The 69603-nt window shown below is 42.5% G+C and overlaps 2 protein-coding genes across 2 annotated transcripts; both read right to left on the reverse strand.

The window, feature by feature from the left end:
• Positions 1 to 2752: 2752 nt before the first annotated feature.
• Positions 2753 to 27504, reverse strand: LOC135193213 (fructose-1,6-bisphosphatase isozyme 2). The gene is made up of 7 exons (XM_064176763.1): positions 27332 to 27504; positions 24447 to 24609; positions 23431 to 23523; positions 15294 to 15434; positions 13152 to 13289; positions 6914 to 7033; positions 2753 to 3370 (listed from the first exon to the last, which is right to left on the reverse strand). The coding sequence occupies exons 1-7, from the start codon at positions 27502 to 27504 to the stop codon at positions 3176 to 3178; spliced, it is 1023 nt and encodes a 340-aa protein (XP_064032833.1). The 3' UTR covers positions 2753 to 3175.
• Positions 27505 to 33001: 5497 nt separating this feature from the next.
• On the reverse strand, positions 33002 to 42775 carry LOC135193082 (fructose-1,6-bisphosphatase 1). Its single transcript, XM_064176556.1, has 7 exons — positions 42593 to 42775; positions 40297 to 40459; positions 38690 to 38782; positions 37527 to 37670; positions 36139 to 36276; positions 34776 to 34895; positions 33002 to 33963 (listed from the first exon to the last, which is right to left on the reverse strand). The coding sequence occupies exons 1-7, from the start codon at positions 42760 to 42762 to the stop codon at positions 33772 to 33774; spliced, it is 1020 nt and encodes a 339-aa protein (XP_064032626.1). The 5' UTR covers positions 42763 to 42775; the 3' UTR covers positions 33002 to 33771.
• Between the last annotated feature and the right edge of the window lie 26828 nt (positions 42776 to 69603).

Genomic DNA, 69603 nt, shown 5'->3' on the forward strand with positions numbered 1-69603 from the left:
ACTATTTATGTTCTTATATGAAGACTGTAAGGAGGGGAGAGAGAGACCCTCTAAGTATAAAGTATATGTATAAATATCATAGAATCATAGAATCAACCAGGTTGGAAAAGACCTCCAAGATCATCCAGTCCAACCTATCGCCCAGCCCTATCCAAACAACTAGACCATGGCACTAAGTGCCTCATCCAGTCTTTTTTGAACACCTCCAGGCACAGCGACTCCACCACCTCCCTGGGCAGCCCATTCCAATGCCAATCACTCTCTCTGGCAAGAACTTCCTCCTAACATCTAGTCTAGACCTCCCCCAGCACAACTTGAGACTTCTTCTGTTGCTGGTTGTCTGGGAGAAGAGACCAACCCCCACCTGGCTACAACCTTCCTTCAGGCAGTTGTAGACAGCAATGAGGTCATCCCTGAGCCTCCTCTTCTTCAGGTTAAGCAACCCCAGCTCCCTCAGCCTCTCCTCATAGGGTTTGTGTTCCAGGCCCCTCACCAGCTTTGTCAGCCCTCTCTGGACACATTCCAGCACCTCAACATCTCTCTTGAATTGAGGAGCCCAGAACTGGACACAGCACTCAAGGTATGGCCTGACCAGTGTTGAGTACAGGGGAAGAATAACCTCCCTTGTCCTGCTGGCCACACTGTTCCTGATGCAGGCCAGGATGCCACTGGCTCTCTTGGCCACCTGGGCACACTGCTGCCTCATCTTCAGCCTACTATCTACCAGCACTCCCAGATCCCTTTCTGCCTGGCTGCTCTCCAGCCACTCTGTCCCCAGCCTGGAGTTCTGTTTGGGGTTGTTGTGGCCAAAGTGTAGAACCCTGCACTTGGTCTTGTTAAATCTCATCCCATTGGCCTCTGCCTACCCATCCAGCCTGTCGAGGTCCCTCTGCATGGCTCTCCTACCTTCCAACAGATCCACACCTGCTCCTTTCTTGATGTTGTACAAATATATGTGCACATACACTGAGTCCACTTCAGGAAACTGATTTGCTAGCTTACATAGTTGAGGTACACAAATGTCTTCTCCAGTATAAAGTTGGCTGTTACCTAAACCCTTGCAGTTTTTTCTGCTGTCTCCTTGTTCTCCAGGATTTAAATGTTGCTTGTGTTTCACTATTGATAGGAGAGATTCCGGAAGCACATGATGAGGAACAAAACAAACAAGTACATGCTGTACTTGCTGACCCTGGCCAGCTGTCACTGATACAACTTTAAAGAGTGCCAGATAAAGAACAGCAGAATGTGATTTGGTACCTGAAGTAGTACTGATACCATATCCTCACCCCTGAGATAACAACATCAAAGGGTAAATATTTACCCATCCTATGCAATTTTCTGCCTTTATTCAGTCTACATATTCTTTATGAATAATAGAACAAAGTTGTAAGTTTTAAAATAACTGCTAGAGTTTCTCTGTAGGAGTATTTTTAACTCCTGTCTGTATCCTAATGCAGTTCACAGTGTTCTGTCTTTTGCCGGCACGGCTGGAGTCATGGAGAAGGAATGAAAAAGAGTAGATAAGGCACGAGCTGCTTACAGCATGACCATTGCCAAATAGACGTCCACATAATGAGTCAGGAGGGTAACAACAATATCAGAATATGTAGTATTTAAATTGGCCTAAAGCTTGGTTTTCACACCTTTTTCAGGTAACATAATAAGGCATTTCTTTAGTTAATAAGTTTTGCTCTCAGTGGTCAAGGAATGCTTGCTAATTTCGGAGCTGATTCCTCATCTCCTTAGTGGCAAATCTGAGACATGGCTCTAGGGCACAGGACGGATATGCTCCAGGTGTCTAGGGATGGTAGAATAATGTGCATAAAAGGGAAAGCTTCCATTTGAAATAAGATTTTTTTCCTTATAAAAGCAAATGGAGTTGTAGTAGCTGCTTTGTGGCAACAGCTCATTTTCTGTTACAGGGGACAATGGATAAACATGGAATAGGTGTGAGTGGCAATGGTTTATTGTAATTTGTGCCCTTTGAGGTTATGTCTGTAAATAAGACAAGGTATTTTCCTGTTCTTACGAGAATTCACAGAATCATAGGATATGTCTGCTTGGCAGAGGTCTTGAAGTTCATCAGGTCCAACCTGTGACTGAAGGGTCAACACTAAATGCAAGGTCTACAGACTGCTTAAACACCTCCAGGGGCAGTGACTGCACCAGTGCCCTGAGCAGTTGTGATAATGTTTGATAACCCTATCTGTGAAGAAGTAGCATCCAGCATCCTAGCATCCAGACTGAACCTCCCCTGGCACAGCTTGTACTATTTCTTCTAGTCTTGTTGCTTGACACCAAGGAGAAGAGGTTGTCCCTTCTCATTCCAACCTCCCTTCAGGTAGCTGTAGAGAATTATGAGGTCTCCTCTCAGCCTTCTCTTCTCCACACTGAACAACCCCAACTCCCTCAGATGCTCCTCATAAGACATGTGCTCCAAGCCCTTCATAAGCCTCACTGCCCTTCATTGCAGACTCTCCATCACCTCAGCGTCCTTCTTGAAGTGAGGGACCCGGAACTGAACACAGTACTCACTGTGTGGCCTCACTAACGCTAAGTAGAAGGGGATGATCACCTCCCTGTTCCTTCTGGCCACACCGTTTCTAATAGTAGCCAGGATGCCACTGGCTTTCTTGGCCACCTGGGTACACAGCTGACTCACATTCAGTTGACTTTGAAATACCTCACAACACAGCCTTTCCATCTTTATTAGTTGCTGAATTCAGATATAATTTGGAGCGTAAAACCGGTTTCAGATAGCACAAGACTTTTGGTCTTCTTAGGGTTTTCAAGATAAAAGGCACCTGCAACAGAAACTTTGACAGAAAATCTAGATAATGGCATCGTGAATGCTGATGTGAAAATCCTGTCTCAAACAATGCCAGCCTTGTAGTGTCAAATCTTAAGGTTCAGATCCAATGAGGGTACTGACACAATTAATTTCCTCCTGTTAATTTTATATAAAGTAACTCACATCCATTTAGTAATCAGGCCTCTGTGTTCCTAAGTTTGCACTGCATAAATCAGAGATAGAGGATTTTTGTATTTGTCTGAAAGGAAACAGTGAGATTTTCACTGAGAGATGAGTGCTAATTGCTAGAATCCACCATCTTGAAAGTTATAGATTCTCCCATAGACTGAAGACAGATGAGCAAATTCGGATGTAGAGAAGCCTTTAGCTGCTCTTTTGGTGTTTCTGTACACAAGCAAGGTATTCTTGTACATCATCTGGAGAACCAAGGATAAGAGGGACTCTCTGATGAATGCTCTCAGGTTTCACATCCAACACTGGCACAGTCCCCGTAGTTGCCATTCCACCTGCCTGCTCAATTATGAAAGCCATAGGGTTGCACTCGTAGAGAAGTCGGAGCTAGAAAGAAAGAGGGAGGGCGTGATTGACTTTGGGGGAAATGACTTACCAATTTGGTATCAAACATCAACTGAACTAAATAGCAATGTCTATCATCCTCTCCTACTTCCCACTACTCCTTTCATCTCCCTTAAAACCTTCTATTTTAAGGGAAAATGTTCTAACTCTTCCTGCAATTGTCACCGCTATTATTTCCAAGCTGACATATGGATAATGTGGCACCATCAAAGCTGTGTTTTGTTGAAAATGTCAAAAGCAGCTGTCAGGACCACAGGCATCAACACAACAGTTAAGCCATTTAACAGTTCCAGGAAAGAAAGCTGAAACCTCTGCTTATGTATGTACAGCTTTATGTGTTACCTCAAAGCTTGGGGTAATCACATTGTGTTTGATCAGGATATTTTGGAGTTTGAAACTTGATGCTCCCAGTCTCAAATTTCAGGATTTGATTGCTGCTCTTTCACAGAATCACAGAAACATTCAGGTTGGAACAGACCTTAGGGGTCACCAAGTCCAACCAACCAGTGAATAAACATAACTGCTCTGAAGTCATTCAGGTGTTTAAGAAGTATCACAGTATCACAGTATCACCAAGGTTGGAAGAGACCTCACAGATCATCAAGTCCAACCCTTTACCACAGAGCTCAAGGCTAGACCATGGCACCAAGTGCCACGTCCAATCCCACCTTGAACAGCCCCAGGGACGGCGACTCCACCACCTCCCCGGGCAGCCCATTCCAGTGTCCAGTGACTCTCTCAGTGAAGAACTTTCTCCTCACCTCCAGCCTAAATTTCCCCTGGCGCAGCCTGAGGCTGTGTCCTCTTGTTCTGGAGCTGGCCACCTGAGAGAAGAGAGCAACCTCCTCCTGGCCACAACTACCCCTCAGGTAGTTGTAGACAGCAATAAGGTCTCCCCTGAGCCTCCTCTTCTCCAGGCTAAACAATCCCAGCTCCCTCAGCCTCTCCTCGTAGGGCTTGTGCTCAAGGCCTCTCACCAGCCTCGTCGCCCTTCTCTGGACACGCTCAAGCATCTCAATGTCCCTCCTAAACTGGGGGGCCCAGAACTGAACACAGCACTCAAGGTGTGGTCTAACCAGTGCAGAGTACAGGGGCAGAATGACCTCCCTGCTCCTGCTGACCACACCATTCCTGATGCAGGCCAGGATGCCACTGGCTCTCTTGGCCACCTGGGCACACTGCTGGCTGCGTCCTGGTGGAACACTAACTTATGTAGGACATGTCTTTAAAAAAAACCATCTGTTTTTTAAAAGACATAGGTGATAGCTCTTTATTTTTTTAGAATACATCATTTCTGTAGGTTTAGTTGAATCTTTGGTGGTGTATAAAGAGCATGACAAAATTAGCGCACAGGTTTAAAGGGCTTTTGGAGAGGATGTTTTCTGGGGAAAAGGAAGAACAACCTTATACAAAAGTAAAGAAATGGGCCAAAGGACTCTACTGCCTATCATTCCTTTATCATGCTGTTTATAATAAAACCATGATGTCTCACAGTTTAAATCGTGCATGTTACCTTAATTCTTATCTTTAAATCCCACTGAATTGCTACTTCTAGTAAAAATACTCCATCTGACAGGCAACATAGGACCAAGAGCCTTTGTTGTTCTCTTTAGTGTACAACCAACTTTTGGAAGAGTGTGAGTCAGACGACAGCAGTGGAAAGACTGGAACCACATGCTGAGTTGTGTGTTGCTTAACCATGACTATGCAGTTTGAGGAAAGCAGTTTTCCTTCAGGTGGTAGCACAACTACACTTAGACATCTTCAGATGGGCTCCTTCTTTCAGTAAGTTTAACATTTTTCACCTAATAGAGAGCTAAAAGTCTGAAGTTCATATCTGATTTGAAATCTATGCATTGTTAGGTTCTCCACCAGTTGGTGTTTTATCCTCTTTAACTTAACGAAGGAACTCTGTATGCTGGAACCTGCCTGCATGTTATTTATACTGCTCAAATTTTGATCAATTCCAGTGACATTTGACTCCTCTCAGTTCTCTGTCCAAGTGCAAAGATTTTCAGGGTGATGATCAGGACACCTGCCACAAAGGTGTTCTCTCTTCAAAAAGAGGAGGTTTATGTGAAAAGAACTGTTCACACCTGCACTCAGAGAAGGAAAGAAGAAAATTCTATTTGTAGTGGTAGTACAGTTTTGTTTCTTGCGTTATCTTGCTTGTGCAAGCCACGTCAATCTAGGAGTCATTGCAAGCTAAATCGCACAGAAATAGTGATTTCTAGGAAATTGTGTAGGTACTTTGCACACTGGATCTTTTTTCTCTTCAGCAATGGATTAACACAGACTTTGAAACAAAAGGTTTAATTTGAAGAGGCCAGTAAACAAACCCACTTCTCTCACAGCAAATTCCCCTTTTTTGTCACTTGCTCTGATACCCAAATACACCCAGGCTGTTTAATGGAGACTATTCTGGGAGGTTGGTTTTTTTTTCTGGGGTGATACATATCAAATATTTAAAGAAAAATTGCCCAGACAAACATGCTCAAATTTTCTGTTGTGTATTGTGAAAAGAGTTCTTTTCCTGTTCTCCTCATTGTGCAGACTATTAGAACCTGCTTGACAGAACAGAACTGGTCCTCCTCCGTCCCCAAAGGACTGCAGATACCAGGATGTCCTGATATCAGTGCAAGAGGTGGGCCAAGCAGTGTCATAACAGCAGATTGTTGAACATACCAACCAAGAATGCTCAAGAATGTGATCAGGAAGTTTTAAGTGTGGTATTGACCTATAAAGAAGCTCTTGGAGTCAGAACACCATCACTATGCATTGAACCAACCATTTCATAAGGATGACCTCCAGGTTACAGGTAGTTCATAGATCAGCTGTATAAGCAAATCTCTTTTAAAACATACTTGTTTAGTGGTTTGTTAATAAGGGTATCTGATGCTGCAGGAGAAAAGTTGTGGATGGCTATGGTCTATGCTCCGGGAGACTCAGGAAAACACTGCATTGGATTGCACCACATTGTCATACTGTATTTTGTACAGCTGTCCAAATGACAAATTGTCTTTTCCCAAAATTCTGATCTCAGCATGCATGAAACTCACCTTCCACTGATTCTTTTTCAGATCACTTAGCAGAAGCTTGTACCATTTGGAAACACATGGTAGGCAAACTTGGTTCTCTAACATTCGATAAAACCCTACCTGGAATTCAGTGTGTCCCACCTGGACTCTAGTTGCCACTATAAAGTGCATCTGCCTGCTGTGCATAGGCACCTCAGTGGATTTCTATCATACTGAAATATTTCTCATTAGAAAAATGGATAAAGCCCTTTTTTGCAGTGAAAACCATTTGAGTATCTTTAAATACAAAACCACACAGGAAGATTTCTGGCCTAAATAATTGCGTACATTCAGTTGCTGACAATTACATCCACCACTAATTTTCTCCAGAGATGGAAATTTAGTATCTACTTATATGTCTAAACTACTCTCTATATACAAATTATTCCTTTACATCTCTGGGAAACACAGGTATTACGCTGACCACAAAGTAAGTGCAACAATTTACCTTTCCTTTAGGACTCTTCTGATTAGCAGGATACATGAAGATCCCACCATACATCAACGTACGGTGAACATCAGCTACCATGGAACCCACATACCTGGCACCATATGGGGAACTGCCATCCTTGAAAAACACAGAGAAAAACATTATATATACATGGGTATTCAGTTAGCACCATCATAAAATACAGTTTTGTTATAAAACACGAATGAAAGCAGCCTAAGTCAAAGCTCTTAAATTCACGGCTTCTGGTTTGTAATAGAGTCAGCAGCATAAATGTCTGTAATCAGTACTAAAACTGCTAAGGTCCTGGTATAAAACTTGTTCACTGCAGAGTGCAACATAAGGTTGTTGGAATTGTAAACGAGTGTCCCACTATGGAAATCACATTCCATCTGTTCTATGGTGCTGCCAACACTAACATTTCAGGATTTTATTTACTACATGGTAAAAGATGGAAGCCCTCAGATGGAATTGTCTGGAATTTGGCAGCAAATGGTGGCAAATCAGAAATAGATTTGGAAGCAACACAGTTCAATCTATATACTTGTTAAAGACCTCGATGCCCCTCTCCCATTAAAAAATCACAAATGTAAAACACTATTATCTGCCTGCTGCAGCACCCTTGGGCATTGATGATACAGAGAAAAGAGATACTGTCACCTGGAGGCACTCTACATGTGATTCACGATTTGGGCAGCAAAGAAACCTAAAGGATGGTGGCAGTTTACTGTCAATTACAGATGATTAAATACTGACACTGCTCCTTTAACTGCTGCAGTGCCTTGTGTTGTGGAATGAGTTTCCCATCCCTGGATTGCAGCCCTGGATGTGAGGGATATGTGTTCCATAGTTTCTCTGCAGAGGAGTAGACAAAGCTCAATTTGCCTTCACCTGTGAGGCAATACAGTATGTGTTTAACTGTTTACCTCAAGGATACAAGCATACTCCTACCATTGCCCACAACGTCTTACAAAGATGTTTGCAGAAATTGCCATGCTAGCTAAAGGCACAGTACATCAGTAAACAGGCGACATACCGGAGGAGGAGAAAACCAGCAGGGAGTTGAGTGTATCACAGAATGCATCCAAGAGAAATTAGCTGCACTAGAACTGGATCCCACATTTACGCCATACAAATGCTGGGGGCCTGCACAGGAAGTTAAACTCCTGGGAGTCTGGTGGGTTTAAAGAGCTGCTTCCATTCCCTCATCTATACTAAAGCAGAAGGAACAAGTACAAAGTGCCCCCGATGCTAAAAAACAATTACATCATCTCTTGGGATCTGTGAGCTGCTGGTGTAAGCACATTCCTGGCTTTTCCATCCTCACTCCTCCTTTGTGTGGTTTGCTCATGAAAGGAACCTTGTGGGATTGGTCTGACCAACACACAAGCGCATTATAAATGCTGACAGAAGAGCTGCGGCTGTTTCAGCAGTTGGGTCCTACACACCCACCTGGTCCTATCCACATAGAATGGGGATTCGGTGAATGTCGTTTTCACCGTGGCAAAGGGGACCAAGAGAGCCTGAGAGGCCATTAGATTGGTTCCCACTGCTTCAGTGACACTGTGAGTAGGTTTTCAGACCTGGAAAAGAGGCTGTTATCCCTGGTACGAGCAGTAAAATGATTAGAACCGGTAAGGAAAGGGAAGGACGGGACAGGATGGTACTACGGGGGGGCGCTTTCGGCTTTTAGGTGCGGTGCTAACGGGGACAGTGCCACCTGCAGGTGCGGAGCAGGAACCCACCGCTGCTAAGTTCCGTGTCTGTTTCATGACATACCTGTTACAGAAGGCCACACTCAAGTGCCTAAGTTGCGAAAAGATGTAAATAATACTCTGTTATTTTAAACCTCAATAGGTGAACAATCTCTGCTTCAGGAAGTACCACCTCTAGCAGAAAACAGTAACCTTGAAGGAATATGATTCACCAATGCATTGTCCTATACACAGAACAAGTGGAAGACTACCCAAATAAGGCCCCCTACCCTGCACATTAGGGACAAGGAAAGTCAGGCACACCTAGCAAACCGACTACATAGGTCCACCGTGACCCTCAGGTAGTAAAAAATACACCTTGGTGGAAGTGGAAGTCGTTTCAGGAGTCACTGTGACTAGTGCTGTTACAGGTACCACTGAGGAGCACACAGCCCACACTGAAGGAGTAGTTCATTACACCACCCTCTACTGAGGTCATTCAGCAGGATAACGGTTCACATTCCTCAGCAGCAGTGGCAAGAGAGCAGGCAAAGTCAGAAGTGACTTGGTGGGAATTCCACACTCCAGACTACCCACAGGCCAAAGGTACTGTCAAACAAACTACTGGATGAATCTGGATGGAATCTGTGACCGTCCCACACTATCTATTCATTAAACAATGGATGGAGTGGAGATAGTTGTCCCAAAATATAAGCCTTTCACCCATCAACCATTAATATTGCTCTGAAAACAAACTCCAAAGCCAGGGAATACCCTTCTGGCTTCTATGCAGGTCACCCAGTGTTAGTTAAGAGGCCTCAGACTGAGACTGGAAAGGATGCTAACAACCCCAAAGTCTTTAATAGAATCATAGAATCAGTCAGGGTTGAAAGGGACCACAAGGATCATCTAGCTACATCATACCAATACCAGCTGAATAATAACTTGTTTTTTAACCACATTAGGCCAGTTAAGGTAAACCCAAATAGTTTTCCTTTCTTTTCTTTTGCAGATGCCACAATGACTGCAAATTGCATTGGTCCACAAAGATAACCCTAAGTAACAAACAAGGACTGCTAATATTTTTTGATTGCAATATTGCTACTTTTAGTTTTAGTTATAGTGTGGAAATGAAAATTTTAGTAAGAGTGTGGGCAAATGATTGTACTTAGGGAATCCTATTGATGCTACTTCTGTTTGATGATAACAATGACAGCTTTAACTTAAGCTCAATTGATTTGAATCTCATATTGCAATCAATCTAATCGTTTCATGAATGCACAATGTTAGCCAAATTGCTGCATGCTTACTCCTTCCTGAATGTGATGAGTGTCCAACAAATTGGGGAAACCACAACATGATGTATTGAATGGGAATTCAACATCTACATTTTAATGCTCCCCATTTGAATAGTACAAGACGTCACAACTGGAAATGCAACAGAGTATGTGTGATGTCACTGACAAGGAGATCCAGAGAATATGTCTAGTAGCACAAACTATCAAGATAGGATGTGTCTGTCATAATTACACCAAATCTTAATGATACCTGGTCTTATTTAACCAATAACAACATCCAGTGTGATACAGTATGTTCTGAAGTTGGTACACTCTCTATCATCTGTATGGATTGGTAGTGAAAACTCCTGGACAGTGATCTTACAATGGGAGGCTGAAAACGACAGTACACTGTGTTGGTTTTGGCTGTCCAGACTGATGAGGAGGGACAGGGGACAGAGTAGACTACTCATCCTCTCCCTGCCACAGTGGTGCAGTGGAAGCTGGGACTGGATCTGAGGAGCAAGCTGGGGAGGAGGTAGAATGTTATGAAGTTATGTGATACCATGCTGACATTATGCTCGCTGCAAAAGGAAAGGGCTGGCTGGCAGTGAAAGGGGTTTATGGGACTTTGAGTTCATCCTGTAGCTTGTAAAATGCTCTGTTCCAGGGCTTTGTGGCTTTCCCCCCACTTCCAGGCTGGGTATTCTCTCCTTTTCTTTGGGTCACTTGTGATGTGTGGTTCATATTTTGTCTGTTCCCTCGCCTGCCACATACACCAGTACTTCTCTTTGCACTATTTTATATTATTTCATCAAGTCTGTGGTTTGGGTTTTCTCCTTATCTCAACTCCAGAGGGTCTTCTATTATCTTATTTGCCTCCCAGATCCTCTTTCTCTTTGTCCCACCCAGGATGGGAGGGAGGAGGTTGGGGGTTGCAGTAGTGGTTCAGAGATTTGGTCTTACCATAACAGGTTTTGTTTGTGTTTCACTTACTCTGGACGGCAAGAGCAGGAGTTGTTCAGAGCAGACTGTGTTAATCCAATGCACATAGACTGAGACTATTGATTCTTTGTCCTCTTTGGAGAAAAATTTCTCTCCCCTCCTGTCTGGTCTGGTGTTGGAGGAATTGAATGTGCATCTACAAGCAACATTGAAGATAGCACTACAAAACAGACTGATTTTAGCTCTGTTACTGGTGCCTATGAACGGACTATGTGGGTATTTGAGTCTAACAATACTTGTGTTCACAGGCCAAATGTAACCAAGATCTTAGCAAACAACTACATTGTATGAAACACGTTGCCAAGGCCAGCAGAGGACTCAGGGTAAATAATGAAGATGAGGTGGTTGAATAAACTGTTTTTTTCACTACAGGTTGATTACAAAATTTGACACAATCAGTATTGATAATTGTCATTATGATTCCTATGTTTTGTGCTTTATTGGCTTATATTAAATCTATGCTAAGCTGAATATTGATCGATCAGGTGCATATAACATCTGACTGGACAGAACTGAAATACATCTGGGTAAGGAGGAAGAGAGGTACAGTATAAGGGATACTCTCAAATTCAGTGTTACACAGGCATGAGTTTCTGTGTCAAGTGGCCATAGTCACAGAGTGGATGATGTGAGATAACTCACTAGCTTACTGTGGTACAAGGTAATTTACTGTGGTTCAGGAGCAAGGTCAAGATGATTCCAACCAAGAGATATTTATCTCTGAAAAAGAAGATCCACAAAACCACCAAGAAGTTGAAGGAAGCAGTGTTGTGAAGATAAGACAGCCCTGTTTCAACTAAAACTAAAGAAGCTAGGTTAAAACAACAAAAATAGGCAGCTTCCAAAGAAAATTCAAAGGCTACAGTGCCTGAGCAAAGACCTTTGCCTAATTATCTGCTATTTTAACTTTTACACCATTCAGTATGATAATGAGCCAAATAGAGTACATGCTAAACATAGACGACCATATTGCTTAACTCTCCACTCAAATCATGCTATATGTCACCTAGAGGGCAGAAACTACTGGTTTAGAGTATAAAAATCTGCAAGAGGAACATCCCTCTGAGTGGAGAAAGACTGATGATTTAGTACACTTGAGGGCAGTCAGCAAGCTGTGCTCCTTTTCCTCTGTGCTAGTTTGAAGCAAGCTGGAATGTTTTGGTAAAAGAACTAGATAATGGGCTGTGAAAAGGTAAACATGGTTGTGTCTCTTCTCTCACAGTCTCGCTGAGAACTCTGGGAAGAAGAAGTAAACAATAGATAACATTCTCCATTTTGTCTTTTCATTCTGCCTTTGCCTTCAGACCAAGCCACATCTCCTTAACCTCACTGCCACTAACCTTCCTTCTTAAACTCTTGGCTGCACCTTTATTCCTTTCTCAGGATTTGGGGTAAGGTTGAGAGGGCAAGGGGAGGTGTTGGGGTGGTTTGAGAGCCCCTCCTGGGGACTCAGATTTCTGGGAGGGGAGTTGTGCTTCTGTATTGTTTATCCTTTGTATATTTCTGTATATAACTGTATATATTGTAAATAGCTGCTTGTATATTTGCTGCTGTAAAATAGAATAGCTTCGTTTATATTCCCAGAGGCCTTCTGAGTTAGCTGGGGCAAATTCAAAAGTGTGGGGGGGCGAGTTAATGCCCAAACCATCACATCCTCCATGCAGGACAGGGACACCTTCTTAGTAAGAGCTGTGCAACAAAACACAGCTTAACTGTTGCTGCATTCCTGCTATAGCTCTGTGCTATTGCAAAGATTTGTGTCTCCATCTTTGTCAGCTGTTACCTGAGATTTATGAACTTGAGCTCAATCCCTTGCAACAAGTGCATTTAGCACTAGCAAGCCCAGAACTGTTGTGTTTGTCACTTTAATAAATTAAACTAATTGAGTATATTAACCTTCTGAATCTGTGTCAATGCAAGTCCTTACTGGGCCATTGCAAAAGAGGCAAACAGTAATTTTGCCAAACAGACCCAGAAAAAAAACCCTGGGGCTCTGACACAGGCAGATGTTGGGATCTTAGCCATAATACAACAGCTGCTTATGGACACTGTAAATGCCTAAGCTTGCCTAAGGCATGATTATCTATGGAGTCCTAAAAATAAGAACTTTAAAGAGCTGCATTCACAATATGGAAATCATGGCACCTGTTATCTGAATGCACAAATAATTTGGTATCAATGCCCAGGTGAGGACTGAAAACTTCTTTATGTTGTTACAACAATGTCCCCTTTTGATTGGTGATCCTTCCCTGGTTTCCTTACCTCAGGGAATTTCTTCTTCTGTAAGTATTCTGTCATTGCAGGATCAAAATACTTTGCATAACCTTCATTGAGACTGTATGTTTTCCCTTTCTTCTTGATTTTGACATCTCTGTCCACCAAAATAAATTCACCGAGACCCTACAGAAGAACAGGATAGAATACCTATTAGCAAACAGAAGAAAATTTTATTGACTTTCTCTAACAGTTTTTACACTGGGGAAGGCAAAATCACTATCAGGGCTTGACATTTTCAACATCAAACTTGTGTATAAAGTCACAGCATTTCAAACAGAGCAGGAAGCACAGAATCTGGGTTAATGAAAACTTGTCACACTGGTACTACAAACGAAAAGCAATTTGATTGTAGTGATTGTGTAACCCTGAGAACAGACAGATCATGGGTATCTGCTCACACACCAAAAGCTCACAGATTTCAGAAATTACACAGCCTTCTGACTTTTCCAACTCTTCTTGCCTGTTTTTTCCTAAATATCTTAAAGTGAGCATGGTTAGCTACCCCCAAGGCTTTGCTCTCTGCAGCTTGAGTGCAGTTTTCACATTCTTTGCCTTTGTGTCTAGCTAAAGCAGTTCAAGCACCTAGTTCTTTCCACTTGGAATGAGACTATCTATAAATGTTAAAAGGAGTGTTGATAATTATGGATCATTTTACCAAATCAAACCAAACATTCTTTGTTATTCATATTTAATGCCAGTTTCTCAAAGGAGTGATCTTCTTGCATTTTTCCAGCAATACTTAAGCTCCTTGGCAGGGTGCTGAGGGGTGGCACATGACTGATTATATGAGTTTGTGTATTTGTTGGGCATGCAGCTTAGAAGCCATAGCCATAAAACTGAATTGCAATGAAGAAATTAGACATCACTGCAAAAACTGCATCAGTAACTGTTCCTCAGGCTAAATACAGAACGTAATGAGATTCTTCTACAGATGAAAAAAAGCTACAACAAGAAAAAAGATATTAGGAGAGCCATGCAGAGGGACCTTGACAGTCTGGATGGGTGGGCAGAGGCCAATGGGATGAGATTTAACAGGGTTCCACACTTTGGCCACAAGAACCCCAAGCAGCATGACAGGCTGGGGACAGAGTGGCTGGAGAGCAGCCAGGCAGAAAGGGACCTGGGGGTGCTGGTAGATAGTAGGCTGAAGATGAGCCAGCAGTGTGCCCAGGTGGCCAAGAGAGCCAATGGCATCCTGGCCTGCATCAGGAACAGTGTGGCCAGTAGGACAAGGGAGGTTATTCTTCCCCTGTACTCAGCACTGGTCAGGCCACACCTTGAGTGCTGTGTCCAGTTCTGGGCCCCTCAATTCAAGAGAGATGTTGAGGTGCTGGAATGTGTCCAGAGAAGGGCTGACAAAGCTGGTGAGGGACCTGGAACACAAACCCTATGAGGAGAGGCTGAGGGAGCTGGGGGTTTTTAGCCTGGAGAAGAGGAGGCTCAGGGATGACCTCATTGCTGTCTACAACTGCCTGAAGGGAGGCTGTAGCCAGGTGGGGGTTGGTCTCTTCTCCCAGGCAACCAGCAACAGAACAAGGGGACACAGTCTCAAGCTGTGCCAGGGGAGCTATAGGCTGGATGTTAGGAGGAAGTTCTTGCCAGAGAGAGTGATTGGCATTGGAATGGGCTGCCCAGGGAGGTGGTGGAGTCACCGTCCCTGAAGGTGTTCAAGAAAAGCCTGGATGAGGCACTTAGTGCCATGGTTTAGTTGATTGGACAGGTTTGTGTGATAGGTTGGACTGAATGATCTTGGAGTTCTTTTCCAACCTGGTTGATTCTATGATTCTATGAAATTGCATTTGAAACCATGTTCATTCAAAACAAACTGCTGGTTTGCACACACTTAAGAAAATCTATTCTGAACAGTGTCTTTGACTCCACTTTGATCATAGAATCATGGATGTTACTTAACATACTTAGGGAAAAAACCCAGAGGTATTGCAACCAACACTCTAATTCATTATTAAATACTTGTAAGGTGGAGATGGGATGCTCCAGGACGCAAGTGGCAAAACAGAATAGCTTGGATTGCCTAGATTACAGAGACAATGAGTACCAAAAATTAGCAAACCAAAGCACAGAAAGCTCTAAAAGACATTTGCAATGTAATAAACATTGTGATCCTACCGGATCAAGCATGAAGCAATCCACTCCTTGTCCTGTGGAGAGGGCAACCAGTGTAGCACTACCATACAAGGCATAGCCTGCAGCAACAATATTGCGCCCAGGCTGCAAAGCATCTTTCTCAGAAGGCTCATCATCCGTTTCCTGAGGAAAAATTGAGGTTGGACTGAAGGTTAAATTCTTATGAGAAACACTGAAACCAACACTTCAATAATAATAATGTGGGGCAGACTTCCTTTTTGTGACTGTAGAGGCCTTAGAACCAGCAAAATGAGATTATTCCCAGAAGGCAAGTTTGGTGCAAGTATATGCACATGCTGGGACAGGACATCAAGAGTTTGTTATTTTATACGAGTCATGCAAGCAGTATGATACCTGTCACAGAGATGGTATCTTAGCATTTCAGCCTAGTCTATTAATTCAAGATTGTCAGAAAACTGAGACAAAACAGAGTTATTAATTTTCCACAAATGTAGATGTAAACTGTAATACTGGCACCCTTCAGAGGCTCTAAGTGTGAGGTAAATGCAGTAACTAGCATTACAGATCAATCTCTTCCAGTAGTGCAGAATAAAAGGATATGTGGTGCAACATGATGGAACCAAGTGTGTGCATTGGTCTCAGCTAGTGAAGAGATAGGAATAGAAATTATATGAATATTTATATTATAAATAAAATAAGAAATACACTTGCATGTGTAATGTGTGTGTGTGCACGCGCGCACGGGTCTGTGTAGATAGATAAAGTTATATGGAATAGTCATGGCACTTTACTTCAGGCTTTTAACAAATTTTCAGTACTTGTATTTTGATATGGCACTTTGGTTATCACTATAAATTTCCCCAGCAGAGCTGGAGTAAGCATTTCCAGATGGTTCTGGCAGGTATGCCTCTGCCATAGCTTACAAAGAGTTTTAAGTAAGGAAAGAGAAGAGCTAGAAGAACTTGGAAAGACTGGCTCCAGCCTTCACCTTACGAGACTAGAAAATGTATAGGGAATGCTAGTATAAATGGTTCTTTAAAAGTTTCTGGTTGCAGTGGGTCTTCTGTGGATGTTTTTGATGGTGAAAAATTATAAATGAGAATAAGAAACACACCCCCCCCCAACTCTTTCTTTCTACAGGCCCTGATTTAGTATTCTGGTTTTGATTTGGATGTTATTGTTGTGGTTGAACTCTAACCAGCACCTAAGTCTCACACAGTTGCTTGCTCCCCCCACTCCTTTATCCCACAGTGGGATGGGAGAAAGCATCAGAAGAGTGAAAGAAAACACACAGGTTGACATAAAGACAGTTTAAGAGACAAAACGAAAGCCATGCATGCAAGCAAAGCAAAACAATCATCCAACACATCCCACCAGCAGCCAGGTGCTCAGAATCATCTCCAGGAAAAAAGGACCCCATCACACATAATGGTTTCTTGGGATGACAAATACCTTCACTCCAAACATCCCCCTTTTGCTTCTTCTCCAGCTTTATATGCTGTGCATGATGTCATTTGGTATGGAATATGCCTTTGGTCAGTTGGGGTCAGCTTTCCCAGGTGTGCTCCCTCCTAACTTCTTGTGCACTCCAGGCTACCTGCTAGTGGGGTGGTGTAAGGTGCAGAATAGGCCTTGACACTGTCTAAGAACTGCTTAGCAATAACTAAAACATCACTGTAATATCAACACTGCTTCCACCACAAATCCAAAGCACCTTCATACAAGCTACTATGAAGAAAGTTAACTCTATCCCAACCAAAACCAGCACACAAGCTCAGATAATTTCTCTGTGAGTGTGTGAGTGGCAGATAAATAGAAATAGCAGATATGGCCGAAACTACCTGGTTAAAAAAATAAAGATCAGAACAAGTAAATAATTCCAAAATCAATAATGCTTTGCACAGATATTTTCCAAAGGAAAACACTTCTCCTTCAACAAGTAGAGAAGTTCTCTGCTGTGCCCCATGGCAAGTTCTCAGGGTGCCCATCAGGGTCATAGCAAGGTGGAATGCTAAGGGTAACTTGCAGATCCCATTCATCATTTCATGGCAAGGTTTAGAGGAAAAATGAGATGTGGGACACCAAACCCATATCTTTCTTGGCATATGAAGACAGTAATTTATTTAATAATAAATATTTAATTTCCTGCTTCAAGATTTTGTTACTTATGTTTACAGTCCCTTTCTCTGTTTTGCATAAACTTTTCATCATTATTATCTTGCCAAAGTTTTCTGTGGGGAAAAAGCAAAATCCAGTTGCCAAACAGCTCCTTAAGGGATCTGTAATAGAGCACGTATGAATAAATCTAGTACAGAGTCCCTTGGACTTACTTTCTGTCTAGCTGCTTATTCAGAGAAGTTACATAGCACACAATGAAGGTGGACTAGTTAAAACCACCATTAGTTTATTTCAGAACTTTGAATACTACTAGTGGCTAACTCTTTACTAAGCAATCTTTTGCAAAACCAGCAACTCTATCCTATAAAGCATCTTCTCTGGCAAAAAAATATAGTCCCGTGGCCCATACATCAAATGCAATGATTGTCTGTCTGTAGTGGGCATTACCTGCAGCATTAAACAAAGAATTAAAGTTATACTTGCACACTCGGGTTTGTTGTGCACTTTCCTCACTGAAAAACCTTTTAATTTTTATTACAAATGAAGTTTGTTTTATAGAACATGGTGTAGATACATATTATGTTGATGTAAAAACTACTTTTATGAGATAAACCTTTCAGACCTGTCCCCCTCTCACGCATTTTCTATGCTTATGTGTCTGAGAAACCACAGATTTGTTGGCTATTCTGAAAAAAAAACCAGAGAAACTCCTCCTTCAGGAGATGGGCAGTTGGTCAGAATTCACTTGGTTTGTCCATTCGTATTCACAACTGTGTTTCCAGGAGCCAGCTTTCCTTTCAAAAGGAAGGAAAAAAGCTCAGACTCAAATAAACATTTTGCAGAGCTTGTCAGAATGTCAAAAAGCTAAAGGTCAGCTGATACTTTGTTGTTAGGACTGCAGAGGTTTTTCCTGCCAAGTACCATGTACTGTGAATCAAACCAGGGAATTAAGCTGGCTGGTTAGGGCCTGGTAGCTGCTGATATTTTCAGTTCTTTCTGGAGCACAAAAATATTTCCTTTCTAGTATATCTTGATTATGAGATAGAAATATTGAAATCTCTTTAGAGGTCTCGTTAGGCAGAGGGACTGCAGGAAAGCTCTGACAATTATTGGCACAATCACTTTGGCTCACTGTTGATGTAAAGCAGCTGAAACAAGGTCTGCAGAGTCTGGCTATAGGAGTACCCTCAGGTGATATCTGAGTTTGAATATTTTTGTATGCGTGCCTTGCCTACATCACATGAGAGAGTTCTCATTAACACTGGGAGCAGCTCTGGAAGGATTTCGTTCCAGGTCTCTGTTTGTATCACTTTTCATTAGTATCTTTTGTGCTTGCCCTGAATTCTTACCTGTTCTGCATAAGAGGACGCATGGAAGGAAGGGCATTGTTCTCACAACAATGAAGGGGCGTGCATGGATAAAATACATCTAAGGCAGTTGGCAAAGCTACCTATTAAAACCAAAATTAAGCAAACAGCAGTTTCATAGCATATATGTGCAGTATTAACTGGAATTTGTAGATTCAGTTCAGTGGCATAATCCAAGAAAAAACACTGTCACTTCATCCTGAGACTCCAGCAGCTGCAAGCTCCTCACTCCCCAAAAGCAGGGACTGGAACAATCCTATCCCTTGCTCTGACTTGTTGTGATGGTTTGGGTGTTCCCAGCCCCCCCACATTTTGGAAAATCACCCAGACTAGACTCAGCAGCTCTGGAAATCGAATGAAGCTTATATTTACAGCTTAGCACAATATAGAAGCAGATATTTACAGATATATACAGCTATATACAAGTTAAAAAAGTAATACAGAAACACAACAGCCCTCCCAGGAACCAGAGTCTCCAGGAAGGGCTCACAACCACCCTTCCACCTTCCTCTCACCCCTCTACCTTACCCAAGACTTTGCTTTACACTCAAGGTAGTTTGGAGGGTTGGCCAAGGTGGTTAGGAAGCAGATGGATTAGTCACACAGATAGCAGGTTAAGTTAGTTTGTGTGTGGATTTGGTTTGGTTGGGTTTTTTTTTGCTTGTTTGGGTTTTTTTTTTTCAATTGGTTGTTTTTTTTTCCCCCTAAAATGAGGTAAAATATTTCAGTCCTGAAGGATGTGCCTTTGGAAATCAGTCACACAGTTATCTGAGAATGGGTTGGCACCAAACATCAGATGAGTGCTGAGGATTGTCCTTTGGAATTACAGTTGTTATAACCTTTCCAAAATTATGTCAGTGAACCTTCACAGAATCACAAAATGCAATCATTTGGAAGGGACCTCAAAGATTGTCCAGTCCAACTCTTGACTACAGGGTCAACATTAAAACATCTCCCCAAGTGCAGAGTCCACATACTGCTCAAAGTTCAGCCCAAAGCCCAGACAAAGAGCAACTCTGCTATCTATGTTCTTGTTCTTATACATCTCAGCAACCCTATGAGTGAAGTAGACATCACCACTGTTTCCTTTTCACAGCCTGCAATCTAATTCTTCTCTCCAAAACACCCCAGTTAGGCTCAAACTAGCACACTTGTGCTCCTCCCTCAACCCAATTTTTCCGACATTTGTGGTCTTTTCAACAATACTACTAATGCTTCAGAAAATAAAAGCCAGGTGGAAAATCAAATGAACTTAAGACAGCATTTTTTTCCCAGCAGTTTTCTTTAAGAAACTAATGCACAGTTTTTCTGAAGGGAGGAAATAGTACCTGCCACCATAGTAGTGGATGTGGATTGAGAGCAGCCAAAGAACCAGGTTTAGGTGTGAAAAGCATTGGTGAAGTCTAGCTGTCATAGAAAAGCGATTAAGTTTGGTTTGGAGTTTGTTGGTTTGGTTTGTTAGTTGTTGAGGGGTTTGTTTGTTTCTTTTGATGTTTCACTTGTTTGTGTGTGGATTTGGTTTGGTTTGGTTTTTTTGCTTGTTTGGGTTTTTTTTTTCAATTGGTTGGGTTTTTTTCCCCCTAAAATGAGGTAAAATATTTCAGTCCTGGAGGGTGTGCCTTTGGAAATCAGTCACACAGTTATCTGAGAATGGGTTGGCACCAAACATCAGATGAGTGCTGAGGATTGTCCTTTGGAATTACAGTTGTTATAACCTTTCCAAAATTATGTCAGTGAACCTTCACAGAATCACAAAATGCAATCATTTGGAAGGGACCTCAAAGATTGTCCAGTCCAACTCTTGACTACAGGGTCAACATTAAAACATCTCCCCAAGTGCAGAGTCCACATACTGCTCAAATATCTCCAGGGACGATGATTCCACCACTGCCCTGGGCAGACCATTCCAATGTTTGATAACTCTATCTTTGAAGAAGTATTTCCTAATGTCCAGCCTAAACCTCTCATGATGCAGTTGAAACCATGTCTTCCAGTTTTATCACTTGACACCAAAAAGAAGAGGCTGCCTCCTTCTTACTACAATCTCCTTTCAGATTGTTGTCAAGAGTGATGAGGTCTCCCCTCAGCCTCCTCTCCTCCACACTGAACAATCTCAGGTCCCTCAGATGCTCCTCATAGGCCATGTTCCCCAGGCCCTCCACGAGCCTAGCTGCCCTTCTCTGAACACTCTCCAGCACCAAAATGTCCTTGTTGTAGTGAGGGGCCCAGAACTGAAAACAATACTCAAGGTGAGGTCTCACCAGTGCTGAGTCCAGGAGGATGATCACTGAGACACTGTTTCTAACACAAGCCATGATGCCACTGGCTTTCTTGGCCACCTGGGCACACTGCTGACTCATACTCAGTCAACTGTCAACCTACAGCCCCGGGTCTTTCTCCAAGTCACAGCTCTTCAACTACATATCCCCAGGTCTGTAGCTTACCATGGTCTTGTTGCAACCCAGGTGAAGGAGCTGGAATTCAGCCTTGGACCACCAATCTAACCTGTCCAGATCCCATGGCAAAGCTTCTCTACCCTGCAGCAGATTGACATAGCCACCCAACTTGGTGTCATCTGCAAACTTAAATGGGTTTAGATTGTATGTTTTTTTCTCCTGAGTGCTTTTCATCCATTGTGACAAACATCCCATTTTTATTCCTTTCACACTATCCTTTGATAATAACAAATAGGGCATTTACTTCATTATTTCAAAGGGTTTGAAATCAACATTATTTCATTTTAAAAGAGTATTCCTCTGTTCCTGTCTGAGAGGAAGGCACATTAGTTAACATGTACTTTGGAGTGAGCATTTTAATGGAAAGAATTACGGAAATGAAAAACTGTAAGTTCAACATTGTTTCTAACCTCAAAGGGAAAACTGATAAGTTGTTCTTGTAATTGACTCACTGTTCTTCATCCTAGCAGCAGGTTTTCTATTGGGGTGTGAAGAAATGCAATTTTCTTTTTAAGAAGCACTGAAGGGTATCCACCTACATGAGAACCAGTAACTTAAGAACAGCATTTATAACAAGTACGTTAATGTGCTAGAACAAAACAACTACAGAAGGATCAGAGCATGAACACTTGAGCATTTGGAAACTTGAGCTCTTCAAGTTCTGAATTCTGTTCTGAATCAGAATCTTCAGAAAGAGTGGGCAGTCTATAATCTTCACACACATTAACACGTGAGTTAAAGATGGTAGAGAACTCTAATCTGCATTTCAGCCTGCTAAGCTATAGTAATCACAGGATCACAGAATGTTAGTGATTGGAAGGGACCTCAAAATATTGTCTAGTCCAACCTCCCTGCCAGAGCAGGATCACCTAGAGTAGGTCACAGAGGAATACACCCAGGTGGGTTTTGAATGTCTCCAGGGACAGAGACTCCACAACCTCTCTGGGCAGCCTATTTCAGTATTCTGTCACCCTCACGGTGAATGATTTTTCCCTATGTTCATGTGGAACCCCTGATGCTCCAGATTGCACCTATTGCCCCTTGTCCTATCATTGGATGTCACTGAGAAGAGTCTGGCTCTCAGCACTCACCCTTTAAATATTTATAAACATGAATGAGACAACCCCTCAGGCTCCTCTTCCCCAAGCTAAAGATACTCAGCTTCTTCATCTTTTCCTTGTAAGGAAGATGCTCTGCCCCACCACCTTCGTGGCATGGGCTGTATCTGTGATGAGAGTTGGAGCTGTTTGCGCGGCTGTCAGCTGTGCGGGTAGTATATGCCAGCACTTGATTTGTGCCATGGCCCCGCTGAGATTGTGCCATAACTGTTTGTTCTCCTGCTAGGTGCTTATTTTCAGCAGTGATGATTAGCACATTGCCTGACAGAAATGTAAAAGATTAAGGCTAGCCACTTGAAACTTGAAAGATAAAAACAGGCTTTAAAAAACGTTCATATGTTTGCAGTGTAGCTCCTGGGTCTGCAAAAACTGCTTTGTGGTTACAAGTACCCTAAATGTTACTTCACAACACTAATGGCTGAGGGTGTCTCGTAGTCATATGACTGTGAGCTCCAGCTTTATGAAAAACAGCAAGTGCTGGGAGATTAGCAAGCAAATCACAAGACTTGGCATGACTCTTAACTATTAAAGTTTCTTAATTGGCTCCACAGCTGCTGTTCTGTGCGGCCACATGGGAGCAGACATGCTGGCAGGGCCTTGGGGGATGTAGGTGACTGCTTTCTTCAGCTTCAGGTGGCCTCCGTCATTAGCATGCCTACAAACTCCTGTTTCTGATAGGCATAGCACACTGGGAGGTCACCACACTGCTGTGATAGGGTTTGTGCAATCACTGTCAGCCCTCCCCAGCCACTACCCAGGAAGACAGATGCCATGATTTGTAGGCACTTCAACACTCCTTAGCACTCCTGCAGGGAGCAAAGCATCATTAAAGAAGCTGACCAGCTGTCCTACGGTGAAAAGATTTCATTTAAACACCTTTGTGAGGAACGTGCTGCCACCTAACAATTTCATGGGGCTGGATGTCCCTTGTGGGACTCAGAAGGGATTTTAGAACACATAAATCTCAAGTAGCACCCTTTCCCTAAGGCTTTGTTGATCCCAAGGACACTTGAAAAACATAGGAAAGAAACTGAGCAAGTTGATCTACACAAGATATTTTGCTTTCACCAAGTAAATCATGCTTTATTCAACCTCTCACCTTTTTGTAGATAGCAAATATTGTTCCTATTGGTGCCAAACAGTCTATATTGGATGAGCCATCAAGTGGGTCAAAGCACACCACATATTTACCCTGAAAAAGAAGTGACAAGGGAAGCATTAGATGATATATAGTCTTGCACTGTTATTTCCTTTTACTTAACAAAGCCCATATTATTGTGACTGTGTTTAGCCCTCCAAGTGCACCTGACACAGCTTGTCAGAGAAGGCTGCAGTGTTGACCCAGCTGGCCCAGCACCACCACATCCACTCCCTGCAGGATCTGACAGAGAAATGGGAGAGAGCACATTTTTGCTCAGACAGCACAAAATCTCATGACGGGAAGGAGCAGTCCTCTGCTGCCAAGAAATCAGAGGTGACTCATTCTGGAAGCAAAGCATCTTCCTCAAGTGAATATGTTTTATTTCTTTATGTTTTCTTCCAAACTACGCAACTTGCTTGTGATGTTAGCTTTGAGAGCAAGAAGGCAGAAAGAAAACCTTTTGCAGAAAGGTCAGGTTACATCAGCATGAGCAGTATCTTGCTGCAATGGGATCCCTTCCCGAGGGAAGCCTGATGAAGCAGTCAGGTGTTTCCTCTGCGTGTGTAACACAAAACCCAACGCTGCAGCCTCTCATTTCGTTTTGACCAGCCTAAATATTAATGCAATCAGAAACCAGTACACTGGTGGTTAGGGAATGTAATAGTACACTTGCACCTGGGATCTGAGGCGTGCTAATAAACTCCAAAATAATTATTCTTTCCCCCCCTCACAAAACTTTAATGGAAATGCAACCTGCCATAGCTCCTTCAGCTGCTGAAACTACGCCATCCCCCGCAGTTAGTATGCAAAACAATGCAGCAGTGGTCCGAATTTTCTGAGTTCTCCTGGAAAGGATGGGGCTGGGGAGGGGCAGGCCCAGGTTCCATAGCTGAAACAAGAGTGCCACCTGCTGCTGCTGCTGCTGCTGCTGCTGCCTGAGCTGGAAACCCACTAGAGACAGGAGCTGCACGGACCCGCTTGTCTTTCGGGGTGACAACGGCGTCCTTGTTCTCCTCTGTGACCAGGAGGCAGGTACTGTAGGAGGATTGGAGCATGTTAATCACTAGGGAGTTGGATAACACATCCAGCTTCTTCACTTCGTCACCAGTCACATTTACAGTGCCAGCGATACCAAACCTACAGAGAAGAAAACATAGCAAGAAACCTTGAGGAGGCCAACGTTGCAGGATGTTATGATAAAAGCAAGTGAACATAGCTTCTTCCTTCCATCTTCCCACACCTCTAACCCTTGGGTTAAACTGCTACGCTGCATTTGGACATGGCTAGCGCAGCTAGAACATAAACGTGTGCGTGAGAAAGAGAATGGGCAATGGCATCATTTAGGAGCTCTGAACGGGTCCTTTCCCTCCTGCTTGGATGTTCTCAAGGCCAAGCGCAGAGTCTACAGCCCAGTTGATGGGTGCCAGACTTCTCTAGCAGCCCCAGGAAGCAGCCGGCAGCAACTCTGAGGAAGCTTCTGTTGCTGGTTGCTCCGAGCTCCATGGTAGTCATTTCATCCACGTCCACACACTCTCAAGCCACCCCAAAATCAGTAGCTTTAAAGACATCCCAGACAGTTCATGATGCAGAACTCAAGATGTGAGGTCAGTTTTATCCTCAAATGACTTAAGATCACAGAATGTTGGAAGGGACCTCCAGAGATGATCAGATCTAACCCCCCTTGCCAAAGCAGGGTCACCTTCTGTTCCCTGCTCTGATTTTAGCAATACAGTAATGATGTAGTACACAGCAATATAAGTATTTCAGAAATTTTCTGTTGAGGGAGCACTGTTTAGACTTAATGTGTGTGAGGTGGGCATCTTAGAAGTGTAAGGAATTGTACAGGGAATAGACACAGCATCTTTTTTTTTTTTTTTTCCCTAGGCATTAAGGAAAAAAAAAAATTTATAAAGTGGCAACTAATAAGTTATTTGGATGCTGGTTAGCAGCAGGCCTTACCCAAAGCTTCCTGAACTTTTTAGAAGCATTGAATATTCTCAGCGTGTTTCCCTGCATGCTTCCAGCTCAAGTCTATGGCATGGAAAAAGTCCTCCTTTACTTATGAAAGGCAAATTTGTTAAAGATCCGTGCTGAGCACTTTAGCATTAAAGTCACTTCACAGTCTCCTCTTCGGAGGGGTTAGAAAAATTAGAGCTCTCTAATTTGACAAACACAGATGAATGCAGGCCAGAGTGGTTAAAAGTTTGCCATGGGAGTTTCTGAAATTTCATGGTTAGCTGCAGTAATTTGAATGATGCAACTTATTCATCTGCACGTTTGGCTACTTTTGATATTTCTATTTCATCACCAGAAGCTTTTCTTTATAGATACATTTTCTTATAGATATAGATATATTTTATTTCTTTATAGATATATATATTTATTTTAGATAGATATTTTCTTTATAGATATATTTTCTCCTTAATATAATGGATGTTTTCTTCCTGAAGGGAAGATTCATCTAGGATAGTGGCCATGTGTTCTATAAGTCAGATGGCCTATTCCATGTCTAATATACCAAACAAATATTCTCCCCACTTATTAAATACTTCAAAGGCTGCACACTGAAAGATAAAAATGAGATACAGCAAGTTCCTTAAAGTTAGGGAGGTGAAACAACTCAGTGTCATCTATTAAATTTGGAGACAAACTACAGTTTAACAGCCAGGGCACAGAAGTCTGACACTGCTGTTAACTTAGATTAGTCTCATGACCTCTCTGCATGTTATGGCACGTGTTGTAGAGTGAAGGTGATACCACTGAGACATTGAAATCCGTATTTAAAAAGATTATTGAGGATGTCGACATCAACAGAAGTACAAAAAAGCCCAGAGTGTCACAAATGGGGAAAAAAAAGGCAACCCCCCCCCCCCAAACAACCAAAAAAACCCCACAAACAGGGGAAATAAAACAAAAAACCCATTAAAAAACCCAAACACACAAACAAGCAAAAATACCCCAACCTAAAACAAAAATCCTAAACCCCAACAAGCAGAAAAGAACTGAGTACAAATTGTTCTTTCTTACACTAGTATGTTTCCTGTCTATTTTATGCATCTATGCACACGTAAGTACACAGACACGTAGGGAAACATCTTTCAATACATCACAGAATCTGTATGTTTTAAACATATAACTTTATTAGGACATTCCAGCTCTCTGAACTACTTGAGTTAGTTCATCATTGAAACATGCTCATATCTATTGCAGCTGGAACAGCTCGCTTCATTCCACTCTCTCCTAAGACAATTCTTTCTTCTCTTTGCTAAACCACCAGATGCCAAATTGCTATGTTCATTCTTCATATAGGGCCTTTGAAGACTCCCCACCTGTAAGCCTTACAGTAGTTGAGGAAGAAGGGGAGAGTTCGGAAGGCTGTTGGTTTAGATCATTACTTGTATGGCAGTCAGGCAGAACATGAGCTTCCCAAGATAGGACAAGCCCTGATCTGCAGAGTTCACCACTGGACTTTGATGTTAGCAGAAACTACCACAGTGTGATAGCCTCCATTAAAAACATCACAGTGTGATATTCTGCAGATTCACAGTAGACTAAAACACAGATCACTATCACGATTTACAAGCAGTAACAAGGCTCTCAGTCCATCGAACTTCTGACATGTTTTAGAGGAAAATATTATAGAACAGCAGTTAGTTTAAATGTGTACCTTGCACCCAATATTAAAATGCTCCAGAAAGAGAGATCTCCTTCCCACTCTGGATAATCCAAGCTCTGACCCCTCAGTTTAAAAGAGACACATTCGATGTATTCATGAATCTTTGCCCACTCCCCAGCCTTGCTGTCCAAGCAGTTGTCTCTCTGCATCCTCTTTCTCCCCATATTGCTAGGTGGGACTCACATGTGAGCAAGGCCTGCCTTTCTGACTGCAGAGGAAATGGCCTTTATGGCAGTCAGCATGGAGTTGAGCAGCTGTGTCAGCTCCCCTGTTGCTCCTTTAACGCGGCGTCCCTTCTCCATAACGAATCTTGTGAGCGTTAGCATATCTGTTTCAAAGGGGGTTTTGTCAGACATTTTTGCTGGGTAGCAGAATTCCTGTCTTCTCAGCTTCACAAGAGGCTTTCTTTCCCTGATGAGATGCTGGGGAGCTGTTTTATTTTGAGGCGAAGCTTTTAGCTGTGCTGCTGGTCAGAGCTTATAAAGATGTTTCTGAGACCATGTGATTGAGTGCTTAGAATAACCACCCCAGCCTGGCTCCACAGTGCCTCTCAGACACAAGAAGACATCTTGAAAGGGGACTACAGCTGAGCAACCACTGCTTGGCTGTGCTCCCCACACACCCAAATTAGCGATGTGCAGATCTAGTAACATATTCTCACTGTGCATTAGACTGCTTATAATGCAAAACTCTCACTAATTGCTAAAGTTGGAATCCACTTTCTGGTAGATGCCACTCAGCAATGAGCTTAGCATAGCTGAGACAAGTGTACTGTTTGCAGGGTGCCAGAAATGAAAGCACATAAATATAGGCAAAGAGGTTTTTATTTCCCCTTTGTGATGGTTTGGGGGTTACCCCACCCCCCCACACTTTTGAATTTGCCCCAGCTAACTCAGACGGACTCTGGGAATATAGATGAAGCAATTTATTTACAGCTAGCAGAATTTACAAGCAGCTATTTACAATATATACAGTTATATACAGAAATATACAAAGGATAAACAATACAAAAGCACAACTCCCCTCCCAGAAACCTGAGTCCCCAGGAGGGGCTCTCAAACCACCCCAACACCTCCCCCCGGCCCTCTCAACCTTACCCCAGTTCTCAGGAAGAAGAGAGGTGCAGCCAAGAGGTTAGGGAGCAAGGTTAGTAGGAGCAGGGTTAATGAGATGTGACCAGGTCTAAGGCAAAAGCAAGAGTGAGAAACAAAATGGAGAATGTTTTCTTCTTCCCAGAGTTCTCAGCGAGACTGTGAGAGAAGTTACCATCAATTGTTTTCATTTCACTGCCCGTTATCTAGTTCTGTTACCAAAACATTCCAGCTTGCTTCAAACTAGCACACCCTTCCATTCCTTTTCCAGTCTTTAGCATTTCTTTGAATTTCCCTAAAAGCATCTCTTCACCTATGAACAACACATTACTTAAGGAGTTGTAAAAAGGAGTTTGACTGCCAAGGTTTTCCACTTTGAAACAAGTCTCAAGCACAGGTCTTTGAAACTGACAACAATGAACACTACCAACAAGTAGAAAGACTCAGTTCAGTGCAGTTTGCATTCCGTGTGCTTAGCTCTGGGAATGTTTTCGAAATGTCATTCTAAGGAGGAAGGATTGGTAAGCAGAGCTCCTCAGGCAGAGCAACAGACAGATTTTGCACTACATCCTCTAATGCAATGGTGGAGGAAGAAAGCAGTCTTGCAGATTTCTTTTTTTCTACCACTGACATCTAGTTAACAGGATAGAGTACCACACACATCATGGAATAAACGTCCCAGAATATTTTTTGCCAGACTGGGACGTTTTCTTTTGTTCAAAAGACTTTGTACAAAGACAAAATATAACATATATATGGAGCTCTTGGATAGGGCATGATGCTATTAATAAAAAAAAAAGGGGGACAGGTTTCACATTTTGCATGCAAACAGATCTGCTGCCTTAAAGTACAGCCATTGCATTCTGCACATTATTTCACCACCGTGGCAGTCGTCACTCTGACCAGCACTAAAATGCTTTTCATGCAAAACCTCTTTGCTGTGTAGTTAGAATGGCAGCAGGACACAAAATCAATTTAGCAAACAAAAACTGGAGTGGGGGTTGGCCTATAATTCCTAACATTTGTCAAAACATCACATGTGGATCTTTTTCACTGTTGACTCCAGGTGATCTTTTACACCGGTCAAAAAGACAAAGTTCAGATCACTTTCTAACAGAAAGTTTGTTTTTGAGTTAGTGTTTCAAAGTGTGTCCATTATTTACCTCCTTTGTCTTTTTTTTTTTTTTTTTAAACTGAAAAATCTCCAAATACTTTTTATGGGTACTGGATATTTTCTACTGTGGTTTGAACTGCTATTCAATTAATGCTCCTGCAATAAGAAAATAACTTACACTAATAGGTAAAGAACACAGACTTGATAACAAAGCTTTCCAGAAATACTGCAGCCAGCAGTGAAGCAAGAACAGAAATGAAAGAAACAAAGGCACAGGATTCAGATGCAGGAAAACTTTACCCTGTTTTGATCAATCCTGTGACTTTACTGAATGACAAAGGCATGAATAATAATCGACATTTAATGGTGCGAGAGGCACAGTAATCAGATTGTTTAAAATATCTGTGATAACTTGTTATAGACCTAAGGACTACCCAATAAGAGTACAAAAATCACCCAAGAGTTCTCAGGAATGATTCACACTTCCATTGGCAGATACAGTAGCTGTATGCCCTAAAGGTGACACCTTTTCTAAGTGATTTGAAATGTTAGTCGCTTGGATGGTGCCAGCTGAAACTGGAGCCAGCGACCTTTCATCAAATGCCACAGTTCATCCTCTGAGGGGGGTAGTGGGCAGCACAGGCAGACATTGTGACAAACCTACCCTTCCACCCCACATGCAGGGCTAGCTCTGGAAAGAGGTGTGTGGAAGGAGAATACTGCATAGCTCTCCATACTGCTGGCTACATGAGGATGCTGTTCAAATGTGGGGTAATGTATTACAGATAGAAAGAAAAACTGACCTGGCAACATGAAAAATGCTATCTACAACATTTAACCCTCCAGGCCACACCAGAATCCTGGAAACTGACCCAGTAAAGATAGGCAATATTGCCTTTCCTTCTACTAACCTTTATCTGATGCCTCCAGTGTGCCGCCTTAAAAATAGATACAGGCAGAGCAGGCATTCACAAAGAAGCAGAGGGCAGAGGATAGCCAAAAAATAGCCATAACATGTCAGAGCACTCACAGGTTGGAGTAGTAACTCCTCACCTTCCCCAAACTGGCAGTAAGGGCACTTTACTGAGTGGGTTTGTGCGGTCTCCTAGAGGGAATTAATGAGAAATTAAACAGCATAGTGCACAGCCAGTGTTTGCAGGGTGCCATGTGTCAGGCAAAGGATGCAGGCAATGGTTTGCTTGCTTCCAAGAGCAAAGTCTGGCCGACAGAGAAGACATGTCCTGTGAAGGGCCAGGCTTTGAATCATAGAATCATGGAATCAACCAGGTTGGAAGAGACCTCCAAGATCATCCAGTCCAACCTAGCACCCAGCCCTGTCCAATCAACTAGACCATGGCACTAAGTGCCTCATACAGGCTTTTCTTGAACACCTCCAGGGACGGTGCCTCCACCACCTCCCTGGGCAGCCCATTCCAATGCCAATCACTCTCTCTGGCAAGAACTTCCTCCTAACATCCAGCCTAGACCTACCCCTGCACAACTTGAGAATGTGTCCCCTTGTTCTGTTGCTGGTTGCCTGGGAGAAGAGACCAGCCCCCACCTGGCTACAATGTCCCTTCAGGTAGTTGCAGACAGCAATGAGGTCACCCCTGAGCCTCCTCTTCTCTGGGCTAAACAACCCCAGCTCCCTCAGCCTCTCCTCATAGGGTTTGTGTTCCAGGCCCCTCACCAGCTTTCTTGCCCTTCTCTGGACATGCTCCAGCACCTCAACATCTCTCTTGAATTGAGGAGCCCAGAACTGGACACAGCACTCAAGGTGTGGCCTGACCAGTGCTGAGTACAGGGGAAGAATAACCTCCCTTGTCCTACTGGCCACACTGTTCCTGATGCAGGCCAGGATGCCATTGGCTCTCTTGGCCACCTGGGCACACTGCTGCCTCATCTTCAGCCTATTATCTACCAGCACCCCCAGGTCCCTTTCTGCCTGGCTGCTCTCCAGCCACTCTGTCCCCAGCCTGTCATGCTGCTTGGGGTTCTTGTGGCCAAAGTGTGGAACCCTGCACTTGGCCTTGTTAAATCTCATATTCCCTTGGCCTCTGCCCACCCATCCAGCCTGTCCAGGTCCCTCTGCATTGCTGTCTTACCCCACAGCAGATCCACAACTGCTCATATCTTGGTGTCATCTGCAAACTTACTGATGCTGGACTCAATCCCCACATCCAGATCATCAATAAAGATATTGAACAGGACTGGGCCCAGCACTGATCCTTGGGGAACACCACTAGTGACAGCTGCCAACTGGACGTGGCACCATTCACCACCACTCTCTGGGCCTTCCAGACAGTTCTTGACCCGTATCAGAGTGAATCTGTCCAAGCCATGAGCTGCCAGCTTGGCCAGGAACTTGTTGTGGCAGATGGTTTCAAAGGCTTTGCTGAAGTCCAGGCAGACTACATCCACAGCCTGCCCCACATTCACCAGGCAGGTAACCTGATCATAAAAGGAGATCAGGTTGGTGAGGCAGGACCTGTCCTTCCTAAACCCATGCTGGCTGGGCCTGATCCCTTGGCCAACCTGTAGGTGCTTTGTGATGGCACTCAAGATGACCTGTTCCATTACCTTGCCTGGCACTGAGGTCAGGCTGACAGGTCTGTAACTTCCTGGTTCCTCCTTCCAGCCCTTCTTGTGGATGGGTATCACATTGGTCAGCTTCCAGTCTCTGGGGACCTCCCCAGTGAGCCAGGACTGTTGATAAATGATGGAGAGTGGCTTGGCCAGCTCAGCTGCCAGCTCTCTCAGCAGCCTAGGATTAATCCCATCTGATCCCATAGACTTACGAGGATCCAAGTGGCTCTGCAGGTCCCTTACTTCTTCCTCCTGGATTACAGGGGGACTACACTGGTCCCTGACTCCATCCGCCACTTTCAGGAGTCCAGTTGTCCTGGAGACAACCTGTCCCACTATTGAAGATAGAGGCAAAGAAGGTGTTAAGCACCTCTGCCTTTTCCTCACCCTGTGTTGCTATATTCCTCACTCCATCTAATGAGGAGTGGAGATTGCCCTTGCCCCTTATTTTGACATGAATATATTTATAGAAACATTTTTTATTCTCCTTTTGTCCTCAAAGCATGAAAAACGAGTGCCCAGCACAGCTAGTGCTCAGTGGAGATTTCCAGGACTGTTTCAGTCCTTTAAGCATACACCTTTAAGGTATTTTTATGTGAGAGCCCTCTCTGAGCATGCCTTCACACCACAGCCTCTAGGTTGCCCTCCACTCTTCAAGAAAAGCCAAGCTCAAACAGGCTGTCTGCACTGATGTATGCCAAATCCTCAGACAGGCAGGTTTGCATTTCATTGCACCCATAAACAGGGTGCCCCAAGTTGTGGCTTTCATAAATGCTCAGTGGCAGTCTACCCAAATGTGGCACAGATGCATTCCTTAGTTTTGAGTTTGGTGAAGGTAACTGGCCAGTGAGAAATGCCAAAGATTTGCAGATTTGGGCTGATTAACAGATCTTGTGAGCCACAGCCATAAACTGTACCTAAGCCAACAGCCCGTCCAGCACTAACATCATGTCCCCTGTGGCACGCTCAGAGTCAGCATATTAAATATCTGTATGCATGGAGGGAATCCTTTTCCATGGTAAAGCACACTCACAAAGTCACACAAAGAACACCTGGTGGGGATTGCTAGTAACATATAGGTTCACTTTTTAATCAAGCAAGCAGGCTAATTTCTGGCAATTTCTAATTCCTTTCTAATTTCACAGCAAAATGGTACAAAGTGGTTTACATAAGCACCTTACACAGTTCAAAATCCACCTTCAAAATGTCACTTCTATCCTTGTGTAACTGAATCTGATAGCCAATTTCCAACATTAACAGTATGTGTTAGAATTAACAAACACTAACAGAGGTATTTCACAAGTGTTAATTCTTAGTAAGAGTAAGCCAAACATGAAGTACATTAAGTAGCTTCTGGAGCCTAGAAACAACATGTGAAGCATTTATATTTATCCCCAAAGAACTGGAAACTGGTCTAGGAAGAGCCACTCACTATAAGAGGCTGCTGAGCCATCCCTACACGACTTTTAGAAGAGGACCGAGTCAGACATTCTAGTGATAGGCTGCAGCTTGTCTAAGAAAGCTGAGTCTTTCCCTAATTACTGAATTCAACACAGTATTTCCTTGTATAGCACAGTGTCTTTTTTGTAATCACATGATAAAGCAAACATATTTTCCCCTTGGTTTTACTTCTAACTCTCCCTTTAATGCAACTCTTTTAATGCCTTTCTTTGCACAATATTAATTTAAAAAATAAATGGTAGGAAAATATGGTTCATTTTCTCTTTTGCTACAGAGATCAGGCAGTTCCATCTTGCAGTACTGCAGGTGGCTCTTTGGTCCAGCTGTAAGGCATTTCTTCCCATCCACACAATGACTTCAGTAAGCATTCTTTACTTAGATGAATGCTTCTTGACTATCTCAAGGTATTCCTTCACATCATCAGGAGATCCCAAGATAACAGGCATTCTTTGGTGGATGTCCTCAGGCATTATATCCAGTATTGCTTGGTGCCCAGTTGTTGCTATTCCCCCAGCCTTCTCAATAACAAAAGCCATAGGATTGCATTCATAGAGCAGCCTCAGCTAGAAGACAAGAGTCAAAACGGCAACAGTCAGCCCAGCTAATGCTGAGAAACATGAAATGTAAATATATTTGGAGTTTGATTTGAAACCAAGTATTTGGAACTCTGATCACTCCCTATTTCATGTAATCTTTGACTCAAGAATGAAATTGTGTGGATTCTTATTTTAAGAAAAACACAGTCAATGCTAGCTCGGCCCAGTTGGAAAGCTTTCTCCATAGCTCATGTTTGTATTGTGGTATTTACACAGAGATAGCACACAACATTAAACAAGGCAGCAGACCATGTAGGTCTTAGTGAGAAGTAAGAAAAACACTGGCCATGAGTGTGCCATTGGGTTTCTCTAATGAATAACTGCAACTTATCTGCAATCTGAAGCAATAATTGACAGACAATTACAAAACAGATGAAAGGTCTTTGCTGGATAAACATTCCCCTCGTCAGCCTGTGTGCGATCTTCCCTGACTGACTTGTCCTGGCAGAGGCAGTCAGGCATGGTTCCTCCAGATGAGGCAGTTTTACAAAGCACCAGGTGCAGAAAGTTTTCCCTTTGGCAGAGGCATACTATATTGGGGCTACTTATACGCTAGCTTGAGACTGAAATCTCAGGCTAATGTGGGTTGTTTGCTTTGCCTTGTAATGTTTCACTTGACTGAGGCCAGCACGGTTCATGCTGAGATGATACAGTACATCCCTTGTACATTCTATAATCCATAATAAAACACATGTTCTGTAATCAAAATCCTGATCCATGAAAAGGGAAATATTCTAGATAATGCAACATTTTCTTTAACTGGGCTTATTCGGGTTTACCTTTCCTTTGGGACTTTTGGAGTTAGCAGGATACAGAAAGATTCCTCCATACACCAATGTGCGATGCACATCAGCCACCATAGATCCAATGTACCTCCCACCATACGGTGAGCTGCCATCCTGCAGAAAGACATTTAAATAAATGTAACTTTCAATCACACCAGGGTGGCTTTTTTTCCCCTCCCACTTTAGAGGTTCCAACATCTAACTCCTCCATATTGTGATTCATTGATAGTATTCATAGTGGTTTTGGAGAAAATGTCAGTTTACTCATTTTCTGACTGGAAAAATCCAAGGCAAAGGACTGACAGAAGACTTTGTGATAGGTGGGTGGTAGTGGCAGCAACAGAAAACACATCCCAGATCTCCATCACCTCTGAACCTTGGAAAATACTACATTTCTAGCAGCAAAACCAACAAGAACCAGGAACCGATATTGAGGATTTTCCTTCTGTAGCAGAAAAACTTTCAATGAACAACAGAAGTGAAATTTTCTACTTCTTCTACCCATTTTTGCCATCTTCTACAGCTTATTTGGTAACAAAGAGTTAAGAATTGAGTACTGAATTAATTTCCTTATTATACTCGATATAGTACATTTTAATATCTAAATAAACAACACATTAAGTCTGGCAAAATGCCAGATGAAAACACCAGTCTTTTCTCAAAGCAAGATCAGGAAGTCAAGAAGAGATGCAAGCACTTAATGATAGTAAACATTAAACAGCAAATGAGACATCATTGTCAACATAACTCCTGTGATGACAGGTGTAAGGCATGAGCACAGACATGTTTTTTGTAAACACACGTTAGAGCTTCAGGCCACCTGAAGGCAGGAAGCTGTACACCTGATGGCAGGAAGCTGTATGGCTACAAAGTGGTTCCTGAAACTAAACTAGTTTTCCTCTTGACAGGTCCCCCTCACAACCCAGCTTCTGTTACTACTGAGCAATAATCCACTGCCATGCCCACTTGGCTCTATGTCTACTTGGACTCTGCAGTGAGGAAGCAGCAATCCAACACATAAATTGATTAAAATTCTACATCACCATCTGAGACTTCCTCTTACTTAAACAACGAATGTCCAGATTTGCATCTGCACCATTACTCAGGCACTCAGCTAGGAAGGAAGATTTTACAAACCAAATGCAAAGAGGTGCAGTGCAGTACACTGAAGGGTGGTGAAACGTCTGGTTGCAGCAGCTGCTTCCCTACTTACCAGTCCTACATGAAGATGTACTTCAAATAGACAGGAAAGGAAAGGAAGCTCTGAACAGTGCATGAGACAGTGATCGATCATAAAGTTGGAAAGTGTAACAGTTACTTGTCATCAGAAAGTTTCTCTAAACCAGGATTTTTTTACCTCAGGGAATTTCTTCTTTTTGATATATTCAGTGATTACAGGATCAAAGTATTTAGCATAGCCTTCGTTGAGACTGTAGATATTTCCCTTCTTTTTGATTTTCACATCCCTGTCCACCAAAATGAATTCCCCGATAGCCTAACAAAACAAGAAAGAAAACCACTTTGTTAATGTTCGTTGTTCATTTATTTACAAAGCAAGGCAAAAACAAAAACCACACCACTGCTGCCAATTCAGTAACTGTGATAGAGAGTGATACATGCAAAAGTGTTTTGTTTCCATAAAACACAAACTGAGTGTGAATCCTGAAGTCATGCAAACTTCTTCATGCTACCATTCCCAGCTCTCTATAATTTTTCTACATCAAAAACTGCTTCTGCCTGTAAAAGTATTTCTTTTTCCACTCTTTTCCACTAGACTTAAACAGAAGTACGGCTCTGAGGAGCTTGGAAACTGACAGTACCAGTTCAAGGAATGCATAAACATCTTCAAATAGCTGTATATACTAATAAATTTTATTTTGTCTAAGCTTGGACTAACTGGAAGCCTGAAATCAAGATAGACAATCACTGAAAATAAGGGCTGGTCTGCTTAGTCTTCTCTAAAGTAAGTTTCCAAGTTAGCACTAAAAAGAAAATAATATGCATGCATGCTCAAAGTTAAATTTACCATCTGAATACAAACAAGAATATCTGTGTCTACTCAACAAGGAGCACCAAATTATATTTTATGCTGCTTGACCACATCAGGTTCTGAAAATTTAATACTGGCAGGTGATGTAGCCTGACTAACTGATTACTAAAAAAAAAAAAAAAAAGGTCACTAAATGCAAACTACTTTATGTTATGATCTTGATGACTTTTGTTTTTTAAAATCATACAGTTAAGGCATGCTAGAAAGTCAAATGCACCCACACACACCACTTACTCTTTTACACGTCATGGTGGGATCTGAAAACACAGAAGGTGGTTAAATATTTATGTTTCCCTTGTTTACTAAGGTCCTAGAATTAGGGAAAAAAATAAGTCTTAATGGGCATTTAAATAAGTCTTGAAGGGCATTCTGCATTGAAGAAAACAGCTCATTTTAAATACCAGATGGCACATGAAGGATATTTGTGTCACTGACTCAACTGTCTTCCTGTTGTTGAATCACACATAGCACTGCTGCAGCAGGCAGGCAGAACAAAAATCTCTTGACATTGTTGCTGATAGGGCATTAAATGTACTTCATTTCTCCTAATTAGATTGAAAATTGATTCTTTATTTTTTTGTTAGTTGGTTTGGGTTTGGTAGTGGTGGCTTTTTATTTTTTTTTGGTGGTGGTGAGCAAACAGTTCTTCTGCTACCTCTAATAAAGAAACAAAAAGACACAGAAGACATTCTCACCGGATCCAGCATAAAACAGTTGACACCTCCAGCAGAAGTAGCCAGTACCAGCATTGTGGCACTCCCGTAGAGAGCATAACCAGCTGCCACAAGATTACGCCCAGGCTGTAAAGCATCTTTCGCAGAAGGTTCATCGGGGGACACCTAGAATAAGAAGAGCTGTCAGCTTCACTTCCTTTCTGTAGTTTGTAGATGACTGGACCCCATACTCATGCATGAGGTAGAACAAATGCTTCCATGATTCACAGCTGAGCTTCTTACGGGATGCACTAATACAAATTATATGAGGGAGACAAATACATTGATCTAGAAATGCTCTTGTATAAGCCTAGTTGGAATGCAGGAAACAGGAAAGGATTAAAAAGACAGTATAAAATTGTGTACCTCCTTGTGGGTGATGATGAACACAGCTCAAACGAAAGCTCCAAAGCACAGTTGGAAGAGCAAGAAATAAAATATGACTCAGAGAGTTCAAAACTAATCAAAAGCACTTGGGATTTTTGGTTTGGTTTGGTTTTTTGTTGTTGTTCTTTCTTTTGCTTCATACAAACAATTAAATTGATAATAATTACTCTGGGATATGTGAAAACATAAAAAAGATTACTGAAATAGACAGTTGGATGTGTTTTAACTGACTGACATTTTTCCCCACCTTGTGACTTGTAAGTCTGGTATTTCACGCTCCTTCAGAGAACATTTCTGCCTTTCAGAGTGCATTAGACACTTCAAATGTGCATGCCATATTTCAGCTCTGGTTTGTGTTTGAAGCCTATCCTTAGGCTAACAGCACTATTAGTGCAGAGAACAAGAAAACCTGACAGCACACTCACCAAGTAGATGACAACTTTGTGGTGTTCTGTCTCAACACAAATATTCATAAAATCCAAGACATGATCTGTTTGAAAGGGGCAATTCATTTAGATGGCTAACTAAACATCAGACGGGCTTCCATGGACACATAGGTACTTCTTCTACAAGGCTAATGCAAATCTCTCACAGATGTTTTATTCAAGTGTCTGAAATTGCAGATTTAACATAAAGCTGTTCCTCAAAGTGTCTTTCACAAACAAGTTTAGCTAGACTTTATTGTCTTCACATGCAATTACATTTCATGAAAAGGTGCACAGTAACAGTTCTATCTGTCCTAAATGAAAGCATTTTACCTTTTTGTAGATGCCAAAGATGGTCCCAATGGAAACAAGACAGTCAATGTTTGAAGATCCATCTAGAGGGTCTATGCAGACTACGTATTTACCCTAGAAAACATGAAAGAGGGAACAATTACGTTAGTGGCATTGTTTACCCATTTCCCCTGCATAAAAATACTTCAGTAGCTACATTTCTTCAGACACTTTCAAAGCAATATAAATGAAAAGGCTTCTACAGATTATGAAGAAATTGAATTCAAAGGTTAGAAATCTTTGGCCCAGGTGCAATTCTGGATTACAACTCCTGATTTGTGCCACAGCAGAAGCTGGAAAATCCTTAGCATAAGCAATTGGCAATGACATAGGAAAGGTGAAGCTTTCCTGCACAATTTTTTAATATACACAAAGAGCTTATTTTTTAACTCTTAATTTAGCTACACTTATTTAATTAGTGCTGATCCATTTTGATAGACATCCTGTAACATCTAGCATTTAGGCTACAGTTTCTCATCTTATGTAACCAAAGAGCTTTCTGAATTATATGTCAAAAGACAAATGAAGAAGACCAACCTTTTCCATGCAGAGATAGAAACACTAAAAAGATCTTAAACACCTAACATTCTGAAACTATATATTTTACTTTATCTGTGCTTTGAGTGGACAGATAGTCAGAAATTACCTTAGTCTATCTGCAGTCTTTTCCTGAGTTTTGGGATATTCCCAAACTCTTATTTTATCCACATTAATTTTAATAATAATGCATATTAACAGCAAGTGTTTATTCACTTTTCATTTGATTTTCCCCCACATGCTAGAAATTTATTTAAGTTCAGCACCCCTCCACTCTGCAGGTAGGAATTCTGGTTGAAAAAGGCAAACAAAATAGTTTAGAAAAGCATTAACATTGAACCTCCTTCAGTTATCTTGGAAGATTTAAGATTATATTCATCCAAGTAATCTTCCTTTAATCTCAAATCTATAAATCAGTTTTGAAGATTTCTCAGCAGGGGGAAGAACTGACAAAGCAAACGCTGTCACACTTTCTAAATTGTATTTTATTGTTTGTTTTTGCTATTTTTTTATCCAGATTTTCACACAATCATACTGAAACACTAGCTGGGAAAAAGGAACTATCACTTAACAAGTGCATATGGACTTGTAAATATAAATAACAAAAAGTAAGTAGAAGTTGTTGATAAATCTTTCTTGACTTATTTTGAATGAAAGGGCTTGAGATTTGACGGCACAAATCAGCCCCTCAACATCCTACTGCTAAAGCTACTTCACAAAAGGACTTTACTGACTCACAGAACAGTTCCAGAGATCAGATAGGCAAAAGAAGAAGTTTCTTTCACAATTAGGAGAAAGGTGGGGGGAAAGAGGAAGGTGGGGAGGAACAACAGAGTAAAGCCAACAAACGTCCTTCTTGAGAGCAGAAACAACAGAAAAGACAAGTGTTGACTGGCAATCTCTCCACTTGCCCCTTCCTCTTTTACTTGCCAGCACAGAAAAGCATGGGTTTTCTGAAATCTGTAGCTCAGATTCAGTTTCTCAGATCTGAAGTAATGCATTGGTAAAGTCTGGTTTTAATTCAAGCAGGGAGAACTTTAAAAGGTACTGACCCTTTTTTCAGCTTCCACTATCACAGCATCTTTGTTTTCTTCTGACACAATAACACATGTACTGAAGGACGACTTGAGCATGTTAATCACCAGGTCATTGGAAAGAATATCCAGTTTCTTTACTTGATCTCCTGTCACATTGGTAGACCCAGCAATTCCATAGCTAGAGCAATGGCAAGAAGAGAGGATTTTGTGAGAACAGGGCACTACATATTCCAAAGCACCCTGTTTCCAGCAACCTTATACTTGTAATAAAACACTTTTGAATGAGATCTTAGTTCTCTAAGCCTGATATTTATTTACTGTCCAATGGATTCTTAATGAGACCTGCTAACATTTGCCATGGTGGAAGAAGACGTTGAAGTGAGGAATAGAAAAACAAGGAATCACCTGAATTCTAGATTTCAATATTGTATTTGCATAGCCAAAAAAGCTAAGACTTGAAAAGTAACAATTAATTTGATGACACCAGGTACCTACAACTTCCGTGTGTATCTTGTTCCTCCTTAGAAGTATGATGTACGAATTACAGTGGAATACTTGGCTCACAGGTAAGTCACCATTTTTACGGTTCAATGCTTTCAGTTTTGAGTGGAAGTAGCAATCATTTCTTTGGGGATAAAATCAAGAACTACAAATACAAAACAAATAAACCCCTTTAATCCAGGCAGAATCAAACAAACCTGCATCAGGAAGTACTAGGAGACCTCGTGACAGGTGATTTTGAAAGCGTGCAAAACAGAGAGGGAAAGTTAGACTCTTAAAAGAGAAAAACAACAGCCAGCTCTGCATGAACTTAGATTACTCTTATGTCTTTCAGCTATTATTTATTGATTAGATTGAATACTGGTATTTCAGGCTTTTTGCAATAATGCTAAATGCACTACTTTAGCAATGTACTGCATTTCTTCAGACAAAAGATCCGAGTTAATTCTCTTCCTCCCTCTCTCTGCTAGAGGGGCTTGGATATTTTTCTGCAAATGGGAAAGTGTTTTCAGAAGAAAACGCACCTTGAACACCATTCTTGTGAGCAGATGTACAAGTCCTGATCCTCAGAGTAAATGTTCCATACAACCAGCAGCTATGGCTCTTGTACCTTGTCCACTATGGACTCCTGGGAGGGGACATCAGGGTGCCCTGTGCAAAGTCTGCAGCTGGTCTACACTTCAGCAATTATTAGGCAACTGCACCTGAGGCTGATCCAAAGAAATGGGTGGCAGCAATACCTGTATGTCAACAGTCCCTCATAGCCAAGCAAAATCCCACCACGGGTTACAAAATGCAGTCCCACAGTGAGAAATGTATGCCTCAACAAGGCTTAAAAATCCAAAGCTGGCTACCTCTGCACTGGTGGAGAGTCAAATCCACCAGAGGACATCGTAAGTCAAAGTACGGAACTTGTGGGCAGCTGCCAACAGACACACACGTAGGACACACAAGGACCAAATACAGATCACAGAGCTGAAAAGTCTGGTCTTACTGGTAGACATAGGAGGCATATGAAAGAGATAGCACATAGTGACTGAAAAGCTAACACAGTTACATCAATTTTGAAGTCAAGATGAGAAAAATATATTAAGTATTTTTATTCGGTCTTGCAGTTGCTCCAATTCTATTAACTTCAGTCACCAAAATATTCAACTTTCTGATGTTTTGTAATAAATGTTACTCTGTATTGTCAAAGACCTTTTGCTTATTTTATTTTCCACTACACAGCCTGTTGGGCAAATATATCGCTACTACATCTAAAGCTCCAATCAGCATACAATCTGGTTGATCAACAACATGTAAAATACGTAGAGGGCTGTTATCTACAACCAGTTTCAGTCATTCAACATCTCAGCAGTGCTAACTTCCCTCTGATGCATCTACAGAGCAACTCTCCTACTGGCTGACTACAGATTCAGGAACTGTTTCTAACTAGCGCTGCTTTAAAAAACTTTGGACACGTGTCACAAAGAAAACCAGGTTGTTTTAATGAACTCTCCCCAGCCCCGGAATTGGATTCAATGCCTCACAGCGTAAGCTGGTGCTCTGATATTAAGCCGCTACAATGAGCAATAATCCAGCCATAGTTTCAAGGGTTTATCTTTGGCCAGTTCCGTTGGTCACTTGTTTCAAAGCATGCAAACCTGCTGAAGATTTGTGTGACTGTCTGTCAGCAGCAGACATCTACCACGGCCTGCATCTATCAAGGACCTCACTCCCATCCCCACCACCCCGTATGCGGCAGGATCCCCTGGACTCTCGGGGATGACGACAGATGCGGAGTGCTACCACCGCTCCCGGGACTCACAGGTTGGCGATGCCCGCTTTACGGACGGCGGTGGAGATGGCTTTGATGGCTGTGCAGAGGGAGTTGAGGAGCTGCGTGAACTCCCCAGTGCCTTTCGCTCGCCTGCCCTCTTCCATTACAAAGCGGGTCATGGTGATGACATTGGTGTCGAAAGTGGAGCGGTCCGTCATCTTGGCGGCTCTGGGAGCGTGGAGCTGGCCCCGCTGCTACTGCCACCGCCACTTACCCCTGTGGGGCGTGGCCTGGGCGGCCTCGGGGCGTGTCGGGGCCGGGCGGTGAGCAGCCGCGGAACGGCAGGACCGGAACAGTGACGGGCCGGGACAGTGGCAGGGCGGGGACGGGGACGGGGGCGCGCTCGGCGCCGTCTGGAGTCGGGGTTACTTCTGGCCTCGGTGGTTTGTCAACCGTCTCCACTCGCTCCCCCACCTCTTCAACTCCCAGGGCTGGAGAAAGGCGCGGATGGGGATGAGAGGAGTGGTCTCTCACCACCTTCTTCCTGACGCCCTAAAGTAGCGGCGGTGGCGAAGCCCCTCAGGCATTCTCTTTTTTTCACCAAAGCGTGTCGTGTTCCCACTCGCTGAGGAGGACACTACGCTTGAGGAGTCGGTGTGTGAATGGGACAGAAAGTGAATCGAGACGCGGGTCGCGGTGGCCCTTTGTGTTTGCGCAATTCGCACTCCAACCATGAGGCTCCCGAAGCCGCCCCGGGAAGTGCGAAGTCCACTTCGTCTCGCTGCCTGATTGCAGAACTCCAAGTGGAGCATTTGGGTTAGGGTGAACTGCGCACAACTACGGAGGGAGGGTAGCACTCTCCGCCTCACAGGAATGCTCTTACCCTGACCCTGCAGTACAAGAACAACATTTAGAAACGCATGCCATCAAATATTAACTTCTCTGTTTAAAGAGATCATGCTCGCCCCACGTGCAGCTACACGGCCAGCACCATAAAAAGCAGCAAGGAAACAGCTCCTGGCAGCTGGGCTCAGCGTGATCTTTGTAACAGCCTCTCCAAACCTGTTCAATGGAAAGATGCAGGTCAAGTTCCACTCCAAAGGCCTGAAATCAATTAACTTTGTACAAACACTGCTGCAAAACACACCTAGGAAGACAGACCCTTCTGACTCCAGCCATTCTGATGGTGCATCAAAATCAAGCAGCATGTTTTGGAGCTAGGTTTTTGCCAGAGAAATCCAGGCACTAGTAAGTGAAACAAAGTTTACTTTACCCGAGGTACACCCTTTTCACACAATAATTTGACAAATACAAATCTGGATATGAATGACACACTCTATACAGTACGGATCTGTTGTAATGCCCATGGTTTTATGTTTGCATTATCTAAGGAAATAAAGCCAAGAAACTCGAATGACTTTTCCAAATAATACATTCATGAGTTACAGAAACAGTCACAAATCCTAAAACTGAAACAGCAGACTGAAATAGTTCCAGGTGGACAGAGGAAAAAGCTTTTAAAATATGCATTAATTTACATATATATGTGTCTCTCTGTGTGTCCTTTCTTCATGCTAAACATGTTGTGTATCTACATACTTCAAAGGTGTGCATAAATGTCTTCTCCTCCAAGTGTGCACAACACTGAGCTAATTCTGCCATGCCCAGAATTAGACACAGTCCTGAAGATATTAGATATAAGTAGCCTTAATGCTGTTCTGGATGGGATATTTCAGTCTTTGGCAAGTGGTAACCAGTCCAGCATCATTTGTTTTTGAAGCAGCAGGGGGATTTTGAAAAACTTACAAAAGATAGAAATTTGCTTTTTCCTTTTTAAGGGTAAACAATGCTTCACAACCACATATAGCAGCTCCTGCACTCTGAATCATTGAGAACAAATACTTGAAAAGATCCAACAACATTTTGGATGACTGGACCTAAACTGCATGGGTGCAATTCCTGGGTGGAATAGCCTGGGAATATATGAGTTATGATAATAAACCCCAGAGACGCTGATCTGCAACAGATTGCCTTAACAAATAACCTTCAGGAAGAGTTGTATTTAGTGCAAAACAGCCAGGCTCAGTTCAAACTGGTCACAACCTAAATCTTGGCAACTGGCATAAGAGTATGAGCATACACAGGTCATTATTTGGATTCCACTGTAAGAGTAGAAAGTTGATTTGACATTAAATCAAGATCCAATGGTCAAGAGTAGGCAATTCTGTGAATATAAAGCTTAATGCCCATTAATTGTCTGATCCTTATTCAATTTTCAGGGCAGAATCTGCAACATGCAGTGAGTCCCCTGCTATGACAACTGGCTATTTAGGCAAGCTATCTAGCTTGGTTTTTGCTTTCATAGTAGGAAAAGAACGCAGTTTAGGTATACCATGAGATTGTTCTGGTCAGTTCTCAAACATGCACTCGTTAAGATGAAAAAAATTACCAGATTAGCCAATGTTATACTATGGTTTAACTTTTTTCCCTCTTTTTTAGTTGTTTCACATATCTCAGAACAATAAAGAAAGATGTCAGAAGCAAAATGAAGAATAAGAAAAGTGTCAAAAGACATTTGAGATACAGGTGAAGAATTCTAACTTCCTCGAACACATACACAGTCCTACTGCAACCATGTTGTGTGGTAACTATAAATCAGTGTAAGATTAAAAGTAGGTTGCACTTGTTGTGAACCTTTCCCTTTAGAAATCAGTAGTTAAACGTTTATTGAAAATTAATTTGTGGCAGTTGAGAAGAAAGGTCAGTACCAGCTGGTTAAACATTGCTGAAACAGCTCACTTCTACACAGGGAAAACATGGTCTTGTTTGTGAACAGATGACGTTCAATGTGACACAGTTCATAAGGGGTTTTAGAACCCTAAGAATCCCAAACCACGTAACTTCTTTGAAACAAGTTTTTCATGCAGTAGATAAAATCACAATTTTGTGATTATTTTGGGGAAAAAAGGGCACATGCTGATGAGAAATCTCCAGGTATTTTATTATGAGGGTTACTTCTTGTAGGTTCAAATGATAGAGAAAAAGATAATGGGAATGACATCCCCTCAAAAAGCCAAGCCTTTCCTTTCCTTTCCTTTCCTTTCCTTTCCTTTCCTTTCCTTTCCTTTCCTTTCCTTTCCTTTCCTTTCCTTTCCTTTCCTTTCCTTTCCTTTCCTTTCCTTTCCTTGCCTTTCCTTGCCTTTCCTTGCCTTTCCTTGCCTTTCCTTTCCTTTCCTTTCCTTTCCTTTCCTTTCCTTTCCTTTCCTTTCCTTTCCTTTCCTTTCCTTTCCTTTCCTTTCCTTTCCTTTCCTTTCCTTTCCTTTCCTTTCCTTTCCTTTCCTTGCCTTTCCTTGCCTTTCCTTGCCTTTCCTTGCCTTTCCTTGCCTTGCCTTGCCTTGCCTTTCCTTTCCTTTCCTTTCCTTTCCTTTCCTTTCCTTTCCTTGCCTTTCCTTTCCTTTCCTTGCCTTGCCTTGCCTTTCCTTGCCTTTCCTTGCCTTTCCTTGCCTTGCCTTGCCTTGCCTTGCCTTGCCTTGCCTTGCCTTGCCTTGCCTTGCCTTGCCTTGCCTTGCCTTGCCTTTCCTTTCCTTTCCTTTCCTTTCCTTTCCTTTCCTTTCCTTTCCTTTCCTTTCCTTTCCTTTCCTTTCCTTTCCTTTCCTTTCCTTTCCTTTCCTTTCCTTTCCTTTCCTTTCCTTTCCTTTCCTTTCCTTTCCTTTCCTTTCCTTTCCTTTCCTTTCCTTTCCTTTCCTTTCCTTTCCTTTCCTTTCCTTTCCTTTCCTTTCCTTTCCTTTCCTTTCCTTTCCTTTCCTTGCCTTGCCTTGCCTTGCCTTGCCTTGCCTTGCCTTGCCTTGCCTTGCCTTGCCTTGCCTTTCCTTGCCTTGCCTTGCCTTGCCTTGCCTTGCCTTGCCTTGCCTTGCCTTGCCTTGCTTTGCCTTGCCTTGCCTTGCCTTGCCTTGCCTTGCCTTGCCTTGCCTTGCCTTGCCTTGCCTTGCCTTGCCTTGCCTTGCCTTGCCTTTCCCCTGTCCCTTTTCCTCTTTTCTCTCTTTTCTCTCTTTTCTCTCTTTTCTCTCTTTTCTCTCTTTTCTCTCTTTTCTCTCTTTTCTCTCTTTTCTTTTCTTTTCTTTTCTTTTCTCTTTTCTTTTCTTTTCTTTTCTTTTCTTTTCTTTTCTTTTCTTTTCTTTTCTTTTCTTTTCTTTTCTTTTCTTTTCTTTTCTTTTCTTTTCTTTTCTTTTCTTTTCTTTTCTTTTCTTTTCATCTTTTATTATTTTCTCTTTTCTCCTTTTCTTTCCTTTTCTTTTCCCCTTCCCTTCCCTTCCCTTCCCTTCCCTTCCCTTCCCTTCCCTTCCCTTCCCTTCCCTTCCCTTCCCTTCCCTTCCCTTCCCTTCCCTTCCCTTCCCTTCCCTTCCCTTCCCTTCCCTTCCCTTCCCTTCCCTTCCCTTCCCTTCCCTTCCCTTCCCTTCCCTTTCCTTCCCTTCCCTTTCCCTGAAGTAATAGTGCCCATGTGGGAAAGGCAGCATTAGATCCCACTTTTGCTAAGAAAAAGAATTCCTTATATAGAAGTCTCACAGCTGCTGAAGTTTTGTGCTGGCTGAGTGGATAGAGGATTAAGACCTAGATCAGATTACTCACAAGGCAGTGTCATTTCACCAGTGTAAATGCTTTCTACTTTGCAGTGCTCTATCTTAATGTGTGATATTTAGGGCTGGAGCAGTTTGAAAGAGATGACTGAGGCTGGTTTTCGCTGCTGCAGAAGATAGACCAGGAGATAGTGCAGTACGTGCAAAGATTCAGTCAGAGAAGAGTATCAGTTGAAAAACTACTCAGCTAACTTCTGGCTAGATAATATCTTTTTAATGATCTTTTTTACTTAATAAAGTGCTTCATTTCACCTACATCAATTTCCTTTGCTGAAACAGGTTCCCAGAATTTTTATTTGTGACTACGACTGCAAAGCACTTAACATCTCAGGACAGAGGTGAAAGATAACAGAAAGCTGTTTAAATGTGTAATTACGTAATTAAACTGTTTAAATGTGTAATTATGAGTACATAATGGCTAAAAAGCGATTTCTCAGAATAGCAACTGCAAAATGGGATGAATTTGATAATATGTATTAAGTTACTATGATAAACTGTACAGGTTACTCTATGATTAATAAGCAGAATTGAACTACAAGATTGATGTTAATTAAAATCTGTCAGGATGGGATTTTCCTGTACCGTGCGTGCCCACTGCCCTCTTGTGGGAAAGAGAACATTGTCAGCAGTTCAGCGTCAGACTGGATCTTGCCAGAGCACCTTCTCAGTTTCCAGTAGGGTGACAAAGCACTTAACATGCAGACAGTGGGTCCTAGAAAGGAGGACTACACCCCTCTACAGTACAAGTACTGAACTGTAATTTTTACATCTCTGTATTTGTTTCTACCAGGCAAGCAGAGGAAAGAATATGCTACCTGGATATTGCATTTACTATCACTCCTCATTTTGTAAAATACACAAACTAGAAGTCTTTTAAGTAATCATTCCAAGTCTGTGTCTACAAAGGTAAAAAAAACAACCAAACAACAACAAACAGACAAAACCACCTTCCTGCTAAAAATGTATAGACATTTAAGTTCACTCAATACTAAGCTAAGAAGGTAAACAAAGTGTAGTTAAAATCGTAACAGTTTGCTTTGCAAAAACAGATAATCTTTGTCAGCACTGAGTGACATAATCCCATGATTACATGACACAACTTCTCATGTAACAACCAAATGGGAAAAAAAATTGTTTTGTTTTGTTTTGTTTTACGTTTAAACTGAAAGCCTGGAAGAACACTTAGTATAAAAGGTCAAATAGTTAGTATAAAAGGTCAAACACTGCTCTCAGACTCTGATGCTAGGTTAGATTGCTGGGACAGATGACCCATTAACAGTCTTGAGGATTTAGTTGCTGACTCAAATGTCTGGTTATATTGTTTATTTCAAAGTGCAATCTAATCGAGTTTCCAGATCCTGCTGTCTGAGGTGTTACTTGGACAGTGTTCCAGAGATTCAGCTGTGACAGTCCAGTCTAGGGCTTTTTTTAGGTTTGGCAGTTCCAAGTTTACATGATTCAGTTCAGAATTTATAGAAATTCTCAAAATATTTTCTTCCATAATGATACAGAAGAAAGAATGTTTGGCCTTTCCAGCTTCACTGGCAGTGCGAGGGAAGTCTGAGCTGAAACACCTGTTAGTGAGATACATACTATAAAGCATGATGTAGAATTGTGCCATAAAGTCATCTTTTGTATAAGTCTCTGAAAACTATGTCCAACAAATGAGTTTGAGTGACTGTTTTTATGGTTATTCTTTGTAGTTCTTGACAATATAGGTGACAAAAGTACAGTCAATGAAACCATTTAAAAACACTGACAACACGTATGCTTTGCAGTACACATAATTTGCTGCAGCTTCTAAATTCTGAATAAGCATTGCCTAAATTATATTACCTTATGATGCAAGTAAGCAAGTAAAGAAAATCAAATGATAAAATCTATCCTGAGCCACAGAGGAAATCTGTGTCGGAATTCAGACAATTTGAGAGAAAGAAATGTGAAAAGGAAGCATTTAACTGAACAATACAAGAATCACATTTCTGTGTATTTCCTTTGACCAAACAACATGGCCATCATTGGTGATGTGCTTATTTTCTAGATGAAAGGTGTTGGTACAAGCACAACACCATGGCCATGAAGCTATCACAGAAACACTTGTTTCCCATCATAAAATCATAGAATCGGTCAGGGTTGGAAGGGACTGAAAGGATCATCTAGTTCCACCCCCCCTGCCTTGCCCAGGGACACCCTACCCTACATCAGGCTGGCCAGAGCCCCATCCAGCCTCACCTTAAACACCTCCAGGGACGAGGCCTCAACCATCTCCCTGGGCAACTCATTCCAGGCTATCACCACTCTTAGGGGGAAGAACTTCCTCCTCACATCCAGCCTACCCATCTCCAGCTTTGTTCCATTCCCACTAGTCCTATCACTCCCTGATAGCCTGAAAAGTCCTTCCCCAGCTTTTTTGTAGGCCCCTTTCAGATACTGAAGGATCACAACAAGGTCACCTCAGAGCCTCCTCTTCTCCAGACTGAATAGCCACAACTCTTTCAGTCTGTCCTCATAGGAGAGGTGCTCCAGCCCTCTGGTCAACCCAGTGGCCCTTCTCTGGACATGCTCCAGCACATACACATGCTTCTTGCAATGGGGGCTCCAGAACTCTATGCAGTACTCCAGGTGGGGTCTCACCAGAGTGGGGTAGACAGGGAGAATCACCTCCCTTGACCTGCTGGTCACATGTCTCCTGATGCAGCCCAGGATCTGGTTGGCCCTCCAAACTGCAAGTGCACACTGCTGGCTCATGTTGAGCTTCTCATCCACCAGCACCCCCAAGTCCTTCTCCTCAGCTTCTCTGCCATTAGCATCAACTTGCAAAAGTTCCCCAAATGTCCAAGCTAGCATCAAAGTAATGATGGGATGAGGCTTGTAAAGGCCATAGCACTGGACAGAAATTTTGTAGTGGAAGGAAGAGGTATTCAAGACTGCTTAGTGCTGCTTGTGGGAGAGTGACCATTGACTGGATATTGTGAAGAGGGAAGCTAGCCCATCACCTCAAAACATAGACAGGCCTCAATTTTTCCAGTGCACACTAACTTCACAGGAAGTATTCGGCTATTACCTCATCCATCTCAGCAAAGCATGTCATTGTTGATGACATGTTTGCAACAGTTTCTCCTCCCCCTTTCTTAAAAGAACAAGAATGAATGATTAGTTGCAGAGACTAGGAAAAATCAGAACTGCTATGGCTTTGAAGGAAGTCTTCCACTAGTGCCAGATGCTGCTGCTGAATGGGTGGGGCCAGGGAGCTGGCACTGAAACACATGTGCACACTCACATATGCACAGAGACTTCTAGTGGGGCCGGTATGACTGGCAGCACATTGATTTTTCCAGGCTGATGAGAACCAGCTCTGTTGAGGCAGTGCTGTGTGATGTCTGCCCAGACACAGAACATCTGGAAGCTCATGAAAAGTGTATTATATCTTAAGAAAGGTGAAGGAAGACTGATCTTTGATCTCAGATGAGAGACAGAAGGTGATGGAGCAGAATGTAGCTTAGAAGGTGAAAAGATGCTGCCAGATGACAGCAGCTGTGAGCTGTGTCAGTGGGAAATCTGGAAAGGAGTGTGGGTGAAAACAGCTATCATGATGAACCCCTCACATGAACACTGAATGAGAAAAAAGAAGTCCCTTCAGGACAAGGACACTTTGACAGAGTATATACAGGTAACAATGTGCTCAGTATTGAGGTAGATGATTGCTGTCTTCATAAACATGCCAGGAAGAATACCCTTTTAATATGCATAAAGAATTGAGACTCAGAACACGATTTGCTCTGTTTGTGCTCAAGACTGTTGGGTTTTATTGCAGCACCATGCCTGCAGATACAATCAACACATAGATTTGGATCTGCTTTTGCCATGGCAAGCTGACTTTCATGTTAATCCCACCTGCTCTTCTTTACTGTGCAGAACACATGGCTGCTTAAGCCATCCTTGAAGAGCACGAGTTAACTGTTTCCCTGCAGAAAGAGGTATTGGTATTGCACATCTTTATTTCATCCTGGGTAGAACCTGGTCACCTCACATACATGAAATGCTTGCAGTGAGGGCTGACATAAGGTCTAGGGCACACCAGGGTGCCCCAGTTCATAAGCCAGTCATTCATTCTTTCCTAGAATAGCACTACCTGGGAAAACTCATGGCAGACTGCAGCTGGGTGACCATCACCTGGGCATGTCAGAATATACTGTTCTCTACTTCTGCAGAGGCCAAGACTAAGATTAAAAAAAATCACACTCATGGCTTCCAAAAAATGGGTTAATGATGCTGGTATGGATAGTGGTACCAGAGCAAGCAGGTAACTCATACACATCTGTATCATTTAAGACTACGGTTCACTCACAGATATTTCACTAGTGACAGAAAAAGTAATGGCAATTAAAATAACTCAACATAGTGGAAAGATATATGTAAATTTTCTCTTTCTTCTGTAATACTGCTTAAGGTCTACGAACTATGAGTTGTAGTTTCCTCACCTGAAATCTCTCTAAGAAGGGTACAGATCCTGAGATTAAAGTTAACTACATTCTCAACAGAGTTTTCTTCTGCAACATTGTTGAGAGAACGTAAGTACAGATCAGCAAAAACTCTAAGCTCAAGGCCCTAGTGCTCATGGAGACAAAGTAGCATATGGAAGTTCAAATAAATAAATAGATTTATTTGAAATTTCATTAATTTTAAAGGCAGAGTTCTCTGTTACTAGTTAAGCCTATCCAGTTATTAGTGAGATTACTGTTAAATTCATCTGAATGATTCTCTGGTGGTTTGTACCCATCTTCACATTATATGCTGTGTGTGATCTCTAGTAAAAGGAAGGTTGAGTCTGCAGCATGCTGTAACAGATGTGTTGTGAAGTAACAGCAAAGGAAAACTTTGGCCATTTAAGTACAGACTGTAGTAAAGACCCTATTTTTTTTTTCTCTTTTCACGGAAGGCTGTGTTGCTGTACTGCAGCATAGCATTCAAAGCTCTGTTTGGCCAGTAAGCACTCAGACTGTTTTCCTTGTCTTGCTTTTTGCCTGTGAGAATGATTGCTGTCCATTCTTCATGAAACACAAGCACCTTATAAGACCTGTGGGAGAAGTCATGCATTTCACTAATTAAACAACATAAGTAGTGAGGAGGTGAAACACGGTAATAGGTTGCCCAGAGAAGTGGTGGATGCCTCATTGCTGGAGGTGTTTAAGACCAGGCTGGATGAGGCTTTGAGAAGGAATTCCTGCCCATGGCACAGAGTTGGAACTAAATGATCTTTAAGATCCCTTATAGCTCAAGCCATTCTATGATTCTGTGATTAATAACTTACAAAACCAAGCCATGATCTAAGAGAGCTTTAGAGAAAACACTCAGATATGGTGTTCAGGAGCAGTCTGGAGCAGGCTGAGGCAAAAAGGTTTGTTGAACAGATTTGGGTTGTATCTCCACTTAAATTACACATTTGTGCATATGAACAAGAACAGAATTCTTAGTGTGGTTTTGTTGTTGTTGTTGTTGTTTTGGTTTGTATTTTTTTCCCCTTACTTTCTGGAAAGCCATTAGTACAGAATACAGCACAGCCTGCTGAATACTTCTCAGTGATGTCCAGTGACAGGACAAGGGCAATGGGTGCAAGCTGGAGCATCAGAGGTTCCATGTGAGTATAAGAGATAACTTCTCATTATGAGGATGACACAACACTGGAGCAGGCTGCCCAGAGATGTGGATTCTCCTTCTCTGAAGACGTTCAAACCCCCCTAGATCCATTCCTGTGGGACCTACTCTAGGTGACCCTTCTCTGGAAGGGCAGTTGGACTAGATGATCTTTTGAGGTCACTTCCTAAGTTCTGTGATTGTGTGACTCTGCAATATGACATAAACAGATATCCAGTACTCACAAATAGCACTGCACAATAGCAGTGCTATTGTGGTGTTTTGTTTTTTTTACACAAGGTACTATAGTACTTTCCAGGCGACAAATTCAAACAGTGACAGCTCATGGAACAGTCAGCATATGTGTGGCAAAGGGTAGCAAACCTAAGGGTCATGTTTTGAAAGGGTATGTTAAAGTTTTCACAGGACTGTGAATTTTGCATATGTGTGTCTGCACCACCATAAAAAAATATACATGTGTTCGTTTTAGACTCAATAAGTTGAATCTTGCTAGCAGCATGGAGCTCTGTATGAGCTAATTAATAGTATTTTCCAGGGTACTGGGGAAAAGAATCTCAATACTTCATTTCTTTCCAAGAAGAAACTGGTGAGGCACTACCCAAATCAAGGAAGTGCTACAAAAGTTGAATTATTTACCTGGTCTTTGCTGTTGTTTCCAGAGAAAGGAAATACCTCAGATTTACCTCTCTCTTAGCATAGGTGAATCAGATAGTAAAGCACTTTGTAATTGTACCACACAATACGATGTAGAATTGTAACCTACTTGTTTTTCCTCTTACTGAAATAAATCAATAGTAATCAATCTTTTCACGTTTTTGGGTCCCAAATTTCAATCCATACCTGTCTAGCAGTAGCACGAAGATTATCAGTATGCCTGTGGGCAGGAGCAGAGTTCTGAATGGAAGGACATGTTCTCCACACCAGGCAATCAGCCTGGGACTGTTGGAAAATCAGCTTTATAATGGTGAGACTGAGAAACTTATACAAACCACTGTCAGAAGTGCATAGTGAGGAATGAAACCACCACTCTGCAGAGCTGAAATACTCTAAAGTCTTTGCAAAAAGTGTTCCTTCACGCACAAGACATGCTGCCCTTGAAACAATACCATGGCACTCAGCAAATGCCCATCATCCAAAATCTTAATATCACAGTATCGCAGTATCATCAGGGTTGGAAGAGACCTCACAGATCATCAAGTCCAACCCTTTACCACAGAGCTCAAGGCTACACCATGGCACCAAGTGCCACGTCCAATCCTGCCTTGAACAGCTCCAGGGACGGCGACTCCACCACCTCCCCGGGCAGCCCATTCCAGTGCCCAATGACTCTCTCAGTGAAGAACTTTCTCCTCACCTCCAGCCTAAATCTCCCCTGGCGCAGCCTGAGGCTGTGTCCTTTCGTTCTGGTGCTGGCCACCTGAGAGAAGAGAGCAACCTCCTCCTGGCCACACCACCCCACAGGTAGTTGTAGACAGCAATAAGGTCACCCCTGAGCCTCCTCTTCTCCAGGCTAAACAATCCCAGCTCCCTCAGCCTCTCCTCGTAGGGCTGTGCTCAAGGCCTCTCACCAGCCTCGTCACCCTTCTCTGGACACGCTCAAGCATCTCAATGTCCTTCCTAAACTGGGGGGCCCAGAACTGAACACAGTACTCAAGGTGTGGTCTAAGCAGTGCAGAGTACAGGGGCAGAATGACCTCCCTGCTCCTGCTGACCACACCATTCCTGATGCAATACGTACAGTCAGAAACGTTTCACTGCCTACTACTCTGTGCTTGTCTGAATGTCTGTGAGCAACACCACAGAGGGACCAGAGCAAGGGGAAAAAAGCAGAAAAGCAGACCAAAATTTTCCTCCATCCTGTCTCTAAGGGAAAGCTTAGTGAGCAGGGATGAAAAGGGTTGGTACCGTTGCAAACATTAAAGCTTTCCTATTGCTTAAACCATGCCTGGTTCAGGAAAGCAGGACAATCATCATAAAACGGTGTCGGGGAAAAAAAAAAAATCTAGTCTTCAGTCATACACGTTTGCTTTGAGAAAAAGACGCTTGCTTTAATGTCATTTCCACTGGCGGGAAGCTGCTGTGCATTACCAAGGCTCCACCATCAGATGGCAGTGCTAGAGCCTGGCAGAGGCTGCTCCGGGCAATCTCATGAGTCTCTTCCTTCATAGGAGGTTGTGATGGTAACTAAGTAAACAGACAGAAACAGAAAGGTCCTTAGCTTCCATAGCTGTAGAGAAAAGATTTGCACTGTATTTAGAACCTATTACTATATAAAATTATCATATAAATCCTGCTAGAAATGGTGTGTACACTACCTCAAGTTCTCTTCTGCTAACTGAACACCCATCACTCTCCCGTCCCACAGCTTTGTCAGCCCCCCACATTTGCTTCCTTCCAGGCAGTTTCCAGGAGTGAGTAATGTGGTTTTGTACAGGACTAGACCTTCTGCATTTGATGTCACATAGCAAACAGTACAGATTTTAAGGGACAGGAAGATGCAGAGCATATGGCCACTGGTTTACGAGGTATCTACACGTTACAACATGGTTTTGTGCTGCCTTGGGGCTGGCCAGTTTGAGGAGGAGGAGACTGAGGTCATTCAGATGTGGTGCATAGCATTATGGTTTAGTGGTGAAATTAGTAGAGTAGGGTTAATGGTTGGACCCTGTTATCTCAAGGGTCTTTTCCAAGCTGAATGGTTCTATGAAAAAAATTACATTAAATTGAATAAATACTGAAAAAAGAGAAATGAAATTACATGAGAACAGGCAAACAAGAGAGCAAGGAAAGAAGAAAAATGTTTTGCTAGTACATTAGAACAAGAATCAGTGCTGACTTACGAAAGCAGATGTTCACAGTAACACTGAAATTCTCACAGCAGAAGTATGCAGTTTACCCACTTCTAACACCATTTAAAAAAATCTTTTGCAACCCTGCATGAGAACAATGCTTTTCTTAATTTTAAAAGCATATTCTTATATGATACAATCTTCATCTTCTGAATTTGAAAATATTATTTATAATTTATGTAATTATACTATATTATTATTATTTTAGAAATTAAGGTGTTATCAAGGTAACAATACAGTGTAATTGGAACAACGACAAAAGAAAAAGAGCTTTCAGATAAACTGCTGAGACATTCTTACTGTTTGACTTGTTGAAAATCAGAGTTAATTAATTAATTTCACTTAAGAAGTCCCTGCAACTCTTCCTGTTTTTTTGTCAAAAATGTCTCCAAGGGTTCTGATTTTAATAGGCCCACAAAAATTGTGAATGTATTCTTTAGCCATGAGTCTGAGCATTCGAAGAAGAAAGACCTAGTTCAATTCAGCCTAATTCTCATACTAACATTCACACGCTGACTCCTGCAAACCCTGCAGCTTAAACCAGCTGTGAGCCAACTGCTAGCATCTGCTACAGCATCATATGGGACCCACTCTTGTCCAGCCATATAAGCTTAGCTGACATAACGCTACTCCCATTTAAAGTTTTGGACTATTAAACTACAAGTCTAAGCCTACTCAGGCAACCCTTCACTTTCCAGGAAGAACTCCAGTTTATCCGCACATGTCTGAAGCTTTATGGACCCCATAATCCAAATTTTAGCCCTGACAATAGCCTCTGCACTGCATAGATCATGTCATAGTTGTCTTTCTCATAACTAATAAGTGACATTTATGCAGTGTTAAGTGATCTCTTTATATGGAAGCACAAAGGATTGCCATCTGGGCCCTGTTGTAATCATTCTTACATTAGCCTGAGGACTTCTTCCCAGATCCAGCACTGATCGTTCCCCTTGACCCCAAAATTTAGATTAGAAGTAAAATGTAGCCAGTTCTTTATCTATCTCAGCCACCTTTTCTCTCTCTGTTACTTTTTTAGCCCTCTTTACAACAAATCTTAATCTAGATGGATTCTAGCAAATTTTGGTGTGGCAGTTTATGGGGTCGCTGTCTCTTGCTGTTTCCTTTCGAATTGTGCATGAAGTTACAGACTCCCAAGCTGCCTGAGCAGAAGTTGTCATGTGGCTGTACCTTCGTGCAGCTCCAGCTCACTTCATCACCTTTCAAAAGCCTGAATCCCACTCCCTCAGAAATCATGAGGTCACATCAAATGTCAAGTTTTTTGAAGGAAAGCAGGGCATAAATACAAATAAAAAATGTTCAGCCATGGAAGCTTCATAGGCAAACAGTAAGTGTGTTTATATGACAGGTTAAGAGTACTTTAGCCAAATTATTTAAGAACATAGGGACCAACCCAGTTAATACTTCTGGTATGTGGTTGGATGAATCACAATTGAAAGTAAAAGGGAAAACAGTGTTAAGTGACATCACATCCTGCATACTTGTTAAGGACAAAAACTGTGAAGGAGCTGCGGACTGCAGTGGCAATGGAAAACTCCACTGAGTGCTTTTTTTCCAAAGTGCTGTTCTATGAATGATGTATTTAAAGTAAGCAAAACCTGTTCTCATATTTGGCTGAACTTTTCTTTCATTACATTGTTTTTTTTTTTCTTGTCTACAATCCAAAGTAAGCAGTTTTGGACCCATAAATGGCCTGTGCTGTCCTGTGTTGTTTCTTACCAATAATCTTGTCATTTTCAAGAGAATGAATGTTCATAGAATCATAGAATCAACCAGGTTGGAAGACACCTCCAAGATCATCCAGTCCAACCCATCACCCAGGCCCATCCAGTCAACTAGACCATGGCACTAAGTGCCTCATCCAGTCTTTTCTTGAAGACCTCCAGGGACAGTGCCTCCACCACCTCCCTGGGCAGCCCATTCCAATGCCAATCACTCTCTCTCTGAAGAACTTCCCCCTAATATCCAGCCTATACTTTCCCCGGCACAACTTGAGACTGTGTCCCCTTGTTCTATTGCTGGTTGCCTGGGAGAAGAGGCCACCCCCCACCTGGCTACAGCCTCCCTTCAGGTAGCTGCAGACAGCAATGAGGCCACCCCTGAGCCTCCTCTTCTCCAGGCTAAACAACCCCAGCTCCCTCAGCCTCTCCTCATAGGGTTTGTGTTCCAGGCCCCTCACCAGCTTTGTCGCCCTTCTCTGGACATGTTCCAGCACCTCAACATCTCTCTTGAATTGAGGGGCCCAGAACTGGACACAGGACTCAAGGTGTGGCCTGACCAGTGTTGAGTACAGGGGAAGAATAACCTCCCTTGTCCTACTGGCCACACTGTTCCTGATGCAGGCCAGGATGACATTGGCTCTCTTGGCCACCTGGGCACTCTGCTGGCTCATCTTCAGCCTACTATCTATCAGTACCCCCAGGTCCCTTTCCTCCTGGCTGCTTTCCAGCCACTCTGTCCCCAGCCTGTAGCACTGCTTGGGGTTGTTGCGGCTAAAATGCAGAACCCTGCACTTGGCCTTGTTCAATCTCATCCCATTGGCCTCTGCCCACCCATCCAGCCTGTCCAGGTCCCTCTGCAGGGCTCTCCTACCTTCCAACAGATCCACACCTGCTCCTAGCTTGGTGTCATCTGCAAACTTACTGATGCTGGACTCAATGCCCTCGTCCAGATCATCAATAAAGTTATTGAACAGGACTGGGCCCAGCACTGATCCTTGGGGAACACCACTAGTGACAGCTGCCAACTGGATGTGGCACCATTCACCACCACTCTCTGGGCCTTCCAGACAGTTCTTGACCCATATCAGAGTGAATCTGTCCCAGCCATGAGCTGCCAGCTTGGCCAGGAACTTGTTGTGGCAGATGGTTTCAAAGGCTTTGCTGCAGTCCAGGTAGACTACATCCACAGCCTGCCCCACATTCACCAGGCAGGTAACCTGATCATAAAAGGAGATCAGGGTGGTCAGGCAGGACCTGCCTTGTCTAAACCCATGCTGGCTGGGCCTGATCCCTTGGCCAACCTGTAGGTGCTTTGTGATGGCACTCAAGATGACCTGTTCCATCACCTTGCCTGGCACTGAGGTCAGGCTGACAGCTCTGAAGTTTTCTGGCTCCTCCTTACGACCCTCCTTGTGGATGGGTATCACATTGGCCAGCTTCCAGACTCTGGGGGCCTCTCCAGCAAGCCAGGACTGCTGATAAATGATGGAGAGTGGCTTGGCCAGCTCATCTGCCAGCTCTCTCAGCAGCCTAGGATGGATCCCATCTGATCCCATAGACTTGTGAGGATCCAAGTGGCTCAGCAGGTCCCTTACTTCTTCCTCATGGATTAGAGGGGGATCATACTGGTCCCTGACTCCATCCACCACTTCAGGAGTCCAGTTGTCCTGGAGACAACCTGTCCCACTATTGAAGATTGAGGTAAAGGTCTGTCTGAGTAAAAAACTTCTGAATGATTATGTGCTGTAGTTATTATATAAAAAGAAATTTTTGCTGCAGGTACACTCTCTCAGTATAGTTTATATCCCCTACTGGAAATCAAAGAGTTGGCAAATTTGGGTGCCCTATTTTTATATTCATTACAGAAATACTTAGCAAGTGTGTTCTTGCTTGTTGTGGAGGCAGGGAATTAATGTGGCTGAGTCAGGAATATATATAAAAATAGAATTATTTTATTTTCCTGAAACCCAGCCCCAAAACTATATACAGAAATTTAGATTTAATTAGCAGATTCAGTTTGATTGAGAAGATCTTACAAGGATACCATAGATAAATTTGACTATTTTAGAAGTCAGGAGATGGAAAGGCTAAGCTACTAAACATAGCATTCCCACTACTAATCAGGCTGAGCCAAAGTTACTCACAGGTGAGTTAGGCTGTCTGAGAGGAAGGGCGGTCCAGATGCGTGTCAGCTCTCTCTCTTTCAAAGGACACCCGAGCGAGGCTCGTCAGCTTGTACAAAGGGTGCTTATGGTGGAAGCCATCCAAAGCAGGGAGGGTCCTGTCCCTCAGGAGCTTGTCCTTCAGAGCACTTGGGACTCCTTCTGCAGGAACTATCCAGGCACGGGAGAACTCTAAAGTGGGAATCCCAAGGTGGTAAGTCCCGCAATATTTATACCCTTCCTAGACAAAGAACAGAGTTACCACTTCCTGGGTGCGAAGACCACAGCCAATATCCAGCCCAATTCCAGTGTGAGCACTGCACGGGGCCGGAAGGGCCCTTTGCTCCCCCCTTTCATGCCTGCAGGGCAGGGCAGGGCTGGGGAACAGGTTTTTCACACCTTTTCCTCTCCCATTCAAACCATGGAGGGAGAGGAATTTTGGGGGATACAGGACTCCAGGACATTGCTTCCCACTGAACTAATTTTGTTTGAATGCTTTTTATCAAAGTTTTGCTATCTGCTGGTCAATGAGAAGACAGATCAGAGAATCTAAACTAAGAACTGAAATTCCTGTTGTTCAAATTCTGATGGCAATTGTAACATTGGAAAAAACTCTGGCAGGAGAATTCAGGGTTTCTACACAACATTATGCATAGTTCTTCAGCCCATGTTCTCTGAGTTACTTATCTTCAGATGCTGGTCACAACTACCCTTTCCTTCTTGAAACCATGCTGGGAAACTTCATGGAGACAGATAAAATTTGCATAGTGAAGTACTGAGAGGCTGGTGACCCCTACGACAGGCAAAAGGCAAAGGGTTTTCTTCATGATCTGAAGAAAAAAAAACGCTTTGAAGAGATATGAAGTAAAAAAGAAGGATCTATTGAATTAAAGAAAAATGTTTCATAAAAATAAGGACAATGTTTGAATCCAGAACATAATTCAGCTGGACATCAGGGATCTCAGTCTCACTGAATGTTAGGCCACCTCTGTACTGGGGATGAATCTAAAAATCTGTGTTCAGGCACTTATTTTGGAAATGTAACTCTCTGTTTTCTAGATCTGACTTTTGACAGCCGGAAAACATGAGACGCAGTTCTTTTGATTGAGCTTCAGTGTGTTGCCAGCAGAATAGAACTTGTGCAATATGTACTCTCCTTCTCTGCCAAGAAAATTGGGTAGGCTACAGTCTTTGCCTTTGATGTGTTGTAAATTTGTACACTGTTTAATTTGTTTCAGATGACAATTGTCTTAGGAACTGTCACCACAGTTTTTACTTTGGGTTCTGTTTCAGACTTCTTCCCCCCCCACACTTACTTACACTGCCAATCTTGTAAACTCAGTCCGCTGTCTAAGCTGGGTTCTTAAAAGATGTGCATCACTAAGGAAGACTCCATAGCTTACACTTTGTTAACATCACTGTAAACTGAGGAAAGAAGGTAGAATGCTTGGTCTTCCCTTTAGGTCTTAACCTCCTCTGTAAAAGCTGGGAAACATCAGTTTACCTACAAAAGCAGGTGTAGCCTTACGGAAAACAAAGAAAATTAAAACCTTGGACAAATGAGTAGTTACTGGTTTCACATTTTCCTTTTATCCTGTGCTAGTTTGAAGCAAGCTGGAATGTTTTGGTAACAGAACTAGATAACAGGCAGTGAAATCAAAACAATTGATGTCAACTTCTCTCACAGTTACGCTGAGAACTCTGGGAAGAAGAAAGACTTTTTCTCCATTTTTGTTTCTCTCTCTTGCTTTTGCCTTAGACCGAGACACATCTCATTAACCCTGCTCCTACTAACCTTGCTCCCTAACCTCTTGGCTGCACCTCTTTTCTTCCTGAGAACTGGGGTAAGGTTGAGAGGGCCGGGGGGAGGTGTTGGGGTGGTTTGAGAGCCCCTCCTGGGGACTCAGGTTTCTGGGAGGGGAGTTGTGCTTCTGTATTGTTTATCCTTTGTATATTTCTGTATATAATTGTATATAACTGTATATATTGTAAATAGCTGCTTGTAAATTCTGCTAGCTGTAAATAAATTGCTTCATCTATATTCCCAGAGGCCGTCTGAGTTAGCTGGGGCAAATACAAAGTGTGGGAGGGGCGGGGTAACCCCCAAACCATCACATATCCAGGAACTTGTAATTCTGTTTTCAGTCTGTACCACAAAATAAAAACAGGAGACTTCCGTAAGCAATGATTATCACAGTATCACCAAGGTTGGAAGAGACCTCATAGATCATCAAGTCCAACCCTTTACCACAGAGCTCAAGGCTGGACCATGGCACCAAGTGCCACGTCCAATCCTGCCTTGAACAGCTCCAGGGACGGCGACTCCACCACCTCCCCGGGTAGCCCATTCCAGTGTCCAATGACTCTCTCAGTGAAGAACTTTCTCCTCACCTCCAGCCTAAATTTCCCCTGGCGCAGCCTGAGGCTGTGTCCTCTTGTTCTGGTGCTGGCCACCTGAGAGAAGAGAGCAACCTCCTCCTGGCCACAACCACCCCTCAGGTAGTTGTAGACAGCAATAAGGTCACCCCTGAGCCTCCTCTTCTCCAGGCTAACCAATCCCAGCTCCCTCAGCCTCTCCTCGTAGGGCTGTGCTCAAGGCCTCTCACCAGCCTCGTCGCCCTTCTATGGACACGCTCAAGCATCTCGATGTCCCTTCTAAACTGGGGGGCCCAGAACTGAACACAGTATTCAAGGTGTGGTCTAACCAGTGCAGAGTACAGGGGCAGAATGACCTCCCTGCTCCTGCTGACCACACCATTCCTGATGCAGGCCAGGATGCCACTGGCTCTCTTGGCCACCTGATTTAAAGAATCAGAGGAGTTACACAAGGAAAGTAAGGTCTATCTAGTGGCTACAATCAACACATGAACTAAGGCAAGTAGTGACATATTTTAAATTCTACCACCTGTAGCAATTTTAGGATACGTATGAAATAAGGTTTTACATAAAGTCACAGGCCTTGGAATCAGATATTATAATGCTTAAAAATCAGGGACCAATGGTTCCCATGAGTGTTGTAAGAACCAGGCTATTGGGATTAATCAGTGGTCAAATGTTATACCATTTCTCTGTGTTCAGGGAAAGTCAGAACAGTAGATTATCAGCAGAGAGCTCCACACTCTACAGGAACTGAAAAGCCAAAGGCTACTGAAGGATTGACTGGTAGGAATATTCCCTGAGTGGTCAGATTCACATTTTATCTTTCACTGGAATTAAAAATGACAAATAATGGAAGCATCACTTAGGAAAACCATTCCATTCTGCTTTATCATTACAATTTTCCTTTATTCTTACACAATTATAACAGCCAAAAGGCTATGAAATGCCAAGAACATCCCCATGGCTTATCTGTTAAGCCTGAAAATGCATAACAAAGACTGCATGGGCAGTCATAAAATTTTAAAGAGTTATGGTAAATCTCTCTGCAAATACTAGATTCATTTTTACAGTAAAGCAGTTAAGTGAAATAGGAACATGCCACTCATCTCCAGTGAGGAGCTCCTATTGCCATAATACTACACCTTATTATAATGCTTCTCCTCCAATCCCTTTTGCCTTCCCAATGGTATTTGTGAAAGCAGAAAACACGAAGGTTAAGAACTGATATTGCCAACCATCAACTAAGTTTCATTCATATCAGCTTTGCCCATTTCAGGGGTAATTTAATTGTTTTCTTGTTGAAACACTCATCTGCAGTTTCCTGGCACAGCTGCCTAACATGTCAGTTTGACACTGCTCAGAAGCCTCTTGCTAACACTCAACTCTGTCTGCTAATCAAAACCAATACTTACGCGCTAAGAAGAAAGGATGTTCACTATATGATGTGAAACAGAGAAATAAATCAAAGAGAAATAGTTTCATCATTTTCTCCCTAAATTATAACCAGCAGAGATCTCACACGCAAACTAACATTTACATGAACAGGCAAAAGACCAGTGCTTGTCCACTTTTAATGTCCAGTTTCTTGCTGGTTAAACTTTTCAGAATGAATCCTTATGAATGAAATCCCACAAAATTGCTGTCTGATGTCTGCTTTTCGTTTTAGTGGGGGTGTTTTGTTTTGTTTCTTAGTTTTTAAAAAGTCCTGCTAGAAAAATACAAATGCAAACTGGTCAGGTTTATTCTTAGCCTTTTATTGACTTCTCAGGTTATACGTGAGCTTCAGTTCCCTCTCCAGCGCTAATGGTATTTACTTATATAGGTACATGACAGAACCAAGACAAGGTGGCTTCCTTTTTGCTAGCATTTTTAGTCTGTGCTGTTTTTCTACAGCCAGATGCATAGGAACTCACTTTTATACAGAAGTGTAGTTAAAATTCTGTCAGTGCGGTTGTGCACCAATCTAAAATGAACAAACATGTTTCTATTAGGTTATGGGGCCTGGGTGTAAATGAAAACCCAAAGTCAAATAATTTCCCAGCTAGAATTTAATATCATGAAGGATTCTAAGTGACCAGATTAGTTTTCTTCATAGCTACACAACACAGATAATAGTTATCAAATGCAGAACCATGTACAAATACGTGCTCTGACACCAGCCTACACTGCTGAGTAAAGCACTAGCTGGATGAATGGGCCCAAAGAGTGGTGGTTAATGGAGCTAAATCCAGCTGGTAGCTGGTCACAAGTGATGTTCCTCAGGGATCTGTGTTGGGACCACTTCTGTTTAACAACTTTATTGATGACCTTGATGAAGACATAGAGTGTGTCTTGACACCAAGTTAAGTCACGGTGTTGATCTGCAGGAGGATAGGGAGGCTCTACAGAGGGACTTGGATAGGCTAGATTGGTGGGCCAATATTAATGAGATGAGTTTCAACAAGGCCAAATGCCCTGGCCTGCACTTGAGCCATAACAACCCCAAGCAATGCTGTAGGCCTGGGGAAGTGTGGCTGGAAAGCTGTCTAGCAGAAAGGGACCTGGGGTGTTCTAAGTGACAAGCAAATGACTATAAGCAAGAAGTGTGCCCAGGTGGCCAAGAAAGCAAATCGCATCCTGGCCTGCATTAGAAATGCTGTGGCCAGCAGGAGTCAGGAGGTTATTGTTCCCTTGTACTCTGCTCTGGTGAGGCCACACCTCAAGTATTGCGTTCAGTTTTGGGCACCTCAATACAAGAGAGATGTTGAGGTGCTGGAGCAAGTGCAGAGTAGGGCAACAAAGCTAGTGAAGGGCATAGAGAATAAATCTTATGAGGAGCAACTGAGGGAGCTGGGGCTGTTTAGTTTGAAAAAGAGAAGGCTGAGGGGAGACCTCATTGCTCTCTACAACTAACTGAAAGGATGTTGTGTGTGCTGGTTTGAGGCTAATTGGAATATTTTAATGAGAAAAAATATAGGGTCTGAAAAGAAAACAATGGTGATGTCTACTTCACTCATAGGTTTGCTGAGATGTATAAAAGTAAGGATACAAACATAGATAAGACAGTCTATCTGTTGGTGTCTGTGTTTTCTCCCTGGGCTTCTGCCGTTCTCCTTGGATCTGTGTAACACAACTAATCATTCTGCTTCTAACTCCCCTTGCTGATCCTCCCAACTCACCTTGCACGTAAGCCAGACTCTGGGATAAGGTAGAGGGGTGAAAGAGGGGTGGAAGGGTGGTTGGGTGCCCCTCCTGGGGACTCTGATTTCTGGGAGGGGTATTGTGTTCCTGTATTATTTTTAGTTTGTACATTTCTGTGTATAACTATAAATATTTGTAAAATACTGTAAATAACTGCTTGTATATTGTGCTAATCTGTGAATACAAAGCTTCATTCCTTAACTTGCTGCCATCTGAGTCTAGTCTGGATGAAGTCATTGTGGAGGGGGGGGGTAACTCCCAAACCATCACATCTTATTTCAACTCCCAAACCATCACATTTCAATGTGGGGCAAATTCAACTTGATCTATTGCTCATTAAGTCCAGAAGTTATGATGAAGCTTATCTGGTTAGTTGGTAGTATATTTTATCCATTAGGTCTATGGTACCTGCGTTGTTGGATTGCTGCCAAGCTTGGTTCCCTTCTGTTTGATTTAATGTGGAGAAAGATTCAAGGGATGTTCTTGGACTTCAGAGATTATTGTCTGGGTTGGATTTGCTTTAATATTACTGAAACTGTTACCAACTCTGTCTTTAATAAGTCAGGAAATACTACAACTGCTGCAACTTATTCAACATCCCTGATGAGAGTAACTCTGCTTAAAACTGAACTTCCAGACCCCTGCAGCAAGTCCTATACAAGTAATACAGTAGTATATTTATCATATGTGATCTTAGCCCTAATAATCCTGATTTTTATGTCTAATTGCTGCATTATGTGCGTATGAATATTAATTTCTCAAGGATAATTTTCACATGTATTCAGATTAAAAAAAAACACCCTACTGCATTCCATTCAAATATGACTGCATCAATTTGCTTATGGCAAGCAGAGGTATTCCAGGGATTTCTCAAACCACTCAAGATATGCTTACATAGCCAACTTCATTGGCTGAATGCTTCAGTTGAGCTTGTAAAAATAACAAAACACTCCCCACGTTAAAATTGTATCACTGGGTCTGCTCATCCAATTAAAAATGTGGAGGCACTGGGTCTTATCTACCACCTATACGCAAGCAGTGAAGTCTAACAGTAAATATCTACTGTACTTGAGAAGTGAGTTAACCAGGTCCTCTATCAAAAAGGGAAATTGTCAAATACTGTTGAAAAAATACCATGGGCTGAAAAAAGGCCTATGTGTAAAGCAGATTTACCAAATCCACTTTCCAGTTTTCCTCCTTTTGGTAAAACTGCTGAAAGTTTGAGCTCTTGCAATATCTCCCGTCATGCTTTTCACCCATGCATGCAGCAAAACAGTCTCAGGAATACTACTAGGAGTCCCATAACTAAAGAACATTTTCCTTCTGAATCTTAGTAATGAACAGAGATTGACACTCTCTTTTTAACTGTGATCACCAGAGAAGCTCTGAGTTGCAAATTAGTTTTGGGACAGAGATCCTTTTGTCTGTCTCATCAAACTTAGCCCCAGAAACTCAGTATCAAATAAACATAAGGCTTGTAAAGTAAGCAAAACACAAGCAAGGCAGGGATAATTTCAATTACACTTGCTGCTTTCAAAGATAAAGATTCATAAATAATCTGATGACTCATACAACAAATTTTATTAGCAAAAGCTGAGTTTGCCATAAAACTATTCCCAAAGCATCTTTTAAAGAATACTGTAATTTTCATTCTTTCAAATATTCAGACACTTCATATTGTTAATGCAGATGGAGAATAATTTTTAGAATTAAAATGCCTCCTCTCAACTGATGTTCCTCTTACAATTCTAGTGTAACTCCAGAAAATTTCTCTAAACTTGCAACATACAAAAATTACATTCTATGTGTTTATACATTTATATACTTGTTTATATATAAAGAAATGTATTTGTTTTGCATGGATTACTTCATTGTATATTATGAATGCATCACAAGAATTTAACTCTTTAGAATAAAACCTACAATCCACCAGTAAGTTGGGGGAAAATATCTTTTGACATTTAAAGCTGCTAGTATCATAGTATCACCAAGGTTGGAAGAGACCTCATAGATCATCAAGTCCAACCCTAGTAGTAAGACTTAGAATCAGTTATGTCATTTAAGGCCTGTAATGCATGCATTATGGAATTAAGTATTGAGCAGTACATCCTCTTCCAGAAGCTGCAACATACAATTTTTGGGAAAAGAATCATTTTACTGCTCTTGTGAATACTGTGATTAATACACAATCTGAGCATCTTTACAAGATTCTGTTTTTTTCACATTATATGCTTCCACACATTTTTATTTTCAGAGTATCACAGAAAACATCCAGTTAGATGAGACCTCAAAGATCATAAAGTCCAACCCTCCACCCAGCACTGAAGGATCGATAGTAAACCATGTCTCCAAGCACCACGTCCACACACTGCTGAAATACATCCAGGGACTGTGATTCTACCACTGCCCCGGGCAGACCATCCCAGTGTTTGATAACCCTCTGTGAAGAAGTATTTCCAAATATCCAGCCTAAACCTCACCTGGCACAGCTTGAAACTGTTTCCTCTAGTCCTGTCACTTGACACCAAGGAAAAGAGGCTGGACTTCTCCTTGCTTCAACCTCCCTTCAAGTAGTTGTAGAGAGCAATGAAGTTTCCCTTCAGCCTCCTCCAGATAGATTTTGAAATTCTTTGGCCTGAGTCATGTGGAAGATTCAGATTACATGTTAATTAACCCTCCCTGCATTCAAGCCTATAATTTGCTAGTGACATATTCAATTAGGACAATGCTTACTGTTGAGTCCATGCCAAATTTTGCTCTTTAGTCTAGATGTTTCAGGGTTTATCCCCTCCCTGCACTGGCACTGATGTGATGGTCTGTTTGCCCAGAAAAGGTAGAGAGTGTAATGGAGCTACAGCATGCACTCCATTTGCCTCCTCAAATGCAGTCCTCCAAGTACTAATGAAGAATTTTCACAGAATTGATGCAAAAGGCCTTTCAGAGTTAAAAAAGCTTTATTTCTGTAAATAAAGCTGTTTGATACCAAGCTACATATATTTTCCTCCTTAAAATGGCACAGTGTTTTTCAGATGTGACTCACTGCCCTGATATCTCAACATCTCTAAAATGTTTTGAAATAGAAATTCAATCTCCACTATATATACTCTCTTCATGTCCAAAACATGGAGTAAGCAGCTTGACTAGTACGCAGCTCAGTTTGTAAGTGTTGGAAATGTCAACTTACTGAGGAAAGCTGACAAAGAACTACACTTGTTTTAAAAATTAATTCTGAAAGCAACTACCTTGATTTTGAAATTGTTACTTTTTTATTATATCCTCAGTTATGTTCGTAGCACTCAGTTCTCATATTCAGTACTGAAGGGCAGTTAAGAATGGGGTACGTGACTTTATAACATTTTCCTTGTGCTGACCCAGGTGCAGGACCTTACACTTGGCCTTGTTGAATTTCATGAGGTTGGCCTGAGCCCACTTCTCCAGCCTGTCCAGGTCCCTCTGGATGGCATTCCTGCGCTCTAGCAAGTCGACTGTGCCACACAGCTTGGTGTCATCTGCAAACGTGCTGAGGGTGCACTCGATTCTTCTGCCCATATCGCTGACAAAGATGTTAAACAGCACTGGCCCCAACACTGACTCCTGAGGGATGCCACTTGTCACTGGTCTCCAGGTGGACATTGTGCCATTGATCACCACACTTTGCATGCAACCATCCAGCCAATTTTTTATCCAGAGAGTGGTCCATCCATCAAGTCCATGTTTTTTTCCAGTTTGGTGACCAGGATGTTATGTGGGACAGAGCAAAATGCCTTACTCAGGTGCAGGTGATGAAGATGAAAATTACTTTGCCAAGCTGCGGTTAAGGCATTCATGTTGGGAAACCACATCTGAGTGCCTGCTCTAATGATTTTTAGATTATCCTTCTGACACCAGAGAAGCTGTGGTGGCATTTCCATTCCCTTCCCTTCTCGTTACACTTGTTTCATCAAGGAGCCTTGACATCAATGGACCCAATGGTGCAGCAAGCATCACACAACTGAATGCTACAAACTAAATCAGAAAATTTAAAGACCTTTCATTGTCTCAATTCCAACAGCCAGTAGCCTGTGTGCCACTCCTAAACAGCTGCAGAGCTGATTCAATGCAAGCAGTTGTACATTCTTCGTGGCTACTCCGTTTGCTTCCAGGAACTGAAAAACAACTTGCCTGATGAGCAGCACTTGCGACCTCCTGGAAGCTACCTGGCACCAGGTCACTTCTAGCCTGCAGACGATGTCAGCACCCAGCCGGCTCTGGCACAAAGGTGCAGGGAGCCTACGCTAGTAGCTCATCAGTGATGAATTGCTCCCAGGGCTGAACTTACTGTCAACCCCAACGTCAAAATCTAGCTAAATCTGCAGTGTAAAACTTCGGGTGTTTATTTATTTCCTAAGACAAGGTCAGTGGGATTTTGGCCGCCTTACACGCCAAGGACAGAGCCCTACCTCAGTGTGCAAAAACAAACCT

Source organism: Pogoniulus pusillus, chromosome Z, assembly GCF_015220805.1.
Source record: "Pogoniulus pusillus isolate bPogPus1 chromosome Z, bPogPus1.pri, whole genome shotgun sequence".
Lineage (NCBI taxonomy): Eukaryota > Metazoa > Chordata > Aves > Piciformes > Lybiidae > Pogoniulus > Pogoniulus pusillus.

Bases quoted from the DNA above. Each gene is read 5' to 3' on its own strand.
- LOC135193213 (XM_064176763.1), bottom strand. From the start codon at position 27,504: ATGTCTGACAAAACCCCCTTTGAAACAGATATGCTAACGCTCACAAGA. The intron at 24,610-27,331 runs GTGAGTCCCACC...TCTTCTCTGTAG, and splicing joins AAGGCAGGCCTTGCTCACAT to GTTTGGTATCGCTGGCACTG. The intron at 7,034-13,151 runs GTAAGGAAACCA...GTGTTTTTCAAG, and splicing joins AGAAGAAGAAATTCCCTGAG to GATGGCAGTTCCCCATATGG.
- LOC135193082 (XM_064176556.1), bottom strand. From the start codon at position 42,762: ATGACGGACCGCTCCACTTTCGACACCAATGTCATCACCATGACCCGC. The intron at 40,460-42,592 runs GTGAGTCCCGGG...CCATTGCTCTAG, and splicing joins AAAGCGGGCATCGCCAACCT to CTATGGAATTGCTGGGTCTA. The intron at 34,896-36,138 runs GTAAAAAAATCC...GTCTTTCTGCAG, and splicing joins AAAAGAAGAAATTCCCTGAG to GATGGCAGCTCACCGTATGG.